The sequence below is a fragment of the Notamacropus eugenii genome, chromosome 3 (genome assembly GCF_028372415.1).
Source record: "Notamacropus eugenii isolate mMacEug1 chromosome 3, mMacEug1.pri_v2, whole genome shotgun sequence".
Classification (NCBI taxonomy): domain Eukaryota; kingdom Metazoa; phylum Chordata; class Mammalia; order Diprotodontia; family Macropodidae; genus Notamacropus; species Notamacropus eugenii.
Genome location: NC_092874.1, coordinates 478642354 through 478714442, shown reverse-complemented (window position 1 = coordinate 478714442; position 72089 = coordinate 478642354). Strand labels below are relative to the sequence as shown.

Sequence of the window (72089 nt, the reverse complement as noted above, 5' to 3'; positions counted from 1 at the left end):
CCTGCCTTCAATGAGCTTTCATCTCCTTAAGCAACGAGCATTTCTTGAACATCTGCAATAGGTAAGGTTCCTCTGGCATTCTTCCCTGAGTCATAAGGGCTAGTTGAGTTCCCATGAGGTTGGGTCCAGCTCCCTGCCCAGTCACTCTTGAGTGCCTCAGTAGACTAAGCCTGACTGCAAGACACCTGAAAAGAGGTTTTTCTTATGTACTGGGTATTTGTCCTTGGAGACTCAGAGCTCTGACAGCAGCAATGACATAAAATCCACACAGTATCTTTGCAACTTGAAAAGTTCACAGTGGCACCAGACCCTGCATGGAGCTGCCCTGCACATAGCTGGCAGGAAGTATATCTGTTCTTATCCTCACCTCCCCAATGGAAAGAGCTCTTATTCCACTTCATGGGATGATTTTTAAAAAGTTTGTGACAGTGTCTAAAGCAGGATGATTCGAACCCATATCAGCACAATGTGGTGACCTAGGCTTTCAGTGAAAGTTCTCCCAAAGAGATAGCCCCTGCCTTGTGATCCTGATATACTTAAAAGAGGTTCTGAAGGACAGGGGAAACAATGGCCTGGCTCTGCAATGGAGAGCTGAGTATTCCAGTGAGGAGACAGTATGGCCACTAACCAGAGTTAGGTGGGTAGGGCATGTCCTTTTGGACCAGAATCTCTGAGCTGGAAGAAACATCAGTGACCAGCTCATCCATCCCATCACTGAAAAAGAGGCCCACCCAACAAACAGGAGGGCAGCCTCTGCCAGTCGTTCTATTGGCATAGTTAGCTCCCAGTAAGGAGATGTCACCTTCCAGCAGGGACCACCTGCTGTGCTGCCTTGGGAGTTACAGGACTTTCCCGAGACTTCAGAGCTAGGATGCGTTACAGATGTTGTGTGTCAGTAGCTCCTTAACCCCTCTCAGCTGCCTCTCTCGAAAGTTTGGTGCCTGAGTCAGAATCACATACCCTAAGTGCCTTAGGGCTTGAGCCTCTACCTGCTCCAAGACCAGCTTTTTCTCTCCTGCCCAGGGCTGCCTCCCTGGGCCACACAACAGGAATTGTACATTATTGCTTACGTATTTTATTCCTTGAATGATGAATTACTGCTAAGGGGTTTTAGTATTTTAGAAAGGACAAATACAGGGAGAAAGATGGGACCAGATCCACTTGGGACTCTGCTGTTATCTGTTACACACACACACACAAACACACACACACACACATACACACACATACGCACACATACACACACACACACACACACACATACACACACACACTAATGGAATCTCCCTCTAAGAGCTACTTCCCACTTCCACCCCCCACTGAAAAGCCTTCCTCAAGAGTCAATTCTTACAGCAATTTCAGCACTGGATTTAAGGACATCTGGTCTTCCTCCTAACTCTGCCACCGACTGTTTTTATGGCTGTGGGTAGGAGATGTTCCCCTCCCAACAGGGGCTCAGTTTCCCCATCTAAAAACTGAAGACACTGTCACCAGCTGCTCCTCAAGACTCCTCCAGTTGGACTGTCTCTTCCCATTCCAAGGATCCATTCCTCAGGAATGTTCCACCATGCCATCATTTTCGCTGAGTGGGCTAAAGAATATAGCTGAGCTGAGAACAATTCCTTCCCCCAAAGTCTTCCATCTTGTTCCCCTAGGGGCCAGAAAGGCACATCATCTTTCTGTGGCTTTCCCGAACATTGGAAGCAAATAAGAAAGAACACGTGCCCAGTCCATGGCTTAATACTGAGCTAGCTTTAAAGCCTACCTGCTGTTCCTATTACCTTATCCCCAGCCTCACTTCCTTTGCAAAGATTGTTCCTCCCCGCTTCTGAGCTCACCCCAGCCTCGGAAGAATCTCTCTTTTCCTTCAAGGCTCCACTCAGTGTTATCTCCTTTAGGAAGCTTGTCCTGATCCTCCTGGTTGGGAGTGCTTCCCTTTGCTTTAATTTACTTGTGTTGCTTTATCTCTGTATAGGTGGTTCTGCCATTCAAATCTAAGTTTCCTGAGGGCCTGGGCTGGGGAGGTTGTTTTTTTCCCTCCCCAACACCTTGCCTATTGCCTGATTCTTAGTAATCATTTAATAAATGTTTATGGAATTGAGTGCTCCTGGGAACGTTTCTTCTGTTTCAATGCATCAAAGTAAATAAAACTGCAAGAGAAAATGAGTCAGGCTCTCTGTTGAGTGGGAATCCTGTATGGAGAAAAAGTCTTTGAGTAGATGACCCTGCAAGAGTTCTGGCCTCTGTGGGGCTGGTTCTATTTGTGGTAGAAACCACTGGATTGCTGCAGGCTGCAGGAAACAGCTTTAGAGCTGTTAGAGACCCTGAGAATCCTTCAGGAGACTGAAGCCTCAAGGGAGAAAGTGACTTAGCCAGAGTCACAGTGCAGCTAAAACTCTCTTTAAATGACCTGTGGAGACCTGGTGTAGATAAAGCTCCTTAGAGGAAAGGCACGGCTAACTATGTTTATTGGACCTCATAGTGGAGGCAGGGTGGGCTAAGGGGGAGTGGGAGGCTCAGAAGTCACGATGCCTGGGTTCAGATAGCACGATGGATACGTCCTAGCTGGCTGACCATGGGCGATTAAGTCATGTGATCTCTCCAAGCCTTATCTTTCTCGGGAGCAAAATTTACCTCCCTGAGCCTATTTGTCTGGGACAAATGTGAGAAAGTTACAAGGGGTGCTCTGTCTTATAGCAAGCTCTGTATCCATTAACATGCTTTTATTAATAGCTGCCTATGTATTAAGCACTTGGGGATACAAAGAAGCAGTCCATGTCTGCCATGGAGCTTATGTACTGCTAGGGCAAACTGTGTATACATAATAATAGAAATAAATCTGCAAATAACTTTGTGAGCTATTTTTAATTTGCAAAAGTTTCCTGATGCCTCCTTCTATAACTCAATCTCCTTTGAAAAAGTTCAAGGCACATTCTGGGAAGGGGAGAGAATGGGAAGGAATAGAGTTTTTAACTATTCTACTTTAGAGAAATCAAGAAAAATTAAATAGATGTAAAAGATAACATTTCGATCAACTCTTGCCCCAAGGCTACATTCTGTCATAATAAACAAATTCAGGGAACATCGGTAAGTACTGGCCACAGGCTGGAAGTTCCAACACAAAGTTTAAAATGACTCATTAGTCTAAACCTATTTCACCATCTTATCTAGTCCAGCAGACAGATGAGTCACCTGGGAGACCTCCGTCCTCCCTCACATCATGGACCCTAAAGTGGGTCTTTGATGACCCTGAGAACATTGTACTAGAGACTCAACCTGGGACTCGCATGAGCTCCTTCTAGGACAGCCTCTTCTTTTTAATAGAAAGACTTCTAAAGGTGGTTTCCATCAAACCCAAGATGGTCTCACCTTCTTTGGTCCACATTATTTTCCTTTCTGGCTATTTATCAAGAGCAGAAATGTAAATAATGAGGCAAGACCAGAGTTAGCAACTGATTGCATAAATGAGTTGGGAGTGAGGAGAGGAGGGTGACTCTAGGGCCAGAAATATGGGAACTGGTAGAATGGCAGTACCCTCAGTCAAAAAGGGGAAAGTGTAGAAGAAGGGCTAGCTTGGGGAAAAAGATAACAAGTTCCATTATGGCCATGTTAAATTTGAGATCCCTACATAATATCAGGTTAGGGCTGGGGCTGGAGGGAAAGATATCATCAAGGGGTCATATATATGAAAAATGTTGACAATTGAACTCATGCTGGTGATGTTACCAAGAGAGAGGTATGAAAGGGAAAAGAAGAGGGCCCAACACAGAGCCTTGGAGACATCTATGACTAAGGGATAGGAGATGGGTGAACCAGCAAGAAAGGGCGGGGGGATAGTCAGAGATGAGACCCCGAGGAGAGCTATATTGCAAGACAGGGAAAGAGGGTATCCAGGACTCATCAACAGAGTCAAATTCTACAAAGAGTTAAAAAAGGATTAGGATTGAGAAAAATTCATTGGATCTAGCAGCTAGAAGATAACTGGTAATCCCAGAGGGAATGATTTCTATTTAACGATGATGGAATCTAATGGCATATTTCAAGATCCTGGGAAGTGAGTAGGAAATGACAATTTAGAGGTAATTAGTTTAGATATATTTTTCTTTTTTTAATTTAATTTTTTTAATACATTTTATGTTCCAAACTGTCTGTCTCCCTCCTTCCCCACCCCACACTAGAGAAGTCCACCACTTGTCACAGAAACAGACAGACAGATAGGTATGTATGTAAGTAATATATATATGTCTATTTATCAGTTCTTTCTCTGGAAGTGGATAGCTCCTTTCTTCATAAGTCCTTTGTAGTTGATTTGAATATTTATAATACTCAGAACAGCTTAATAATTCAGTATTCTTCAAACAATATTACTGTCCCTATATTCAATGTTCTTCTGGTTCTACTCATTTCACTCTTAATTACTTCATCCAAGTCTTTCCATGATTTTCTAAAATCAACCTACTCATCGTTTCTTACAGCACAGTAGTATTCCATCTTAATCATATACCACAACTTGTTTAGCTGTTCCCCATTTGGTGAGCAGTTTCCAATTCTTTGCCACCACAAAGAGAACTAGTACAAATATTTTAGAATATATAAGCTTTTTTACTTTTTCCCTGCTTACCTTGGGAAACAGACCTAACTGGTACTACTGGGTCAGAGTATACAGTTTTATAACTCCTTGGTCATAATTCCAGATTGCCTTCCAAAGTGATTGGATCAATTTACAGTTTCACCAACAGTGTATTATTGTCCTATTTTTTCCACATTTCCTCCAATATTTGTTGTTTTTCTCATTTTATCATTTTAGCCGACCTGATAAGTGTAAGATGTATCTCAAAGTTGTTTTAATTTACATTTCTCTAATCAATAGTGATTTAGAGCATGTTTTCATGTGACTATGCATAGCGTTGATTTCTTCATCCAAATACTACCTGTTAATTTCCTTTGACCATTTATCAAATGGGGAATGACTCTATTCTTATAAATTTGACAAAGATCTCTACATATTTGAAATAGGAGACCTTTATCCAGAAAATTGTTGATGAAAAGGTTTCCCCCAATTCTCTGCTTTACTTCTGATCTTGGCTACATTGCTTTAATTTGTACAAAAACTTAAATTTAATGTAATGAAAATTATCCATTTTATATCTCACAAGCTCTCTCTCTCTTACTTACAAATAAATTCTCTTATCTATAAGTTTGATAGGTAATATGTTCCATGTTCTCATTTACTTATGATATCTCCCTTTCTATCTAGGTCATGTGTCCATTTTGACCTTATCTTAATAAATGGTGTAAGATATTGGTTTATACAGCTTTCCTCCCAAAATTTTTACAAATAATAAATTCTTATCCCCAAAACTAAATCTTTACATTTGTCAAGCACAAAGTTACTATAATAATTACCATAGTCTAATGTATGCCTACTCTGTTGCACTGATCCATGTTTCTATTTCTTAACCAGTACCATATAGTTTTGATAATTACTGCCTTATAATACAATGTAAGATCCTCCTTGCTTTACATTTTTTTCATTGATTTCTTTGATGCTCTTGATCTTTTGTTCTTCCAAATGAATTTTATTATTTTTCTAACTCAATAAAAACATTTATTTCATAATTGAGCTGGGATAGCATTGAATAGATTATTTTAGGTAGAATTATCATTTTTATTATATTCTCTCTGCCCACCCATAAACATTGATTATTTCTACAATTATGTAAATCTTTATTTGTATAAAATCGTTTTATAATTAAGTTTGCATAGTTCCTAGGTTTGGCTTGGCAGGTATACTCCCAGGAGTTTTATGCTATCTGTGGTTATTTTAAAAGGGGTATCTCTTATTATCTATCCCCTCTTGCAGGGTTTTGTGGATGATATATAAAAATACGGATGCTTTATGTGAGTTTATTTTTATATCATACTATTTTGCTAAAATTATTGTTCAACCAGCTTTTTAGTTGAAACTCTAGGATTTTTCAAGTATATCATCACATCATCTGTAAAAAGAGACAGGTTTATAACCTCATTGCCCATTCTGATTCTTTCAATTTCTTTTTCTTCTCTTACTGCTGTTGCTAGCATTTCTAATACAATATTGAATAATAATAATAATGATAATGGGCATCCTTGTTTCACTAATGATCTTATTGGGGAGGATTCTAGCTTATCCCCATTAAAAATAATGCTTGCTGATGGATTTAGGTAGATGCTTCTTATCATTTTAAGGGGGGGGAAGAGAATCTGTTTATACTTATTCTTTTTTTAAAAATAGGAACAGATGTTGTATTTTGTCAAAAGTCTTTTCTGAATCTATTGATACAATCATATGATTTTGTTACTTTTGATATTGGTATAATAAATTATTTTCATAGTTTTGCTTAGTTAAAACATCCCTGCGTTTCTTCTATAAGTCCCACTTGTTCACGACATATAGTCTTTGTGATATATAGTGGAAGTCTCCTACCTAGTGCTTTATTTAAGATTTTTGCATCTACATTAATTAATGAAATTTGTTTATAATTTTATTTCTCTGTTTTTGCTCTTTGTGGTTTAGGTTTCAGCACCATATTTGTTTCATAAAGGTTTGGTAAGATTCCTTCTTTCCCTATTATTCCAAATAATTTATTTAATATTGGAATTAGTTGGTCTTTAAATGTTTGGTAAAGTTCACTTGTAAATCCATCTGGTCCTAATGTTTTCTTCTTAGGGAGTTCATTTATGGCCTGTTCAATTTCTCTTAAAACAGGCTTTTTTAGATATTTCATTTCCTTTTCTGTCAATTTAGACAATTTATATTTTTCTTATTCTTCCATTTCACTGAAATTATTAAATTTATTGGCATATAATTGGTCAAAATAACCCCTGATAACTTTGATTTCATCTTCATTAGTGGTATATTCACCATTTTCATTTTTTGATACTAGTAACTTGGTTTGCTTCTCTCTTTTTAAAACTCATATTAATCAATGTTCTATCTATTTTATTGAGTTTTTTTAAATAAGACAAACTCCTGGTTCTATCCATTAATTCAATGGTTTTCTTACATTCAGTTATATCAATCTCACTTTAATTTTTAGCATTTTCAACTTAGCATTTAATTGGGATTTTAAATTTGTTCTTTTTCTAGTTTTTTTCAATTTCAAACACAATTCATTGTTCTGCCCTTTCTCTATTTTATTGATGCAAGCATTTAGATATATAAATTTTCCTCTGGTTACTGCTTCTGCTGCATCCTATAGGTTTTGATGTATTGTCTCATAATTATCATTCTCTTTAATAAAATTATTTATTGTTGTCCTTGAATTCATTTCTTTTTTAAGGTTAGATTAATCTCTAATTTTTAATCTGTGTTTCCATGGTCCCTTATTAAATACAGTTTCATTGCATTATGATCTGAAAAGGATGTACTTAATATTTCTGCTTTTCCACATTTAACTACGAAGTTTTTATATCCTTAATATTTGTCCATTTTTTGTAAAGGTACCATATGCTGCTGAGAAAAAACATTCAGTTTTCTCCATATATCTCTCATATCTAGTTTACCTAAAATTCTATTCATCTGTTTCTTTCTTTTTTTGTTGTTTAGATTTATCCAGTGAAGGTTGAAACCCCCACTATTATAGTTTTGCTATACATTTCCACCTGTGATTCATTTAGCTTTTCCTTTAAAAAGTTGGATGCCATAGCATTTGGTGCATGCAGATTTAGTGTTGATATTACTTCATTATCTATGCTACCTTTTATCATAATGTAGCTTCCCTGTTTATCTCTTTTTATTAAATCTATTTTATCTTTAATTTTGTCAATCATAATCATTACCTCTGTTTTCTGTTGGGGGGGTTTTATGAGCACAAATAAACGTGCATAATAAATTCTGCTCTAGACCTTTATTTTAACCTATGTGTATCTCTCATTTTTAAATATGTTTCTTATAAACAAGAAATTGTCAGATTCAGGTTTTTAATCTATTCTACTATTCATTTGTTTTTCATCCGTTCTACTATCCACTTCCATTGTATGGGTGAGTTCATCTCATTTACATTCAGAGTTATAATCATTAGTGGTATATTCTCTTCATCTTGTTTTCCTCACTGTTCATCCTTCACTTCCTCTCCTTCTTACCGATTTTTTTTATTTCTGACCACTGCCTCCCTAATCCACACTCCTTCTAAGAATCCCCCCCTTATCCTATCCCTTCACCTTTCTATTTCTCTTTAAGTTAAGAAGACTTTTATAGCCCTCTAGATGTTATTTCTCCTTTAATCCAGTTCTGATGAGAATGAGGTTCTAGAACTACCAGCCCTCCACCCCCTCCTGACCCCCATTGTAATAGTTCTACCATTCGTGTCTTTTGTGTATGAGATGATTGCTCCATTTTACCTCTACTTGATTTTTTTAATCATCCCATCATATTCAATTCAACCCCAATACTTCTATCTATGTATGTTCTTTCAAACTACCCAAGTAGTGATAACATTCTTAAGAGTTACAGATAACGTTTTCCCATGTAAGCAGTAAAAATTTGGCCTTATTAAATCCCTTTTAATTGGTCTTTCATGTTTACCTTCTTATGTTTCTCCTGATTTTTATAGGTCAAATTTTCTGTTTCTTACTGGTCTTTTCATCAAGAATACTTGAAAATCCTTTATTTCACTAAATATCCATTTTTTTCCTTGCAGGATTACATTCAGCTTTGTACATTATTCTGGGTTGCAAACCCAGCTTCTTTACTATTCAGAATATCATGTTCCATGTCCTTCAGTCTTTTATTGTAAAAGCTGCTAAATCTTGTGTTATACTTCTTGTAGCTCCCCAGTTTCTAAACTGTTTATTTCTAATTGCTTTTAATATTTTTTTCTTGACCTGGGAGCTTCAAAACTGAGCTATAATGTTCCCATGATTTTTCATCTTGAAATCTCTTTCAGGTGGTAATAGTTGGGCTTTTTTTCAATTTCTATTTTACTTTCTAGTTCTAAAACTTCAGAACAATTTTTCTTTAATAATTTCTTGAAGTATGGGGTCTAGACTCTTTAAAAAAAATAATAACTTTTAAGTAGTTCAACAATTTTAGATTGCCTCTCTCTAATCTGTTTTCCAGGTCAGTTGTTTTGGTAATAAGATACGTCACATTCTCTTTTTTCATTCTTTTGATTTTGTTTTATTTCTTGGTGTCTTATGAAGTCATTAGCTTCCCCTTGCCCAATTCTAATTTTTAAGGAGTTATTTTGTTCCATAGGTTTTTCCAGTTGTTTGACTTTCTTTTCATGATTTTCCTGCATTACTCATGTTTTTTTCCTAATTTTTCCACATCCTCTCTTATTTTTAAATCCTTCTTAAGCTCTTCTAAGAACTGTTTTGAACTTGTAACAATTTTTTTTGTTTCTTTGAAGTTTTAGAAGTAACTGTTTTGACTTCATTGCCTTCTTTTGGGTTTGAAACCTGATCTTCTCTATAGCCATAGTAGCTATCTATAGCTAGGTTTTTTCTTTTTGCTTACTCACTTTTTTTAGTGCCCTATTTCTTGGTTGTTAACTTTATGTTAGAGTCAGGCTGTAGTCCTGAGGTGCAGAAGATAATATCTCAGGCTTCAGGTCTTTTTCTACTGCTGTTTTCTGAGCTGTATCCATGGGCCTGACCTCCTCTCTGCATTGACCAGGGCCCTCAACAGCACTGTCACCACTAATATTGCAAATCCCTCCAGCAGCTACAAGCTTCAGCTGACCCCTCTGTGCTGAAACCAAAACCAAGGACTTCACTCTCCTGCAAGTGACCAAAACTAGCAGGGACCTCTTTGAATATATTCATCAGCATGTACTCACTCCTTCTTGCCCACAGCCACAGTTTGGGTCCATACATCCAGCACTGGTGGAGGGCCCTGAAATCTCTCCCTGATCACGGTGTGACAGTCTGACCTTGACACTGTCCATGGAGCAAACATTCCTGAAACTGAGGTTGGCATTGACACAGCTGCCCAGCACTTGTTTTTATTGATTCAGAGTATCTGCCAGAGGTAGTTGTGCTTTAATCAGTTCAGATCACTGTTCTGGGAGGTCACGTCTTTCCTAACATCTTCCCAAGTTGTGTTAGGCTGAACAACTGTTTTATCTCAATTTTTAATTATTTCTGCCACTGTAAAGTTCACTTTGAGGAATTTTTTTATTTTAAATTATTTGTGGGGGAATTTGGAAAAGCCAGGTAATTTCCTGCCTTATTCTATCATTTTCCCTACGTGGCCTTTTTTCTAAGAATTTAGCTATAAAAAGAAGGAAAAATATTGAATGATGGATAGAAGGAGTGGCAGAGTCCAGTGCCAGGTAGCCTCTTTTTTCAAATTGGAACTACATAGGCACATTTGTAAAAAATATGGATGGAATCTGTAGATAAAAAGAGGTTGAAGGAGAGAGACAGATCGCAGACAGAGACAGAGAGAGATTTGAGGGAGAGGCTGCCAGAAGAGACCTGGAGGATAACATCAGGGATTGGTCTTGTCATTATCAGAGCCCTCCCTCACTCAAAGTCAAGTGCAAGTCATGTCATTATTTCTCTGATGACTTGGTCTTCTTTGGCAACAAAGGACGAACATACACATACATCAGAGACTAGGCAGGGGTGGAGAACCTTCAGCCTGGGGGGAACACAAGTAGCCTTCTAGGTTCTCAAATGCAGTCCTTTGACTGAATCCAAACTTCCCAGAACAAATCAAAATGCCACACCCAAGGACCTAGAAGGCCATATGTGGCCTCAAGGCCACAGGTTCACTACCCCTGGTACTAGGAGAAAAAGAAACAGAGGATAATATAGAAGGGTTCTGAAGTATGGAGTAAGGAAGAAAAGAGTTCATAATGAATTGTTTCAACTCTGTGTGTTCATCCTTCATTGCCCAAGAAGACCATGCCATCAGAGAAATGATGACATGACTTGCACTTGACTTCGTTTTGAGTGAGGGAGGGCTGTGCAGGTCACCAGCCTCAGTTCTCCTCCAGAGCCATCTGAATCCAGTGATCAGATATTCATTAGGATGACTGGAGATGGCCCAGGATAAGGCAGTTGGGGTTAAGTGACTTGCCCAAGGTCACACAGCTAGTGAGTGTCAAGTGTCTGAGGGGAGATTTGAACTCAGGTCCTCCTGACTCCTGCACTGGAGCTCTATCTACTGTACCACCTAGCTTCCCCTCATTTCAACTGTAGAAGAAATAAGGAAGAAGTAGAGATGGAGGGATAAAAGTCCTGATCAGAAGGAGGAATTTTAGATTTCCCTATCATGGAGTGTGGCACATAGTAGGCACTTAATAAATGTTTGTTGACTGTTAAGGAGAGGTGGATGGATTGATGACAAAATAATCTAAAGGACAGAGGTAATGAGGGACTCGCCAGAAGCCCAAAGCCTCAAAGAAGGGGCTACTTCCAAATTAGCAAAAGGAAGCCTGAAGGCTAGGGCAGTCATCTTTGGAGGTCAAAAAGGTAAAGGTCTTTCTCGACCAGGTAGCCAGTAACCAGAACAATTCAGAGCCTTTCAAACCTGGAGCAGCCTCCTGCAAGAGTCATCTTCTAATCATTCCATCGCTACGTAACTCTGGGCAAGTGACCTCATCTCTCTAAATCTGTTCACTTATCTGAAAAATGTCCACACTACCCTAATGTAAAAATGTTCCCCACCCCGTAGTAGGGAAGGAGTGGCTTGGGAACTCTTACAGGCTGTTGGGCAATATTTTGTCATCAGAAACTGATGCAGTAGCCAAAAAGCTTGGGTTCACAAGCTTGGCCTTAGAGAATAGTCAAGAAAATGCTCCTCCCTACCATTTTGCAGAGATGGGGTACCACAGATGTGGAATAGTGGATATATTGCTAGATGTACTTGATGAGTTAGCTAATTTTGCTCAGTTGGGTTTCTCCCCTCCTTTTCTTTTTTTTTCTTTAAAAATTTGTCACAAGGAATTACTCATTATAAAGGGGCCAGGAAAGGGATATATTAAAAAATGAAGGTGATGGAAAAACAAACAATATCAATAAAAATGTTTAAAAGAAAAACTTGGGTTTGAATCCCAGTTGTGACACTTTCTGTATATCTGCGGATGAACTGTAGGCTGATAGATTTACACCTGGAAGAGACCTTAATGGTCACCAAGTCCAATCCTCTCATTGTAGAGATGAGGAAACTGAGGCCTGGAGAGCTTGCCCAAGGTCCCACCCTACTGCCACTGTGTTCCCAACCCAGATCAGCAGTCATTTCACCTCACTAAGCCTCAGTTTCTTCATCTGTAAAATGATGCCATTCAGCTCTAAACCAGGGATCCTAGAAATGGTTTTCCAGCATTCCCAAGCAAGTGATAAACAGACACACCCATGTGTCTGTACTAGGTCAGTATATGCCATCTACTGGGGAGATGCGAGGAAGCCATTTTACTTGGGGAGAACATTGAAATGGCTGCTCTTCAGTTGGTCAGATAAATGATTCTAGCCCAGCAGAAGCAGTAAGCTGATGAATTGAAACCACTATTGAATAATAATAATGGTGGTGATGATGGGGCCCTACTTCTAATATACTAACTGTGGGACCCTGGGCAAAATAATCAACCTTTTGGTGTCTCAGGCGATTAAAATACTTAAGATGGAGGGTGGGCACCCATCTGCATTGAGAGAGAAGGGTTTCTCCCTACCCCAAGGGAGTCACAGGTCCCAACCAAAGCATGAACAGCACCAAAACAACCATGAACATTTCTATAGCCCTGAAAAGTTTCCAAAGCACTTTATATATAACTTCTCACTGGCGCTTTCCAGTAACTCCAAAAGTAAGGAACCATAGGCATTATTGATTTCCAATTTAGACTTGAAGCCATTAAGGCTCACAATGGTTAAGTGATTTGTCAAGGGTCTCACACCAAGCATGTGTCAAAGATGGTAAATCCCAAAGATGCTGGGGGTTCCGTAAGGGAGTATTGGGGAGGCAGTCAAGGAAGTGATCATTCTTTTACTAATTTAGAATCATAAAGTCAAAGATCATTAGTGCTAGAAGGTAACTTTAGAAATATTTACTCTAATTCAAAATCTTCATTTTATAGAGGAGAAAATTAAGGCAGAGAAAGGGAATGAGACAGGACCAAGGTCACCCAGCTAGCTCCTTAGCAAGTTGGCAAATTTAGCAGTTCAAAGCAATGTCACCTCAAAAATTTATTAGCATCTTTTCTGCAGCAAGTCAAAGAAGAGGATAGAACTTTGGCAGCCAAGTGTACCAACACAACTTTGCACAGATCTCTTAAAGAAGGTTATGTTTTGTGGGACAATTATTTTTCACTTTCAAATTTTAGAGACATGGTTATGGAAGACTATAACTGGATTGTTGTGTAGGGCCAGCAGTGACGAGGGGAGTTCTGCTCTCCCTTGTGTCCCTCTCTGTCAGTCTGTTACTCACCTTCTGCCTCTAGGCATCTGCCAAGGCTCTGTCCTGCCCCCTCTTTCCTTTTCTCTCTACACTCTTACTCATGACCTCCTCAGCCTGGGCTCTCCACTGATCACTCCCTATTTTTTGTTTATAATGTCCAGCAATTGTTCCATAAAACCAAGGCAGGAAAAAGTTGTGGGGTTTTTTTTTTTTCAGTTTGAAAGGATCATTTCATTTTGGTTCATTTTATTTAGGCTGATATCACTGTTCCTTTCCCACAAGAGGCTGCTTGCTGATGTAGCAGTTCATTTCTGTAAGATGTGGGTGAAGTGGAGCGACATCTGCTGGGAACTCTGGGGAAGAAAAAGGAAGCCATTCACAAAGTCTGCGTGACCCTGTCCCTATCACTTCTACTTATCTTCATATTTACATCTTCTTTGCCCTGTTAAAAGCCAGCTTCCGGTGATCTGTATACAAGAGACCAGCATGCCTTGGAGATAGAGAAGTGGGGGACTGAGAAGTATTTATACTACTGGGTGCCAAGCACCGTGTAAAGTGCTCTACAAATATTATCTTGTTTGTTCCTCACAACAACCCTGAGAGGTCAGTGCTGTTATGATCCCTATTTTACCTTCGAAGAAACTGAGGCAGGCAATGGTTAAATGACTTGCCCACCGTCACACAGCTAGAAAGTGTCTGAGACTGGATTAGAACTCTGATTTTCCTAACTATTGCTCTAACCTTGCTACTTCATTCAATTCATTCCTTCCAATGGCCACCCCACCCAACTTCAGCAGGCAATAGCATTGCAACAAATCCCAGAATGTCAGAGCTTTGCCTAACAGTGGTCCCTTCTATTGAAAGATTAGGAATCTGGGGCCCAGATGTGGTAAGGGTCTTACCAAGGCAATATAGCAAGTTGGTAATGACATGGCAGGAAGAAGCCACATCCTCGTCTTTCCACAGTCCTCCAAGTGCTGAATTGGTAGAAAAACTCATGCCATAGTTACCAGTGGGGAATGCCCAGGGGATGCTCTTTGAAACTGAAGGCACAGAGAGGCAGAGGACTGCATCTGTGCATCCCCAAAGCCAGGGAACTAGAAAATTCAGCTCCAATTGTATCTTCTGCAAGCGGCCTTTTCCATCTGTCTTTCTAGCTGCTAATACCCTCTTTCTCATGTTATCTCACATTTACTCTGTATTCCTCCCCCATCAGAATGTGAGCTCTTTGCGTGAAGGGACTGTGCTTCTGCTGTTTCTGGTATCGCTAGAATTCAGCACAGTAAATCAGCCCTAAATATCTGTTTCCTGATCAACTGCCTTGTCTTCACATTGCCAACAGACAACTGGATTGCAGATGCTGAGTGGGCCTAAATCACCTACAATCACACACAGACAGGATAGCATCCCTTCCCTTGAGTCACAGAAACAGTGGGACTTTTGGGGGATTGGACTTAAATCTCTCTCAGATTAAGTCTCATATAAGATAGGGTTCTTTGTATCCTGAAAGAGGGAGGATTAGTCTTCTTCTCAACTCTAAAGGCCAGAATTAGAAATAATGTGTTAAATTATAGGGAGACAAATTTCAACTTTCCAAAAAGAAAACTTTTTTTCTATTCACAAGGTAGAGTTCCCCATCACTGACCATTTGTTAGGAGAGTTGGGCAGGGAATTCATGGTTCAGGTTAACTAGACTGAAATAGGTGACCTTCAGATCCCTTCCAACTCTGAGGTTCTATGTACAGGATAATTGTGGACCTGACCAAGATGAAGGTGGTAGCAGAACAGGGAGAGAGACTTGAAGTCAAAAAGACCTGGGTTCACTTCTCACCTTAGATACTTAATAACTGGTGACCTTGGGCATTCCACTCAGTCATTCTGTGCCTCAGTTTCCTCACCTATAAAAATGAGTGATTAGACTCAGTAGCTCCTAGGGTCCCTTCCAACTCTAGATCTACAATTCTAAACAGGTGCTTTTGGTAAGCCTGCTTCGTGGTCAATCCTGAAAATGGGACAAACCTAAAAAAGAAGATAAGAGTCTTGGAGGCTTTCTACCTTAGATTTCCTGCCCCGTAAAGTCCAAATCTATGTCTCCAAATAACAGCTCGATGGTCCTCAGGGCATGTTCTTTGGTAGATGATGCATGTACCGCATTGTCCAACATGTCCTTCCCAAAGAGGGCCCGGATGGACTCAGGAGCAACCTTTCTTGCTTCTTCTGGGTCTGTTGGGCCAACTAACCTCCTCCAGTCCTGCACTGCATTCTCCTTATTTATTATCATACCCATGCAGGGACCCCTGGAAGTCAAAAGACAATCAAAGGATCATTGTCAATTCTTGTCTTAATGGAACCCACACAGAAGATTGCATATACCCTTCACCACTGTTCTTTTGACTGACATGACTGGTGCAAATTCCAATATCTGTCCAGCATCGCACCATCATATCTCTCATGGGTGGGACTTGAACCCAGGCTTTCCTGACTGAGGACATCTTTCTAGTTATAATACACTGCCTCCCTTATGTTCAAATATTTAAAATGTTCAAACTTAAAATTTAAAGTTTGAACCAGGGGCTCTGACAAACAGCTAATGAAATCACATCTCATTGACATATTACAATCCATCGATTATTTTGTCCATAATGTTTAAAGACTTTCTCTTTGTACTCCATCCTACTAGGGAACAAGTCCTCCCCTGGTATGGTACATTTAATTCTTTGAAGTCAGCTCCAGTGGCTCCTTCTCTGTGAAGACTTTCCTACTCTGCCCTGCCTAGGATGGTCTTGTGGCATAGCCTAGCCTGGGACTTGATCTTGCCACCTTGCCAATGGGCTTCTCACAGGAGCTACCTGAGTTTGTACCTTCCTGCTGCCATCCTTCTTTAAAACCAGGACCAAAAGCTATTTTAAAGGCCCCAATTCTTACTATTAATAAAAATAGAACATGGAAAAGTTCCAAAACTTTTTTGTCAACACAAGTCTTTTTTCTTGGTCATGAATTTTTCCAATATACCAATTGGTTTCAGAAAAGAAAACAAGTACTTACTCAGTCATGTGAAGCAGTAACTCCTCAAAGAATTCTCTTTCTTCAAGAGCCTTATAAAGTACCTTAACCTTGTCCGCAGTTAACTGGATTTCCTTCATGTGGGACACTGAAAAACCATTTTCTTGAATCTTTCTTATGATGCCCCCTGGGTGGAAAAACAGACATCTGATTGGCTTTCTAACTGCTTTTACTTTCCTATAATTGTTCAGATGGGCTTGAACTCAGGAGGAGGGGAGGGGTGGGATTCTTGGCTTTATAAACTTTACAAAGTTTAAAATGCTATAAACCTCTGATTGCATGACCCCTTCATCTACATCTTCAACCTCAGCCTCCCTCCAGAGCCCCAGGACTGAATGTCTCTCTGCCTACAAGAGAGATCGAGAGAGCAGGTGTGCAGAGTGAAGGCATGTCTCGCTGTCATAAGAGATGGTAAAATAAAAGAGGAACATCTCTTCACAATCCACCTTATCAGTGGGATGGATGTCTATTCCCATATAAGATGAAATGGAGAGGAGAGAAAGATGAGAAAGCTGGGACAAAGGGGAATAGGAAATGGGGAAGGACCATTGGGATAACAATCAAGACACCAGAATTTGGAAGACTGAGAAGTTATAGATCACTGAACATGGAAGGACCTCAGCAATCATCTTGTCTACCCCACAACTGAACAAGAATTGCACCTTTGGCATATGTTGCCCTGCTGGTATGGTGGGTATCTAGCTGTTAATTAAAGCTATCCAGTTATAGGCAACCCACTACCTCCTAGGGCAGCCTGTTCCATTTTTGGATAACTCAATTTATTAGGGGGCTTTTCCTTACATCACCTTCTGCTCCTGGTTCTCCCTCTTGGGCCAAATAGAACAAATTCATAGGAGCATAGAATCATGACTCCTGAGCCACTGACCTTTTCTCTTCCATATAACAGCTCTTCACATGGATCTGAAGTGAAGGGATCCAAAATAAAATCATATCTCTGCCACCTACTATCTGAGTAACCTTGGGCAGGTCACTTCCTACCAGCTTTAAAATCGGTGATTCCGTGAAACACATAAACTCCATAAAATGCATATTCTGCTCTTCTCCTAAGGAAACATTCCTAATCCCTTTAACATCTCAAGGACTGAGGAGGGAATAACACACACCCGTTGGGTGTGGAAATCTATTTAACCCTGCAGGAAAGCAGAGGGGAAGGGGATAGGAAAGGGAGGATAAGGGGTAAAGGGTGATCCGAAGCAGCACTATTATGGGGGGACAGGTCAGTGGAGATAATAGAATAAATGTAGGGCAGGCAGGACAGAGAGAAATGTGTTAGTCTTTCACAACATAACTGTTATGGAAGTGTTTTGCATGGCTACAATGTATGACCCATATCGAATTGCTTGCTTTTTCAATGAGGGTAGCTGAGGCCAGAGGAAGGGAGAGAAAGTGGAACTCAAAGCTTTAGAAAATGAATGTTAAAAATTGTTTTTGCATGCAACTGGGAAATAAGACATAGAAGCAATGAGGTATACAAATCTATTTTGCCCTACAGGAAATTAGAGGGTAGGGTAAATTGGAGGAAAGGAATAGGGTGGGGGTGGGGAGAGATGGGGAGAAAATTTGGAATTCAAAATCTTGTGGAAATGAATGTTGAAAACTGAAAATAAATAAATAATATTTTTTAAAAATCTCAAGGACTGTTACCATGATAGCTGGACTCCTTTGAGCCACATCAGGCTTATCAATGTCCTTCCTAAAATATAGTTCCTAGAGCTAGACGTAAACTCCACTGGATCATAGGCTTCAGAGGATGAAGCCTGGGTATCTGTGCAGTCTCCACCATTCCTACTCTGCAACACTAGAGGAAGTCTTGGAGACGTGAGGACTGAACCATATAGGTGCCAGAGGGGCCTCCTCTGAAGGAGCCTGAGAAGTGACATTAAGGGGAATGATGGGACCTCTGAAGTACATGGGCTCAGGAGAGGCTGGAGTCACATAACCCAACTTCCTGGCTAGAGAAGAGGGGGGACTTCCTGAGCAGCATCAAGTTGTTGGAGAGGTCCAGGAGTAGGCCTTTGAGAGACACAGAGAGGGAAACAGATAAAGACTGTATTAGAGACAGACAGAAACAGAAAAAATGGTGGGGGAGAAGAGAGAAGGAGATGGGTGGGGGAGAAGGGAGATGGAGATGGGTGGGGGAGAAGGGAGATGGAGATGGGTGGGGGAGAAGGGATAGGGGGATATGTGGGGGAGAAGTGAGAGGGGATGTGTGGGGGATTGCTTCTGCTTGGTTCCCTCAGAATCCCATCCTCACTGTCCCAAGGACCACACCACACCCCATTTCTTTATGGGACCAGAACAAAGAAAAGGCTCCCATCCATCTAAGAATAACCTGAGTCAAACAAGACCTGCCCAGAGATGGACCTAATCACGCATCTTCAACAAGATGCTCAGAACAGTGACTGGGACACATATCCAGGAGATGCCCTTATTCTCTCAAGGAGGTGTTGAGTATGTCCATGCAGTCAAGGTCCAGAATGAAGGTGCTGTCTCTGTCTCTGTCTCTGTCTCTTTGTCTCTGTTTCTCTGGCTCTCTCTCTCTCTGCAACTTTATTGAAGAGAAATGAATCTACTGGGTGGCAGGCAGACACCGAAGGTAGATTATCTCATTTGATCCTCACAACAACCCTAGGAGATAGCTGTCATTATGATCCCCATTTTGCATTTGAGGAAACTGGAGTAGACAGAGGTGAAGTGACTTGTCCAAAGTCACACAGCTAAATGTTTAAGGGCAGATTTGAACTCAGGTCTTCCTGATTCTATGTCCAGGGCCCTATCCACTGTACCACCCAGCTACAACATTAAAAGAATGTGTAGGGGGGAGCAGGAGTGGGGGGGGGTGTGTGAATACACATACATAAAAATGTGTCTCTATATACACTTGTATGTACAAAAAAAATCACTCTATTACTGGCAGAACTTTTACTTGATCACTCATCCATTGACAACTTGGATCATTTATTCATTGCTCTATTAAATAGTATACTAGAAGACAGATTAACTAATAGCTCCAAGCCTTCTAATTTTGTAAGGAAACGTAGAAAAGGTTCAAGACCCTATTTTCGAATACAAGTGGGGTTTGACTTCCAATTTCCATTATCTGTAGAACAAGAACAGGTCATTCCTTTATGGTCATGCACAACTTACATCAAGTTTTCTGTTCTGCTGATGTTATAAATTCAGTACCAATTCCATCAGTAATGAGAATAAAGGACATCATGAAACCTCACATCTCTGCCAATGGAAAGCTTAAACAAGGTGGCTGCTGCTAGAATACTGTCGCTTCCTTTGATATGACAATTAGGCATCGATTTCCGCTGTCTCAGAAGGTATCTTCAGCATCTGGTAGAGGTTTTTTTAGTCTCATAACAAAGATGAAGACATTGTCCACATCATACATACACATGCTCCATTTTTTAAAAACATTCTAAACCTTGGGCAATTTTCTCTTATAACTGCTTTACAGTTTCTAAAAGCAGTTATTGTCCAAAGCTGGAAGGACCTAAATCTTCTCAGATGAACGTGTGCAAGAATGAAAGGAGGTAAACCAAAAATGAGAAGCAGATATCATAGAGCTATGGCTGCAAGCCCTGAAACCCCGCTGTCCCATGTGTCTCTGTCTCTCTATCTCTCTATCTCTATCTCTCCCTGTCTCTCTGTCTCTCTCTCAAACTCTCTGTCTCTCTCTGTCTCTGTCTCTGTCTGTCTCTTTCTCTATCTCTCTCTCTCTCTCCCCTCCTCTGCCCCCATCTCTGTCTCCACCATCTCACACAGTGATTCACTGCCCCTGAGCACCATTTTAGGAGGGGCTTCAGCAAGGCTCCCCTCACTCCCTTCTTATCCCACTCCCTGGACTTCTCTGCCTCCTCACCCAGCAGCCTTGTTCACTTTCTGTGCCCCCACAAGCCCTATTTTCTTGTTCCCTTTATGCCTTGTCCTCCTCTATTAGAATATAAGCTCCATGAGGGCAGGAACTATCTTGTATTTATATCTCATAAGGCCGGGCACACACCAAGTGCTTAATAAAAACGCTAACTACCAGATACCATTTACACGACCTCTCTCATTTTACAGTTCCGAGCACTGAGGTCTCATGACGGATTCCGTGATTCGACCATAGTCAAATGATTCGTGAGCATAAGAGATGTATGTTGAACTCAGGTAGGCTTCCCATCCACCCCTTAGCCTCAACCCAATAATTTATATTTAAACACAGAAAACTTAGACCTCCCCTCATAGGGGACCTTCATAGTTTTCATCACTTGGGGGGTAGAGAGTGTGTGTGTGTGACATATATCTAAAGCATTTTTTAAAATTAAGGTGTTGTTAAAACATGAAATGATTTATTTGGGGGGAGGGAGGGCTTTCATCTAATAGATTCATATCAGTAAAAGAGAATCAGAGACTCCAGCGAACTTGACCTGTAGATTTAAATACTCACCCCTCAGGTCTTGGAAGGCGTGAGGTTTGATCAGTGCCACAGTGTGCTCATAAGGAAAGCAGAAGCGAATTTCTTCAGTCGAGGCCTCTGGGGTATTCTTTCCATGCAGTTGGTTAAACTGACAGTTTTCTGGGCCAAGAATTTCCCGTAAACTTTTAAAAAAGAGAAAAGTTTTAAAAGTTCAACCCTGTGAAGTCCCTTTGAGCTCTCATCAACACTGAGAAACCGACACTCCCTTTGTAACCAGGCTTTAGGGCCAAAAAGACTTTCACATTGGGGGAAATGAGACGAACTCAGAGATAAACATCGTGCACTTTGGGTTCAAAAACATCAACTTCACCAGTGAAAATTGGTTGGGGCTGGACCTGGGTGGAGAGGAGGTCAGGCTACTGAGATCAGGCCCTGCTGAACACCATCATTCTTGGATGATCTTTGTCAAAATGATAAATACTTCTTGTGGTTCTTTCTCTCTGTGTAGCTCAGGGCCACCAATGAGGAATACAAAATGGACCTCAGACACACTCCTCCATCCTGAATGATTTCATAGTATCTCTGGAGATGGCACATTGCCAATTCTAAAAATGACTGGTATCACTTGTTTTTCATTTCCAAGATGAGAACCAATCCTCAGAAAAGAAAAATAGAGAATAAAGAAATAGGGAGAAAAGAAAAGCAGTTCAGCAGACCAGATCAACTCATTCAGCAAGTCTAGCCATCTGTGCCATGTTCCAGACCCTTGTCCCCCATCTCTGCAAAGAAGAGAAGGGCTGGTGGTGTTTCCCTCTGTCTTCTTTGAAGCCAAAGTGAATCATTTTAATTTCCTATAATTTCATTTCAATTCTATTTATTGCTGTGTCTGATGCCACCCCTTCCTCCCCACTGATATTCTAGAAAAGGGTGGGGATCTCTGCTAGGAAGTACCTGGTAGGGTTTTCCTCAGTCGCCGTTGGGCCCAGTATAAAGCGCCAGTAATGTACAGCATTTGCTCGTTCTAAAGAAAACGCCAGAACGGGAGCACTGGGGGGGAAATGCAGGGGAGGAGAGAGAGAGGAATAGTTATATACTGAAAAGAAAATCCAACTCATAAAATACATGTGATATAGCTAACTGTATGTGTGTGTTTCAGTGTGGAGAAGAAGGGAAGGAGGAAGGGAGGGGGAGAGACACAGAGGGAGACAGAAACAGACAAGCAGAGATCATATACTGTGAAGCAAGAGTTGACCTCAAAGTCAAGAAGAAATATTATAAAGTTCTGCCTCTGACACGTACTGTCATACAAGCCACTTAACTTCCCAATGACTGAGGCAACTCTGAGACTCTAAATTATAGAGATGATGCCAAACTCCAACGGTGAAAGGAGTTTCTGCATCTGTGAGTTCCCAATACCAACGAAATCCCAGGCCAAGGGTAACTACCATCGCTCTTCTCATTCATTCATTTACTCAATTAACGCTGACTTTGTGCAAAGTACTAATGAGGTAATGGGGGAGGGAGTATAAAGATAGGAGACAGGCCCTACCTTCAAGGAACTTTGAACTCCTCTACATGTATAAGCAATCCCATTTCCTTCCATCTTCTTCAGCAGATTGTCCCTCTCTCTCCTCGACTCTCTCACTTATCTCCAGGAATTCCCTGTATACCAACGGCTTTCCTGATTTCTACAAAAAGGTCCATGTCTCCTCCATCCTCAGAAAGCCTTCCCTAGGTCCTTTCTTCCTTGCTAGCTATTACTCCATAACTCTCCTATCTTTTTGTGGGTAAACTCCTTGGGAAAGCCATCTACACTAGGTGATCCACTTCCTTTCCTCCCAGTCTCTTAACTCTCTATGCATGGCTTCTGAGCACATCATTCAACTGAAACTGCTGTCTCCAAAGTTAGTAATGATCTCTTAATTGCCAAATGTAATGGCCTTTTCTCAGTCTTCACCTTTCTTGACTTTTCTGCAGTCCTTGGCTTTCAAAACCTTTCCTAACAGGGTCCCTTCCTACCTTTCCAGTCTTCTTACACCTTCCTCCCCTCCGTATACTCTACAATCCAGCAACACTGGCTGCCTTGTTGCTCACTCAGGATGTGCTCTGTCCCAACCCCCAGCATTCTCACAGTTTGTCCCCTTTGCCTGGAACTCTCTCGCTCTTCACTTCCCTGGCTTTCTTCAAGCCTCAGTTCTCAGTCCCTTCCCAGTCCTCCTTAAACTTACTGCCTCCCTTCTATTCAGCATCTCCAATTTATCCTATGTCTTGTTTGCACATAGTGGTTTGCATGTTGTCTACCACATTAGACTTGGAGCTCCTTGAGAGTAGAGACAGTTGTGGGGGGGTTGCCTTTCTTTGTAACCCCAATGCCTAGCAAGAGCCAGGCACATAGTGGGCATTTAATCAAAGTTTGTTGAGTGCTTGACTGAATCTAGTAGAAGGAGAAGGCTTGCATACAGATAAGTAGAATACAAATTAGAGCTTGATCACTTCACAACATGATTTTAAAAAGTACAAGGTCAGAAGAGGGAGAAGGTCACTGAGGAACTGGGCCAGGTTTTACCGAGAAGGTAAAATTGGAGCTTGAAAGACACGAATGGACAAAGATGAGGGAGAAGGGAATGAGTAAGTATTTATTGGATGCTAGAGCAATATAAGTTCAGTATATTACTGACTAAACTAAAAACAATTTCAAAAATAGTCAAACTAGACATAGATTTAAAAAATATCCAATTGATATTTGATATAAAATACCTGTTATTGAATTATTGAATCACTGAGATTCCTAATTAGATTAATTAGCTGGGAAACCTAAGGGTTTGCGTAAATTTTAAAATTTAGCTAAGAATCAACATCTCATCAGCTCCCGACCATGGTAAAAAAAAAGTCAATAGTTCTTGGGCAAATCCTTTGGGACTCCCCAACTGTTCACTTCTATGTACTGTGTGATCCTGGGAAAGCCACTTAACTCCTCCCTTCCTCCATTTCCTCATTTGTAAGTTGGCATTGATGACAAGGGGGCACAAATGCTGAAGCACAACAAAAAAGGGAATTGTTGTCATGAGAATTCCTTGAATGTGGATGATTTAATGGCAAAATAGAATTTTTTCCACATCTAATGTCAATTTTCCCTATCTTTAAGCAAAAACAAAAACAAAAACAAAACCTTTAGCTCAGAAAGAACTTTAGCTCATATATACCTTGAATTGTTTTTAAATACACTTCCTTAGGAAGTAAGAGAAACTAAAGGAAATGATTTTTTTTCACTAGAAATATTCTACCCTTGAATACTCCATTTTAATTTGAACAAAAAAAATTATCTAACTTTGGCTAAGCTGATTTTATACAGGGTATCATGATGGCTATGCCCAGCACTCACAGAGTGCTTTATGACTTACCATGAATCAGGAATTATCTGGTCATGGCAGCCCATGAGAGCCAGCAGCACCATCTGCAGTGGGGATTCCTTTCATATATGAGTTGGATTAAAAAGATGCTACGATCCCTTCCAATTCTCAAATCCTAGAATTCTGGGGCCTTGCTTCAAATCCTGCTTCTACATCTATAGAACTTTCTAAAACCAGTGTGAACTAGGACAGGTTATTTGACATCTCCAGACCTCAGTTTACTCATCTGTAAAATAAGAGGACTGGTCTACATGGCTACTAAGGTCCATTCCAGTTCTAGATCAAGGATCCTATGAATTGAAATGACATGAGAGGAACTGAACTTTTTAGACTTCTTACACTGTATCTCCTGTCACCACACCACATCTCCCCACACACACTCCCTTCCAGTGAGATGGAGAGCAACTAATCTCATCCCACTCCCATTCAGGGTCAACTTTCCCAGAAAGCAGATTTCAAGGAAAGCCTGGTGGATAGTGACTTCTCTCCTTGTGTCTTTGGGGCACATTGACTGGAAGAGGGGGGGAATCTTCTTTTTCCTCCCCATCTCTCTCCCATTAGCTATGTCCCATGGGGCTAGCTACCACTATTGGTCATATTTTGTAAGTTCAATTCCCTTTAGTTTAGTCCCAATATGGACAAAGGCATGGCCTTAATAGGAATTAGAATGTTCATAGTGAGATGAGCCCTGAGAGGTTGGGATTTTGCCTGAGTGAGAACTGGGTGAGAACCCTGCAGTTCCTAGCATCTGGCTGCCCTGGGGGCTAGCAACTCACAGTTTAGTTTTATGAATAATGTTATTACTCAACAAAGCAGAATCCTCAAACTTGAACTCAGAGGTCACTTTGATTTCCCTTGCAAGAATGATTGCTTAGAGCATGGTAGGCTGATGGTGAGCACATGTCCTTGAGGCTAAACTCCATGGAAGAGAAGGAAAGTGGGTAAAGAACGGAACTTCCAGTTCCAAAGTGACAAGCTGGTGTTATAAATGGAGAAGTGGGGGAAAGGAAGCATTTATCTACAGTTTTCTATTTCTTTGCATTGGGCTTTATTTTCTCAATCCTTATCTATTTGGCTTCTTTGAGGACAGACTGCTTGTAGAATTTTATAAGCATTTGTTCTACCAGTATTATAAAGGCTTTCATTTTGATCTTAGCTTTTTCTTCAACTTCTCAGAATTTTCGTTTTTATATTTCGTTCATTCATTTTTCTTTTAGAGTTCACCTGAATTTAGCCCAAAACTGAATGATTTTTTGAAAAAAAATTATTGTATGCTGTTTTGTTTAATCCAGTTTTTCAGTCTTTTGAATTTTCCTTTCTTTTCTTTTGAGTTTTCGTGTGCAACTTCCTTTAGATGCATAATTTCATTTTTAACAGTGATACTTTACTTCCTCTCCTTTGCTGATATTGGTTTGGGATTTTCTTTTGCTATGAATGCTTTGCTTTTGTTTTGGGATTGTTTCAGTTTACTTTGGAATTGGTTTTCAAATTTTATTTGTGGATTAAAGGCAATGAGCTGAACACTATGCATTAATTGAAAACTTATGGATGTTAATGTTTGTTGCTTGGTGATGCCAGTGAGCATGGCAACTGTTTTATGACTTCTGTTTCATTCTGGTTATTTGAATGTCCTCCTGGCTGCTTGTTATATTACTCTTAGTAACTGGGTAAATATTGGCATTATGGGTCAACACTGCGAAGATATGAATCTGGTATTTAGAAGATACTCATTTTGTAGAGATGTAGAGTCATATTCGGAGATGACTGACATATGGAACAGGGCTTGTTTGTAGGGAAGAGAATGTTATAATTCCTAGAGTTTAGAAACATATATTTGGCTGTACTTAATACCATATTGATTGTCTTCTCAATGGGTGAGGGAGGGAGACAATTAAGGACTTAAATTTTATAAAAATGAATGTTAAAATGAAGTATAATTTTTTAAAGAAAGAAAAGTGTATATGGGAACAAGGTCAGAAGAACTCATGATTATGTTGTGTGAATTCCTATGCCTATTTGACTATTCACAACTCCGTGAAAACATTCCATTAGGGAACAATGCCTGAGAATTGATGCAAAATCTTTCATCTGACTGGGAGGAGTTATGTGATGCACTTACAGTGCTAAGGACAACACAAGATCAAAACAGAAATGAGTTTCAAACTTGCAATATGTTCACATTTTTAATATCTAAAGAATATTAAAGGAAAGCCAATGTTCATGTGTGAGTATATATTCATCAACAGTTATTCCTCTACCTACATACCTAGTAAAACGGTTTACCAGGGTGTGGTGGCTGTATATGCTAAAGCTTCATGGAGCCACAGGTGAGAGTTGGGTGAAACAGGTGGACACCAAAAGTGGAAAGAGCTCTGAAAAGGGCTCAGCAGCCATCACACCAAAGGTTTTCCATCCACACACTTTATTATTATGAGGGCTTGGTGTTTTGTTTTGTTTTGTTTGCTTTCTCTCTCTCAGTTTTTTAATTAGGGAGGTGTTAAGGGGAAGAGGATATTCTCAAGAGTGAGGCCAAAAAACTAGATCATTACAACATTTTTTTAATGCTCAGAACCAAAGGAAATTCAGAACGAAGCAAGCACAAAAAAGCTTTAGAAGTAATGTGCAAAATTTATTTTATATCTATACATATATATACATATATGTACATACATACATACACATATGCACATATATATACATAGTTTTAAAACAAACAGTATGAAATGGAGACTGATACCAATATAGAATCCTCCTTTTGTGTTCTGCTCTGTGCATGTGTGAAAATGTTCTTTTCTTGACATTTAATTTCAGAATTTTAAAAAATATATATTACCAAAAAAATACCTACAGAGTGTCCTGTGTAGCTTTGTCCTTAGGAGACAATGCTCCAAACTGGCCATATGTGAGTCATTGAAGTGATGGAATTTCCCAAAGATATTGCTGGGACAGCTTACTGTCTTTTCCCTCCCTGTGGGATTCTGTGTTCTTTTTTGTCTGGTTTTACGTTACAAACAGGCTTTTGAGCTGCTTCCTTTTTCCTTGAGATCAGCCTTCTGTCTTGATTTGTAACTTTGCCTGTAATGTTAAGCTAGAGACAACCTCTTACTTAGATTACTCTGGACAAGGGAGAGAAGCCCTCAGTGCCGGGCAGAAATCCAGAGCTCTCTGACTGCATAGATCACCATGGCATCTTGGGAGAACACCTTCATGCAATTACATGACTGCATAAACTTTTCATCCCAATAGAAATGACTCTAAACACAACTCAGACACCCTTTTTACCCCTTTTGACAGTTCTAACAGTCCTTTCTGTTTAAATAAGGATCAAGATGGATGCTGTAAATTAATTTGAACTCTCAGAGAAGCGCAATCCCTCCACCAGTTCAAGTTGGCACCTTCTCTGAAATTGGAGTTGTAGGGCATTGCCTGGAATACTAAGAGGTTCTGTGCTTTCTCCAGGGTTGAACAGCCAGGGTCCTGCAGGCAAGCTTTGTATCCCATTCTTCTTGGCTTTAAGATCAATTCTTTACAAAGGTAAACACCCTTTTTAAAAAATGTAATAAATTTTGGTCATAGGCCAATACTTCTAAATTTTCCTGAAAATACCTGAGTTTCGTGGCATTCTTTTGTATAACCGGCAGCCCAATCATATTGAATTAACTACTAATCATTGTCACCAGGCATTTATGTTCCTCTTTAAAACTTTGTTCATTATCTAATATGATCCCAGATAAATCTCATTAGATAAGTACTAAAAATATTAGTATGCCCATTTTAGAGATGAGAAATCGGAGACTCAAAAAGATTATATAATTTGTCTACAGTCACACAACCCCTAAGTTTCAGGGACAAGATTCTAATCCAGTTCTCACTCTACTCCCCCTCCTATGTTGCCTCTTAGACAGGGACCCTCTATGTCTTGCAGTTAAGAAATAGCATACTATATTCACCATATTCAAGGGGTTACAGGGGCTCCAAATAGGTTTGCTCTCCAACACCCTTTGAAACTGAAGCTAGCACAAATCAGCATGAATGAATGCAATTCCAACTGTGAATTTCAAGTCAAAAAAAAAAAAAGTTCAAATCTTAGTCCTGACACTTATTAGTTGTGTGACCATGGGAAAGTCGCAGCATCATAGACTTAGAATTGGAAGAGATTTTATTGGTCATGGAGCCCAACCCCTTTAATGCACATTTGGAGAAGCTGAAGCCCAGAGAGGTTAGGTGACTGTCTCAGGGCGCCCAGCTACTAAGCCTCTGAGTCAGGTCTTCCTGAGTTCAGTTCCAGCCACACCACTCCTCCCTAGCCTCCGTTAATCTCAGTTTTCTCTTTTGTAAAATGGAAACAATAGTGCTTGCAATAAACTCATCCCTCCCTCTCAGGGCTATGTAAATGAATTGCTGTTATTATCTGGAGAAATAAATGCCCTGAGAGATAGCCAGGGTCTTGAGGATTAGACAAAGTGCTTCCCAGAGACCTATGTGATCAGCTAGTCTCTCCCACTTTGGAATGACATTCTCAGGGACACCAATGACTCCCTCAAAGCACTACTGCACCTGGTCATGTGTTCTATCAAAGCTGAGAAATAGTCTCTATACTTGTGCCGATCATAGAACGTTTTGACTTCTTCCTCCGTCAAGGACAACTGCTTTTGCATTTTTACGACAAAGCCTTCCTTCTGGAGGAGCTCCAGGATGTCCTCTTAAGAAGAAAAAGAAAACTGTCAACACCGGTCTGCTGCTCAGGGGCTCAAGGATGGGCAGCCCTGCAGAGGGGGACCTGCTTCTCACCGACAAAAAGGCACTGTTGGTGCCAGTGATGGTCTGTTGGCCAAACAAGTCTTACTGTTGTTCCCATGGGGCACCGAGTCAAATTGGAAGGCTTTGGTCAGGGAAAGTTCTTCTGAACTAGAGCCACAGGGTCCTCCACTGACACCTACAACCATTCAGTTCCATCCAACAAGCAATTCATATCTACCATGAGGCAGGTACTGTGCTGGGTGCTAGGGAGACAAAGACAAAACCAAAATTGGTCCTGCCCTCAAGGAGTTTATATTTCTTGTCTTAACTCACTTTTAAATTGCTTAAATTTGTTTTTATAAGTGTTTATTATCTCCTCCTCCTAGTCTGTCCCCCACAGAATGATTTTTTTTAAAAGCTCTAAAACAAAACCCTCTTAATAAATACCCACAGAAAAAGCTTCGATTCTGCTCTAAGAAAATGTGCCCAGAAAATGTGATCGGTGGTATGGACTTGGTGCCAGAGTTATACCCACTCACACCCTGCCTCCTGCTAGTGCTTTCTCCAGTTTTCAGAGAGAGAGAGAGAGAGAGAGAGAGAGAGAGAGAGAGAGAGAGAGAGAGAGAGAGAGAGAGAGAGAGAGAGCGAGCAGCTATCATGTAATAGAACAGCTAATTAATTAACCAGCTAGAGGTATACAGTAGTGTGTATATAAGTGTGTATATATATTTTTTCCACCAGGTGGCACTAGCCAACAGCGCATTTGAACGGACTTTACAAATGGTGGCAGTATTCTTCACTGTTCCCAGATGGCACTCTGACAACCCACAAGGATTCTACTTTCCTTGGTCCCCGCTTCTGGTCCATTCTCATTTAGAGGGATACCAGAGAATATACCCAGAAATGACCAAAAATCAGATAAGCTTTCATTTTCACTCTCAAGTTCCTGAACCCTTTCTTATAGGGTCCTCACCTTCTGACCCACAACTGAGCGACCTCAAGGAGAGGAGGGAGAAGTAAAGGCAGCAGGTATCAAGAAAGGAATCTTGGAAGAGTTGATGTTTAATCTGAGCTTTCAAAAGGCATTGCAGGCAGGGCTGACCACCTATGTGCACAGGCAAAAAGGTGAAAGGCATCATGTGTGGGAAAGAGTAAATGGTACACCCTGGATGGAGTTGAGAGGATGTATGAAGTTAGTCTGGAAAAAGAGGTTGAAATCAAATAACTTTAAGATGGTTCTGATATCCAAGACAGATTGGTAACTAACAGAATTGCATAAGGCCAGAAGCCATTCCCCAATAAATAAGAGCTGAAAGGACATTAACAAAGTTACCAAAGAAGTGGTGAAAAATATTAACAACTTTATGAAAAATACCCTGCATCACTCATTAATATTAAGAGAAATTCAGAACCTAACAACTCTGAGATTTCATCTCACACCCAGCAAATTGGCAAAGATGACAAAAGAGAATGATCAAAGGTGGAGAGGATGTGATCTTGGTTGATGCCCTGTTGGGAGAATTGTGATTTGGTGTAATCATTCTAGAAAACACTTTGAATTTTTATGAAGAAAATAAGACCTAATAACTTTGACCTAGGAATTCTACCGCTAAGTACATACCCCCAAGAACTCAAAAACAAAAAGGAAAGCCCCATAAACACCAAATATTTATGGCTGTATTTTTGGAAACAAAATTGATGCCCATTGACTAGAGTAAATAACACGTGATAACTATGCTGTAAGAAATGATGACTACAGAGCAGCAGGGAAAGACTTACAGTAACTCACTCAGAGCAAAGGAAGCAGAACCAAAACAATTTATACAACAATGAAAGACCAACCGCAAAATCAGAACTGAAATCTGTCTGATTGTAACGAACAGGCTTGAGCCCAACAAAAGGGATAGGGAACTTCCTCCCACTGCCTTGCAAATGTCAAGGACTGTGAATGTGGAATACTATATAAATGGTCCTACTTTAGTAATACATTGGTTAGTTTTGCTGAACTGTTTCTTTTTTCTCCTTTCAAATCCTGTTATAAGATGATATAAAGACAAAAGACCTCAATAAAAATTTATTTTTAGTAAAAGATAGGTTGGAGTTGGACTGTGAAAAGCTTAAATACCAAATAGAGATTTTATTTTATCCTAAATGTCATAGGGAGCCATTGAAGGTGCTAGAGCAGAAAAGTGATGTGGTGGGACATGTGCTTTAGGAATATCACTTTGGCAGGGCGTGAAAGATGGGCTGGAACAAGGAGAGACTGCAGCCAGTCACTGAAGTAGCCCAGATGTGGGACGAAATTAGGGGCTGGTCATGTAAATGGAGTAAAGTGGAGGATGGAGAGATGTAAAAAAAAGTAGAGAGGAGGTGGAATTGATAAGACTTAGCAAAAGATGAGCTGTAGGGCATGAGGGTGGGGGAAAAGTTGGGACAACTTTCAGGTCAGGAACCTGGGTGATGGGGAAGACGGTGGTGCACACAACAGAAATAGGGAAAATAGAAGTCTGGGGGGAGGTTAGGGGAGAGATAATGATTGTCGAGCTTCAGACATGTTGAGTTTGAGATGTTTATGGGACATCAGGTGGAGAAATGAAGGGGGTGATTAGAAGTGTAGCTCAGGAGAGAGACTCGGGCTGGATATGTTGATTTAGGAATCATCTACATAGACTTGATGAATCTCTGGAAGCTAAAGAGAGCAAGAAAATAATGAATGAATGAATGAATGAATGAATGAATGAATGAATGAATGAATGAATGAATGAATGAAAAACATTTATTAAGCATTTTCTCTGTGCAAAGCACTAGAGATAAAGGTAAGCCAAACTTCTGCTCTCAAGGAATGAACCTTCTAATGGGGGGAGAGATCACCCACAGAACACAGCTGTAGCTGCAAGGTGGATTTGGAAAGGTCCCGTGGTCCTTAGGGTGCAGGAGCAAAGCAGGTGGCTCTACTTCTTTCATGTCATTTCCAGGGATAAAGCTACACTACACTGGTTTCTAATTCTGAGTCAGTTCATAGTGCCAGGGACTTGGATGGTGAGAACTTGCTTTTCAGGGTTTTCTGTTACCATGGCTGTAACACGCACAGAAACACTTAGTTGCTCAAATATGTTATCTCCCCCTGAAATCACCCCTGCTAGGGACCCAAAATTCCCCAGTCCTAAGATACATGGAATATTAGGTGTTACCTGAGCTTCAAACAACCAGGGATTCATTTGCCTGGGTGTCTCTCAGGATGTGAACCCCAAGGCTTGTTCAGCTGGGTCAGATTGGGACTGTTGTACTCTCCCACTGCTTTTCCTTATCTTTACTCTTTATGAATTTAATTTGTGATGCTCTGATAACGCGCAAATAGCTGATTCTATAATGATTTCCATATCAGGAAGTTTTCCATTAAAAGGAAGGCAAGTTTATGTTGCCAGTGATTTGTCCTGTGTTCACATATCCACAGGCTCCTGGCTCCACTCGGGAAGAAAGTACTGATGTGGTACCATCATGAGTTTCCTAAGTGAACTCAAGCTTCTGCCACCCTCTGTGACCAAGAGTCCGCTGCTGTCATCCCCTGTGCCCTTAAACACCATCAAGCTCCATGTTCACTTAGCTGAGAGGATTCTATCGAGCTTCCTCATTGATTTTCTCTCCTTACATCTTCAGCAACAGATGATATGTAAACTTCAATGCTCTTTTTTCTAAAACAATAATGTATTGCTCTTTTGATGTTGTAATACCTAATTTCCCCACATATACATCCTGCTGGCTCCTCTACCCAGTGAGTCACCCCTTATAAAAGGGGGGAAAAAGAATAAATAAGAAAGAGTTAAAAAAAACAGTTCAACAAAATAGAGCCTGCTGTCCCTGCTTCTTCCCTGCTGGTGTCCTCCCTCCCAAATGACTCTGTGTTTATTTGTATTTTTTCTCCTTGTATTTATTTTCTTGCATATACCCCCCAGGGCAGTCAAGTGGTACAGTACATACTGCAGTGGGTTTGGAATGAGGAAGGCATCTTCAAATCTGGTCTCAGACACTTACTAGCAGTGTGACCCTGGGCAAGTCACTTAACCCTGTTTGCCTCACTTTCCTCACCTGTCAAATAAGCTGGGGGAAAAAATGGCAACCCATGTCAGTATCTCTGCCAAGAAAACCCCAAATTGGGTCGCAAAGAGTCAGACATTGTTGAAATGACCAAACAACACATGCCCTTATTGTGTCCCTATTATGATGTAAGCTCCTTAAGAGCAGAGATTGTTTTTACTTGTATTTGTATCTCTAATGCCTAGCCCAGCTCTTGGCACATTGCAGCTACTTAATAACTGCTTGTTGATGGACTGGTTTGAGTGTTTTCTGACAGGGTTGCACTGCAAGGAAATAAAATTCAGTGGAATCAGCATTGCTGACTGCTGTTGAACTCTCAGTGACGCTAACTTTGCCACCTTCTTTATATGCCTCCTTGAGGAGACTCCAGGAAGCTGCTTTGAATTTAGCTGCAGTGTCTTGATGTCTCCTGGTTTTATTTCCAGTGGGAAGGCCATTCCACGGGCAGGTCAGTTTTTTTACAGTGAATCACCTCACACAGGGACTGCCCCATACAGTTTCTCAGATATGGAAGGTATTTCTGATTCAAGCTGGTACAACCCCAAGTTGACCAAGAATTCCCTCAATGATTTCCCCAGCCCAATGGTCCCTGGGGTAAAGAAGGGTCTCACATTAAGACTACCTACAGTTAACTAAATGCTGATGATACACAACCTAAGAATGGCATGATTCTCAGCACTTTCTGTGCCATCATCCAGCACTCAGTCATGTCTCTTTAGAAGTGAATGAGTTTGAAATTCAACTTTTTTTTAAAAAATTGTTAAAAGATTGCTTTAACATTTAATGGGGGGGGGGGGATAAACTACTACATTAAAAAAAAAGAAGTGGATGGTAATCACATTTATCTTTTTGGTTTGGCCTTGCCAATGTTCATCACCTTAGGACTGTACCTAAAGCCTTGCCAGTCTCACAGCCTTTGAGAGTCCAGGATTACCACCCACACACCCTGGTGAGGCAGCTAAGCAACATAACAAGCTCATTTTCTCATTTCATTTCCTTTCAATGTAGAGCGAAGAATTTTTTTTGCAAGTATCATCCAAAAGACAATTTTACACAGTAGCAAGTGTTGTTACTACTTACCAACATTTCCGTGTAAGAGATCAGGTCTGATTATAGCCAGCGTCTTTTCAATAAACAGCTCGAGTTCTTTTGTTTTAGCAAAATCTGGAAAAAATAGAATGAGATGCCTCCTTGCCTTTTCTGGATCGTCTACGAGATCGCAGACTTGTAGTAGCTCTCGCTTTTCCAACAGCTCTCGTATGCTGTGAAAGTGAAAACCATTATTATGGATTCATTTGAACTCAACTTTCATACACCATCTAGACCAATATTTAGGATTTGATGAATAACACTAGCAGTTTGCATATATACAGTTTGCATATATACAGTATACTCAGATTTCCAACCTGCTTTTCTTCTATTATTTCATTCTGTCCTAGGACCATGGGCTCTGAGAGGTGACCTTTTACATTGCCCACTAGCCCACTTCCCAGTGATTTCTAAACTCTACCATCTATATTGTAGCCATCTCACTCCTCTTCCCATTAGAACCAGGAGACAATTAGATGGTGCAGTGACAGAATACATTGCACAGTGAATATTTAGTCTGGAGTTGGAGTTCAGACTTTAGTCCAAATTTAGCCTCCGATATGTATTAGCTGTGTAACCCTGGAAGTCAATTCACTTCTGTTTATCTCACTTTCCCCAACTGTAAAATAGGAATAATAACAGCACCTCCCTCCTAGGATTGATGTGAGGATCAAATGAGACCATATTTACAAATTGCTTAATACAATGCCTGGCACACAGTAAGTACTTCATAAATGTTTGTTTCCTTTCCTTCTTTCCTTCCTTCCTACCTCCAGACCCTGGACAATGATAGGTGAGCTTCTGCCTTCCCTTGTCTTGAATCAAGCCACCATGCCACTCCCCAGGTATTTTTCAATCATGCCCCACCCCTGTTGTAACCCCAGCTCCCCTTTACCTGTCATCTTCCCCTACTAGAATATCAGCTCCCTCAGAGCAGTGACAACATGCTTGCCTATATCCCCAATAACAGCACATAATAAAGGTTTCTCCTTTGAATGTCCCAAGAGTCCTATGAGGTAGGCAGTAAAGGCACCTGAGGCCCAAAGAAGTTAAGGGGCTTGCCCATGGTTACAGAGTTAGAATATGGATTCAGAACTAGGTCTTCTCGACTCCACAATCAGAACTCTTTCCCCTGACTCCATGCTAACTTTTCATTTGCTGGCTTTTAACTACATTCATGGGTTGACATTGGAAACTTGAACCTGTTCTTAAATCTCAAGCTCAAGGAGATGGTCATTGGGGCAGTTCTCTTGTTTCTGATCTTTGGTTGGAAGCGCTAGGGCTCCTTAGGGCAAGAGGCAGCCAGAGTCTCTGGAATAGTTGGGCCAAGTGTAGCCTCTTCTAGTATGGAAAGCAATTTGTGTCATTTGGGGTCAGCCTGGCACAAATTGTTTACCTTCTTCAAGGCTCTACTTCCTCATCCATAAGATGATAAAAATGTAGCCCAGCAGAGTGAACAGTGTGATGGTTTTGAATCCACCTTCTGCCATTTATCAGCTGTCTGTCTCTGGGCAAACCACCTAAATCCCATGTGGCTCAGATAACTCCCTAAGACAAATCAATTTGGTCACAGAAGTGTTGTCCAGCTGATGGAGGGGATTCCCTACATCGGTGAGATCATAGATCCTTCCTGGAGTACAACGAGCTTAAGAACTCCTTCTCTCCTGGTATTAGAGTAGGAAAGGATCTCACTCATCATGGAGGTGGAGCTGGTCACTTTGTAGATGAGAAAACTAAGCCCTGGAGCAGTTCAGTTTTTCCCCAATCAAGTAACAAGCGTCTCGAAGACCATCTCGAGCTGTGCAGTGGTTTGTATGTCTGTCTGCAGAGGGAATGCTCATACTGACAAAGTCTGTACAGAATTTTTAAAAATATAAGGAGACTCATGAAGTCTCTGGGCATCCATATTGTTCTCTTTTGGTAACACCTATTTTTTGCCTTCTTTGCATCATTTTCCCCTCACCCAGAGTTTCTTCTGGGAAACCCATGACATGACATATTTTTCTGTTGTTATTTAGTCATTTCAGTCATATATGACTCCTCATGCCCTCTTTTTGGGAGGGTTTTCTTGGCAGAGATACTGGAGTGGTTTGCCATTTCCTTCTTCAGTTCCTTTCGAAGATGAGAAAACTGAGCCAAACAGGGTTAAGTGACTTACTCAGGATCACACAGCCAGTTAACTGTCTGAAGACAGATTCAAATTCAGGAAGATGAGCCTTACTGGTTCCAAGCCCAGAGCTCTATCCACTGCACCACCTAGCTTCTGCCTAAGTTTCCTCTAATATGAGTAAAAGATTTACCAGTACTACTATGCAAGCACTGAAGGTAATAATGTATATCAGGTACAGGACAATCTTTACTTCATCACACATCACAAGGAAAGCAACAGAAAGAATTCAGGTTAGTTAACAATCATCATCACCATGATAATAACATGTATCCACAAAGTACAAGGGCAGCTAGTGGCACAGTGCCAAGCCTGAAGTCAAGAAGACTCATCTTCCTGAGTTCAAATCTGGCTTCAGACATGTAGTTGTTGTGTGACCCTGGGAAAGTCACTTCACCCTGTTTACCTCAGTTTAATCATCTGTAAAATGAGCTGGAGAAGGAAATGGCAAACCACTGCGGTATCTCTGCCAAGAAAATCCCAAGCGGGATCACACAGAGTCAGACATGACTGAAACAACTGGACTACAACAACCACCAAAATGCAAAGTACTTAAAAACATGATCTCATTTGATCCCCACAACAACCCTGGTAGGGAGGGGCTATTATTATTACCATTTTATAGGCAAGGAAACTGAGACAGATGGAGAATAAGTGACTTGCCCAAGGTTATACATAGCAAGTGTCTGTAATTGGTGTCTCTGGATCTAGTCCTCTATCCATGGTGTCACTTAACTGCCATAAAGAATCAATATAATTTCCCTCTCCTTTCCCATGAGCCCCACCTTTTCCTCAATGACATAAAAACCCTCTAGACTCATAACATCACCCTGTGGTTTGGGCTCCCCTCAGGAGAAACACTATAGTGGGGTTTCCTCATCTGGGTGAATATTGGTTTTACTCTGGGGCCCCACTTAGCCCTAAAGGCTTAGACATTCCCTGAAAGGAAATGAACCTGGGGCTACTCCAGATGCAACCCCTCCTAGAACAACAAGTCTGCCTTCACAGTGGTCCTGCAGCCCTCCACATTCTTACCACCATCCTATAAACCAGATTGTCTCAGAAAGAATATGCACTAGAGGTCCTACACAGGTAACTCCTTCGCCATTAATACTGCACTGTTCAAATGCCCCACAGTTCTTGCAGAGGACAAAGTTCAGACTTTGGGCTCTCCTTTTGGGGCCCACCTAAAAGAATCCCTTCTCCTCCCGAGGGTGGCACTACCAAGGAAGTTCCCTTTCTCCCTGTAAAAGGCCAGGTCCCAGAGCTCCAGAGTCTGAGGTTACCAGAGAGGCAATCTCCTCTCCATTACACCTGAACTATCCAAATAATTCAATTAATAGAGATGGGGGGTTTTGTTTGGGGCTTGGAAAGGGGGTTTTCTTTACTCCTCCAACTGTGACTCAATCCCTTGTTGCTCCTCCAGTGCCTGGGCCGTAATGCTCTTCTCCCCCAGAGGTTAATACCATTCAAGAATCTCTCCCTCTCCCCTTCTCTTTAGAAGACTGTCCCTAAGCTAAGAATTCAAACAATTTCCAGAAACCACCACAAACACACACACACACACACACACACACACACAAAATGCACACACGCATAAATGCACACACACACACACACACACACCAGTCTCAGCATATGGTTTCATCTTTGCTTGAAGCCACAGGATTGAAAGGCTCCATCAGTGTCTTTCAGCACTATTAATGACATCCCATCCCAGGCAGAAATGAGCATGTACAGGCTCTTAACACTTCCACCCTGTTCCATGCTCAAATTTTTCAAGGTTTCTAAGATAAGAACCACCTCGAATCTCATGGCTCCCTTTTAACAGTCCAGCACAAAGCTGTGACTCCAACCCCATAACAACCATCCCCTGTTGTGAAGACTCAACACTCTTAACTAATGAGGCCTGAAAAGGTGTATCCACTATCTCCTTTGGGACACAAATCTCCTTTTGCCCTCATTAAATTGATCAAGGAACTCCTCTGATCAGTTTACTATGCTTCCGAGTCAGTTCAGCTCAACCCTTTCAAAAATGAAAAGTCATTTATATTTGCCATTAGCAAGCTCTCCAGGGTCAGGAAGAAAGGAGAAAGGGAAAGCAAGAGCCTGAACTCACAGAAGAGCCTAATTTTCACATGGCTAGAGCACAGTCCAGATTGGTTCCTCACCTTTACCCCTCAACCAGTCCCAAATAAGATCAGAAAAAGAGTCCATTCTCTCAGGCCCATAACCCTCTAGGCGCCTCCCTAGCTCCTTGAATATATCAGGGTTGGAGTTTGCCCATGTTTTAAATTTAACTGAAGGTTAGGAGACATTTTTTAATTTAGCTGAAGACATGAATTGGTACAATATTTAACACAAGCCTTTGTGACTTAGTAATTACGAGGAGGAGACCAAATGGAGAAAAGGGTCATTTTTTCCAAGTCTTATCATACCTTTTCAGCTTCTCCTCTTCTTCCTCTTTTGGTTCTTCTGGTTGATCCTCTTGTCCTTCTGGTTGATCCTCTTGTCCTTCTGGCTGATCCTCTTTTCCTTCGGGTTGATCCTCTTTTCCCTCGGGTTGACCTTCATTTTCTTCAGGTTGACCTTTTTTTTCTTCTGGCCGATCTGTTTTTTCTCCTTCTTGTTCACCTTCTTTTATTGGGGCTCCCAGGGAAATGCCCAGAATATAACTTGGGTTACTTGATGTATATAACACAAAATCTTCAAAATCAAACTACAAAGAAATCAGATCTCAGTTATTTATTACATAAGAACTACTTTCTGCAGTCATCAGAAATTGAATTATCTTACTACAGTTAATTTCACAAGGTTAAAAAACATACCTGCCATGTGATGATATTTTTCTAGGGAATTTCAAGGGTAAAAATGTTAAATGTCTCCTGAATGGATGGGAAAGCCTGTGAACTGTAGAACTATAGAGTTAGAAGGGACCTTGGAAATAAGCTAGTAGAAAATCCTTCATTTTACAGGTAAATAAGCTGAGGCCTCAAGATTAGAAGTGATTTACCCAGTGTCACAAAGCCACTCATTGGCAGAAACAATACTAAAACTTTTGACCCAGTATTCCTCCCATCATCCTTTCTTGCCTCTCTTAATTTTCCCCTATGATAGGAAGATACAAGAATTCCGAAGAAGACAGTAGAGGGCCATCCAAGGAGTCCACTGAAGGAATCACTATTTAGCCTGAATAAGAGAAAATTTGGGAGGGAGCTGCATGCTGTTTGTCTTCTAGAATTGAAAGGGATGTCATGGAGAAGGATTAGATTAATTCTAATTGGCCAAAGAGGACAGTACTAGGAGAAATGCGGAAAAGTGATGTCAGATTTTGGCCTCACTATCAGGAAAAACTTCCTGACAATGAGAGCTGATCAAAAGTAGAATTGGTCCCTCAGAAGGTAATGGGTTTCCCTTGCCTGGAGGTCTTCAAGCAGATGCTGAATGACCCTTTATCAAGGATATTGTGGGGGAAGTAGTTGTATAGAAATGAATTAGATGATGTCTAACCTAGATGAAGGGACTCTGAAGTCCCTTTCAGCTTCTTCCTTTGGCAATTCTGAGACAATCTGGCTGAGTTAAGGAATGGAAGGGAGAAGAGAAAGTATCTCATGTAGTGAAAGAGAGATATATTAATAACCCAGAAGAAGTCATAATGGAATGCTTATCACATATGGAAATAACAAAAAGCTGAGAGGGAAGAAATAATACGTTGGACAAAGGTTTGAGATCCAAATCATCTTATCGAGCTATAGAAACATGGGCTGAAAGAAGTTAGATGAAATTTAATTTTAAGAAATGTACATTTCTATTCATGGGCTCAAAAAATCAATTACATAAGTACAAAATGAGAGAAGCATGAATGAACAACATTTTAAGTGAAAAAGACTCAAATATGTGTGGATTACAAATTCACTAAGAGTTAGTCATGTCATAAGACAGCCAAGGAAGCTAAGGCAATGTTGGGCCAAATTAACAAAAGTACAGGCACCAGAATGAGAAAAGACTTAGTCCCACCATGCTCTGCCTTGATAAGATTACATCTGGAGTATCATATTCAACTCCAAGTGCCACATTTCAGGAAGAATATGGAAAATCTGGAGCATACCCAGAAGAGGAGGAGGGTGGTGAAGGAGAAGAGACCACAGAAAGATTATTGAGAGGCCCTACCCTCAAGGAGTTTATACCATTCTACTGAGAGACATGCAACATATGCATGGATAAGTCAAAATAGGGTGATTTGAGAAGAAATCACTAATAATTGGGGATCATAGAAAAGATTGCATCTATGCATAGATGCAAAGAAAAACAAAGATATTTCAGAAGTGGAGATGAGGAGAGAGGACATCACAGGAATGGGCAACAGTCTGCACCCAGGAAAGGGAGATATTGCATCATATGGAAGCATGAAAGGGAATAATATGAAATAAAACCTAAATTGGAATCAGATTGTGAAGGCTTTTAAATGTCAGGCTGAGAGGTTTGCATCATATGCTAGAGTTAATAGGCAAGCATGGAAGGCTTTTAACACAGAAGTAACATGGCCAGTCCTGTGTCTTAGGAAAAATGATTTTGTCAGCTTTGCGTGAGCATCATGGATTAGAGAGGAGAAAGACGAGAATCAGGAAAAACAGTTAGGAAGCTATTAAAATTGTACAAGAGAAGTGATGAGGACCTGAACTAGGATAGTGGGTGCAGAAATAGAGAAATGGGGACAAAAGCTAAAGATATGCTAAAAGCAGAATCAGCAAGACTTTGTAACTGACTCAATTCAGGGGGTGAGGGAGAAAGAAGAACTGGAAAAGTGACTAAAGATACCATCTTAGTGATGGGATGAATAGTGATGCCCTCAACAAAAATAGAAATTTCTTTCTGTGAGGGGAATTTCTATCTATGATCAGATGATTCCCATCCTCCACCTCCAGTAGATTTAGTAACAAGAAATAATAAGTTGCTAGCACAGACAGTTAATAGTCACTTGAAACCAAAAGCAGTTTCAAGGAATATGTTGCCTGGCAGCAATGAAAAGAGACAAATGTGGATTGAAGGAAGAATGGGTAATTGAGAGTGCTGCCGCAGAGAGGACTTCATGAAAAGGACCATAGGGTCCTGCAGTACACTAAGTTTGAGTTACCTTGACCACACATATGGTGTATATATGTGAGTCTCACTGCCACTGTTCTCGAGGTTTATGCCCACTCTTCCCACAGGTACTGTGTGTATTTCTGGGAGATTCCACCCAAGGCTTATGAGGGGAATGTTCTATTGCTACTGCTCTATGCTGTTTTAGTAAATGTCTGTTTCTGAGTCAATTGTGTTTACTGGCTGACTGTTATAGAGAAGCACTCTAGTAGGGACCCATGAATTATAGTTTTAGGAGTGAAGACCCAATGAGTATACCTTTGAATCTGGGAGTGGTAGCCACCCTCCATAAAAGTAGCCAGAGGGGATGCTGCATATGGTAATAGAAATTTCTTCTCTAAGACAAATATCAAGAATATTTAGATCCCACTACATTTAACAAAGACAATCATTTCCTAAGAATTTTCTTACCTTATATGAATCCTCTTCATAAAAATCTCTAATTTGCTCGTCATCTAAGAACCTCTGCTGCTCTGCTACTATGAGAACGCCAAAATCCACAATCTCCAATTATAGATTCATGGTAGGTTGCAGAATCATTGATGGGCAATAGAAAAAAGGAATCACTCAGGTTACTCTCCAGTGTTTAACAAATTGTTTGGAACAGATTTCATTTCCTACAAAACTACACCTCTTAAGCTGCTTTAAACACACAAATAGGGAGGTCTTTCTCTTCCTTTGAGTTTTCAAAAGCATTATTCAGAGGTATAGAAAGATGTGTCACAGGAAGGCTGAAATACTGACAAGAGATTATCAACCTCCTACGAGGTCAATTTACATGCTACTCTTTTAAGTTGGTTGCTTGGAATGTCTGGGCACATTTTCCCATAGAAATAATGTTACAAACAAAGATGATCAGATTCCCAGGGCAGGTGAGAAATATGTAATGCATGAAGTAGCTGCAACCTTCGCACATTGAGAGCAAAAGGTCATAGAAAACCAGATGGCCTCTAAGGTCCATTTTAGCCCTGGATTTATGACCCTGAGAGCGATCTTGGTCGAGCTACTTAATGCTCCTTAGTTTCAGTTTCCTCATCTATCTGTAAAATGGGTTGGTTAGCCTAAGTGAGCTCTAAGGTCCCAGTCTCCTCACTCACCTCACTACCCTTTGTGGCACCAAGTTCATTTCATGCTTTGGGTCCATTATCATCCTAAAATATTAACCTGTCACCAAGACAACTGGCTGGATTTGCTGCCACTTTTCCTGCTCACTGTTCTCACTGACCTGCATTTCCCAGGTATGAGGTGATTCAATTCCCTAGGCACATATAGTTAAGAAAGGCAGGAATGTGGAACAAAGGACTCAAGGACCCCGCTTCCTCTCCTTAGGGTTTGCTGAGTTTGCCCTTCCCCCTCAAGGCACGTGGAGCATCACACCATCCAGCCCCAGAGCTTTGGGCCATTTCTTTGATCCTGGCTCAAGTTATCCCGAACATCTTTCTTGGACTTCTGACCACATTTCAGTTTCTATCATGATCCCAATGGTCACTGGCAGTGTTCTGTCCCTGTGTCTGTGTGTCTCTCCAGTTTCTGTCCCTTTTTGTATCCATCCCTTTCTCCATGCTTTTTATATTTCTAGTGGACATATCACAAATTTCCATGGCCAGAATCTATTGCCTATCACTGCCTTTCTGGATTAAGTCATCTGCTCCACTTAGTAGAGACCACTAGAATTCCAGTATCTCAAGGATGTCTTCATGACTCCTTTGCTTAACCTGGCTCTCCCTCCCAACCCTCACTTTTCCTGGAATGGGACTTGTTCTCCAACTGAAGACTTGCTCTAACAATGCCCCTGCACCTCCAATGGCATGTTAAAGATGCACATAGCCCATTTATGAAAGAATATTTCTTTCTCCCTTCCTTCTTCCCTTCATCCCTCTCTTTTTCCTTCATCCTTCCTTCCCCATTTCCTTCCTCTCTCCTTCTCTTCTTCCTTGTGTTTCCCCTTCCCTCCCTCAATATTTCCTTTCCTATATTTTACTCTTTTTTCTCATTTTTCTTCCTTATTTCCCTCCCTCAATCCTTCCTTTTCTCTCTGTCTCTTTCCTCTACTACTCTTTTCTTTCTCATTGTCTTTGTTTCAACCCTCTTCCCTTATTCTCCTCCTATTCCTCCTTCTCTCTCTTCCTTTCCTCCTTTCCATTGACTTCCAAAGACAATAATAAGCTGAACAATGAGGTATAAGCAAAGAGAAAGAGGATGCTAACCTGGACTCCAGAAGACTCACTTCTAACTGAAATTTACCTTCTGATACTGGAAGCATTTCTCCCCTTTAAGTGGATTAGTAAAGAAAGTCTCACCGTTTTGACATCCATACGAACTTGACTGTGGAGTTTCGGTTTTTATTTTAAAAATATTACTCACCATTTGTCTAATTTCTTCTACTTTTTCCTCTTCCACAGCACTTGGTCTTATTATCAATATATTGTATAAATCCTCTAGGATAAAAATAAATTGATTTTTCTTACAAAATAACAAATAAGGGGATTTGTACTAAAATGTAAACTCTTAGCTTCTAATTAACACATCACTTAGCCACCTTTGTATCTGATTGTACCATTTTAACAGGCTCTTCTTACCTCCACCATCCTTGGCAATATTGAAGTTGACCCCCAATGTCTTCTAGTTGCTTGAATGGGAACAAGTTATAAAACAACACCCCCCAATCTTTCTAACCTCTTTCTAGCCAGCACAGCAGCAGTCCTCCAGGGAGTCACGAGAGAGATGACAACACTCTCTTGTGAAGAGCTCAGGATCCTCTTGGTTCCCAAGGAATCACATGGAACGGACTGAAGAGATAGTTTGCTATTGTGAATGGAGTTGTCCCTACCTCCTGATTACAGTCAGGAAGAACTTATCTTGAATCTTTCCTGGGATACTAAGTGGCTATATCACCTAGGCAAGTCACCTCACCCCAGCCACCTTTGGTTTCCTCACCTGTAAAATGGGAATAATACCACCTGCTATTGTTACTGAGGGATGAGACAAGCTTATGCATGTGCGTATGTTAGTGTGCAAACTTTGAAGCACTATCTAAGTGTTCGATGTTATTATTATTGATTCTTAACTGACTCTTATGTTGACAGCCAGAGTTATTTTCTCAATCTTGGAGGAGAAACTGAAGAGCAACCTTAAATCATGGGATAATAAGATAATTCATGTAGAGCTAGAAGAGAACTTAGAAGTCAACTAGTCCAACCCTCTCTTCTTACAGATGAGGAAACTGAGACCTAGAGATGTTGAATGACTTGCCAAAGCTCACACAGGTAGTAAGTGGCAAGACACATAACTTGGACATCAAAAACAGTTTGTTGTTGACTCTGAAAGTAGTAGGTGACACTTAATTCTTGTCTGCTGGACTCTAAATTTTTGACTTTGTTTCCCTTCTGAATAGTTATGAGAGAACAGATTCCTTATTTTCCTCCCATCTTCTCTTTTCATTCTCTCTTTCTGCCCTTCTCTCTCTCAACTCAAAGCTGTCTCTCAGTCTCTCCTTTTGTCTTAATGTCTGTGTACCTATAACTCTCTGTCTCTGTCTCTGTTTCTCTCTCTCTCTCTCTCTCACACACACACACACACACACACACACACACACACACACATACACACCACTTGGAAAGTTATCATGGCCTTGTGTCCAAGGAAGGTATTAACCTATCAAAATCTCTTTCCAGAAATAATTGTCATATGTGCATATTAGCTCTTTAAGAATCTTCATTAAAGATTCTATTTTCACTGAATAAAGGTATATATTTGTAAATATATTTGTAAAATATTTGCACATTGGGTTTGCCCTTGGATATTTTCCCTAATATAGTCCCTGTGTTTTGAGATTTTGTTTAGTGGTTGTTTGCCTGTTTTTTGATCAATGATATATAATAGTTTCCTCCCACTAACCCACATGAAGAAATCATGTATTTATTTATATCTGAGTGCGCTATGTCCAATGCCTAGAAGATTCCAACAGATTTATCATGCAAACAGGTAAGAAAACAGTGGCACAGAATGCCAGCAATGTTCTCAATGTCTTCTCCTCTTCCAGTAGGCTCAATAACCCATTTCAACTTCTCAGAAAGTTTTCTGCCCAACTTCAAAGAGACATCACTGACCTTGCATGAGTCAGGAAAACTCACAACCATCATAGGTAGGTAAGGCTTCCATATGGCCTTGCATGTAGTAAGAACTAAGAGTGTTGTGTTGAAGTGCTGAACTGAAATCACTGTGAAATCACCACATCCAATGCCAGGAGGTGGTCCTTCAGAGGAAGATATGCTCTGGCAGTTTCTGCCAGGATGTTGAGAATGGGCAGCGACATCCAAATAAGCACCTGAAGCAAGCTTGGAGAGACTCCCCTCTATTCCTCCTGACCCCAGTCACCCAGAATGTTGGTCATAAGATAATCAAATGCTTCTTGTAATTGTCTTGCATCTCCCAGAAGTTTGGGGATATTATCTCCTAAGACCTAGAGGGATCGTTATCTGAGTCTGTGGATGGAGTGACCCACACAGAAGCAATCATGGGTCTTTAAGAGTAAGAGCCAGAGGGATTACAAAGCTCTTTTAAGATGTGCAAAGTGCTCATCATATATTATTTCACTTGAACTTCACGGCAACCTTTGTGAGGGAGGTACTACTGATCTTTACCTCTATTTTATAGATGATAAAACTGAGACTCTGAGGGATTCAGTGACTTGCCCTTAGTTACAAAGTTCATTAAATGTCAAAGGTGGGAATTTAGGCTTAAATCCAGTTCCAGCACTCCATCTACTATCCACTATGTGACTCTCTTTAGAAATACTAAATAAGATCATACACTCATGGGAGACCCAAGTCACAAGAAAATCCGAGATGGCCTGTTGACTAGACCTGTAGTTCACTTGGCCATATCCAGGGACAGTTTATGGGAAAGCCAATGCTAGAGTAGTCCTCTACGCCATCCTTCTCAAAGGTCAGTAGTATGCCTTAAATATTCCTAAATTCCCTTCCATAATCTCTTATATAGTTACCATTGCTCAATTTTGTAAGCCTATGATGAACTTTTTATATTTATATATTATTGACATTTGTCATCATTTCATAGGTGGGGATCTGTAAGGAAATAGCAGGAGGAAAGTTTTGAGTTGTTGCTTTTGTGTGGGGTTTTTTTTTTTTGAAGCAATTTATAATTGTGGCAAGCTGGCATCAGCAGATAATCTGTGGTGTCTTTGTTAAAGTGTCATGGTTTGCGTTATGTGTTTTTAACTGAATGAAAAAGGACATAACAATTCTTCCACTCAACTATGGTTTTACTATAAAAATAGAAAATGACCATTCGTAATTATATTTTAAAGGGTGATATATAATTGGAGTAAGATTTAAAGAAATACAGACTAGGTACAACTAGGTTCCTTTTCCATTTTTCTTTAATTTCATCATTGCTGAGTCTGATGCTGTCCTATACGTGGCTTAAGTAAAACATAGCTATTCACCCCTACTTAACTCATCCCCAAATTGCCTGCAATTTGTCCAGTCCTGGAGTCTCTGATGAGGTATGTCCCTTCAGTCTTTAGACTCACCTTCCAATCAGGTTAGCTAAAGAGTTTACTTTTCTCTGGCTTCTTCATTCCATATAATTCAGTGCTTAACCCCCTCCTTGCTCTTACCCAGCTTCCAATATTCTTTGGGTTCTAGTTCTTCATTGCTGCAGCTTTCTGCTTTTCCAGACACTTTCTCATTTAGTTACTGAAGACACTGCTCATAGATTCCAACTCTCTTCTCTTCAGGGGTTTTCCTTGCCAATCCACACAGCTTGGAATCATCCAGAAGCAGGAAAAGCTGGTAGCCACCCTGTTTCTGCACAGGAACACTCAACTCCTGCAACCATCTTCTTCATTTCAAAAAATACTCTCTAGCTCCTGGAGCACATCTCTGAACTTTATGTGTAAGGTTTACTGATTAATTTTTCTTTGCAGTAATCCTCCTCCCGTTAGACACTACCTAAAACAAGATCAGGTCTCTGTCTCTGGTTTTAAAATGTCTGTGTCTCTTTTCCCAGGAAGTCATTTAAAAAAACTTTTAATTAGAACAGAACCAGGTTAGAATAATGATATAAAGTTATTTTTATACCTAAAGATCCTCTGCTTTAATCCTTTTAAAACCATGGTAATATTTGAGCAACCCCTAGTCAACCCAGGGGTAATGGAAAGACATATGGCTAACTTGAAAAGACTGCAGTACATTATCAAGTGTAACAGGGTTTTGGAACATACTCAGAGCATCTAAGATGGAGGCAGCCATTGAGGAGATGCCAGGGACCCAATTCTGGGACAGGACATCCTGTGCTGGCCTGTTGCATGGGTGGGAACATCCTCTTCCCATTGGGTATCTAGTCAAGACTGACTTCATCTTTAAATCTACCTCACTGAGGCACAGTTACTTTCTTTTTCTAGTGGCATCCAGAGGGGAAGGACTCATTAGTTCACAGCGTGGTACTTTGGAATAAGCTGGGCCTAGAAGGTCCACCCTCCCCCTTCTCTCAGGACCTGTGGTTCTGAAAACTGTCCTCTGGAGACTCAGGGATTTTTACCTTGTTTTGTTGGACCTTTTCAGTTCTACTTATGGAAATAAGAGTCCCCCAAACTGGGAACTCTGTCCATGAGAATCTTAGAGTCCAGCTAACACCTGGATTCCAAAACAGAGGTCATAAGAAGGCCAGCACAGAAGGCCTAGCAAGCCAGGGTGTTGGGTTTCCAGGACCCCGTGACTGAAGCTCCTGGGTCAGGGATTCCATGTCCCATCCCTAAAACTTAAAAAGACAAATAAAACAAGACAAAAGCCCCAACCCCATTTCCAAGGGGAAGATGGCCCTTTCCCACCCAGCTTACAGTCTGGTGAACCTGCTGCAAGTGAATGAGTCCTTCAACCCGGATGCCACCAGAACGAGAACTAAAGGAAGGCCCCAGACACCTTGAGCAGACCCTCTGTGGAGGATCTTAGAAGGACATGGACGAGACTCACACAGGATTGGGAATCATCCGTGAGCTCCAGCCTGTAGCCCTGAAGGGAGGGCTCATGTCCAGAAGATCTCAAGTTGCTTAAATGCCAGACAAAGACAAAACTCACTCCATGATTGTGAGAGTTCTTAAAAGCAAAGAGTTACGTGGCATTCTTAACCCAACAGTCAACTCCCACTCAGTTCAACTCCACAGACTCAAAAAGAGAAGGGAAATAAGTATTCATATGGCATCTCCTTTGTGCCAGGCACTTTATACATTTTATCTCATTTGGATCAACAGCATCCAAGTGTCCCCATTGGCTTTTACCCTAAAAATTAAGTAAAGGGGCGGATGGATTTCTCATTTGGGCAGTTTCAATGTGACCAAGTGATCCAAGCACCCATATAAAATGGTCATTGGTCTCATGCTGCCTCTCGTTTAAGAAACACTGAAGAAGAAAGACTAAAAAATCATGTAAGAAGAAAAGCTCAAAGACCTTAACCTTTTCACGATGGCAACTCTAGGCCTTTGAATTTTTTTCAGAATTTCATAAGCCATGCATGCTGTCAGAATTACAAGCAGGTCTCTTTAAGCTGAAGAGAGGCTGGGTTTTGTGGGTCACCAGAGCCAAAGAATTCATCATCGGGGGAGGGAGCAATCTATTGATAGCCAATCTCCCCATCCCTTAAGAGAGGGACTCTCAGACCACAGATTCCAGATGCCACCAGGACCATACCAGAAGCCTTCCAAAGAGGTCAGACTTGTCAGAATTTGGGCTGGGCTGGGATAGCCCTCAAGAACTGAGAGGAACGTCCCTACCATGAGGAAGACTTTAATGGGCGGGAGAATCATATGATTACACTCAAGAGCCATGTCACTTTGGTTTAGCGCTTCCCATTTAATTTATATAATTAATACTTGCCCACAGGTACTTCTGGAACTTCAACCACATCTTCGCCTTCATCTGAATCCATTAGTACTAATTCAGGAAGCTATGGTAAAAGAGAGGAAAGAGAAGTAGAGGATAATGACTGGTTTGCGGATTAATATTTTTTTAAACTGAGTTATTAGAATAAAGAAAATAATATATACAATGACTACAGCAATTTAATATACGCAATTTTTTGAAAGTCCAGAATCCTGTATAATTATAATGGCTAAAATTGTTCTAAGACAAAATTTGAGAAAATGCACCTCATTCCATTTCATTTGCAAGGTGGAGGACTACAGAGTTGGGACATTGCATGCACTATCAGACACAGCTCATGTGATGGTTAGTTTTGCTTCACTGTTGTTTTTTTCTCTTCCTTTTTTAACTTTTTCTTATAAGGAATAATGTTCCAGGGAGGGGAAGAATGAAGGATATACCAAATGTGAGTATGGAATGAAAAGTTAGTAAGCATTTATAAAGTGCCTACTATGTGCCAGGCACTGTGCTAAGTACTGGGGATACCAATATAATGGGACTTACACATACATTCAGATCACATAAGATGGAGGCCCCCATGGTGAGGGGCCTGCTTCAGGGATGATTGGTATAAACGCGAACATCCAGCAAAGGCTAACATGTGGGTGAGAACTGCCTCTTCCCATGGACTGTGACTTGAACTCCATCTGAGGCACAGCCTCTCTCTTTCAGATGCTATCTCAGGGTGAAGGACTCATTCATTCACACCAGGGCCACCATGCACTTAGCTGGGTGGAGAAAGGACATATTCCCTTCCCCTTCCACCCGATAGTCCTGAGAAATGGGCTTGGAAGGTCATCTTGTTTTCCTTGTCCCTTTCAATTCTAGGTGCATGAAAGTAATGCTCTCAACGAAAAACAGAATCATGTTCTCTGAATGCTAGAACTGAAGAAGCAACAGAGAATGCAAAAAATGAGCACAGGATGTTATCGACTGGAAAAAGACATGGAAGACTTACAACATAAACTCACTGAACTACAGGCAGGAATGATTTTTTAAAATATAAGAATCATCTGGATTATAATAGAAAATATGACCTGAAATGAACTTGACCACTCTATTTTGGGAAACTGTATCATAATATTTCCCAGAAATAAGGCACATGTTGCAAATCATCAGAATTTATAGGACACCAACCAGGGATGAAGCCAAATCCAAACAACCTAGACATATCACCTACATGACAATGACATGAAGATGATTGTTTCCAAGAGGAAAGATATTACATATCAAAAAGCCCTCATTCTAATTACACAAAATTTTTTCTGAACACAATAAAAAATAGAAATCTGACCTATCAAGATATATGGTTATATTTCCGAAGTGACTTTCCAGCAAAGTAAAGCTTCCCTTTCAAGGTTTTTGTCAACTTTAAAGATACCCATTACCAAAAGCTATGATTAATAAATCTTGTACATGGAGTGAGCAGCAGAGTTGTCTATAGCATGATCAGTGTACAGAGGAAGAAAGCCTGGAGACATCAGATTTACCAGTTCAGGAGGGAGGAAGCAACAACTGATGGCTAGTCATTAAAATTCCTTAGAAAATATTAATAGTCTGTTTCATTAACTTTTCTTTTGTCCACTTTCCATTTTTCATCATCAATGTGTTGTTTGAATAGCATGGTTTGGAATTGTCTTGATTACATGCCATATCTTCTCATTTTACTCATTCTTCTGATTTTATCTTTTCTCTGCTATATTTATGGTCAGACCAGACACAGATGGCTAATCTGGAAACATCTCACCAATAAATAGATTTCCCTTCTATTAAGACGTCATAAATCTCATTTTTCCTATGATACTGTTGGGTTCTCATCATGTGCAGCATCTTCCAACTCTGTGAAGAAAGCATTCATGAACGGTGACTGTGGGGCCTGGTATCGTCCACAAGCCTCTTTCCCATCTTGTCTTTTGCTCCTGAACCTTGTCTGGCCACATATCTTTGCCACTTTCCCCTATGCCTGCTTTTACATTTGCCACCACATATAAAAGTATATGTTGATTTAATTTGAAAGCTCTTCTAAAGTCTTTGTAGAATTACTCTGCTTCTTCATCCTTGACACAAAACATTAGCACACAAGCTGCGGTGATCTCATCTGGTCTGTTTGACAATATCTAACATAAGCACTGTAATAAAAGATAATCAAACATCCCGTGAAATGACATTTTGACTTGCCTTTGGAAGCATGATAAAGCCAGATCCGCCAACTGCTTTCTTCACCTCTCCAAGGGGAAATTGTGAGGCATCCTTCCCCTGAGCTAGAACATCCTTTTCTCTTCCTTTTCTTTATAGGCAGAAGAGGGAATTGGCCTTGTTCTGGTGGTAAAGAACCAGGAGCAAAGGACAATCCTGAAGTGAAGAAAGCCTTCCTGACAATGAGACCAGGCTCAAGTGAAACAGATCACCTCAACAGGAGTGGGCTCCCTCTCACTTGGAGAAGCGCAGAAATTAAGACTTCAGACTGTAGTAAGGTGAAGGCCTCAGAACCATAGCTGAAGTTCTGTCATTGCATGCTGGTAGAGAGAGGAAAGACAAGGGAGAAGCACCAGCTGTTTGGGCTGACCATGCAACAAGGCACAAAGGCTGTTTCTCTGGGGATTTTTGCAACTGGTGAAAAGGATCCTCGTGATTGGATGCTCTGTGTCTGGCAGTGTCTGACATACAGTCAGAATTTAATAAGTGCCTTTTTCCACGTTTCTTCATTCATTCATATCTTATTTATGTTACCAAAGGGTTTTGGAGTTTGCTTCCTTTACATAAAAATTCTGTCCCTACCTGAACATTGGTGGATGCTAAGCTAGAAATAATCACCAAGCTTACACATGAAAATGTGTAAAATCTCCCCAGTCTTATCTATGCCTCCGAACTCTCTGATATTGTAAGTACGCACAAAGCACACCCATGAAGTCTCTCTGCTGGTCCAGGATACCTACTTCTCAAGTCCCTTCCAACTCTGAAATCCAAGGAGGAGCTGAGTAAAGAGAGAATTCTGTTATTCCAGGCACAGGTTGACATTATGGTCATTATGGAAAATGAGGACAGCCAGATGGTATGGTAGAGAGAGCACCAGACCTGAAGTCAGAAAGGCCTGAGTTCAAATTTAGACTTAGATATTTTCTACCCATGCGACCCTGGGCAAATCACTTAACATATGTTTGCCTCAGTCTCCTCATCCGTAAAATGAGGATAATGATAGCAAGATCACCGTCCCAGGCTGTTGAGAGGATCGAATGAGATAATAATTGCAAAGAACTTAGCACAGATCCTGGTACACAGTACGCACGTTATAAATATTAATTATTGTTATTATTATTATTGAAAATAAATTTGGCTTTGGATTCAGAGGAGTTGGGGTGAAATGCTGGCTCTACCCTTAACTACCTATCGACCCTTGAGCATATCCCTTAAGCTTAGTTTCCTTATCTGTAAAATGAGAAGTCCTCTAAGGTGCCTTCCACCCTAGATCTGACTATCTGATCTCACATTTAGTAGACAAACAGTTAAACTAATGTTTATGATGTCTATAAACTGTGATGCTTTGTCCTGGCTCTCTTCTACCTCTCTGACTCTGTCCCTCCCTGCAGGAGCTGAAAAGGGCTCGACAGGAGTGAGAGCACTCTACATTTGTGGTTCATGGATCTTTAGGACCTAAAAATTCATCCCTGAGTGACCAGACTGCTGGTGACAAGGTTCTTGGAACCCAGCTATCCAAGCCCTTGGAGCACAGCCACAGGTTGTCACTGGGACTTTCCTCAAAGCTTTTCCAACTTGGGAGAACTTGCCTGAGTTGGGGCTGTTTGGGCAGTCTTTGAAAATCCTGCCTCCCCTCCACACAGTGTATGGTACTGGGGGAAAGCTTTGGTGTTGCTGTGCAAACTAATATAAATCTGACATCCAGACCCATAAAGAACTGGCACAAATTTGTAAATGTGCAGTCTATCTTACCCCACCCTCATATAATAAGTAAACAAATCATCTGAACAAGGAGTACTCAAAAGAAGAAATACAATTGAACAAAAAATTGTTCAAACTCATAATCAGAAAAATGTCGTTTCAAAACACACTGTGATGGCCCTTTATATTTCAATATTCAAATGGGTCTGTGATCTCATCAATGCAGGCATGTGCTCCCAAAATGCAGATCATCCATCCATGTCTGTATAACCTACATGTATCTTCTATCAGTCAATCAATAAACATTTATTAAGTATTTTTTCTGAACCAGGCACTATGCTGTGTTGGGGATACACCAAGAAAAGGAAAAGCAATTCCTGTCCTCAAGGACCTTCCATTCTAAGCACATAAATAGTTATGTACAAACATTTGCAGATTAGACGTAAAGCAACCTTAGGGTCCAAGGCACCAATGCTGGGGAAACTGAAAGACTTCCTATGAGACAGAGGTAAGGACTATGAGCTCCAGATATCAACCATGAAGAGATCCTCCTCTAGTTCTCTCAATATGTCAAGGCCACCAATGGAGCATATGAGCTAACCATCAATCATGCCTCTGTATCACTTCACAAGCAATCCAGCTTGTTTTGCAGTGACATATTTCTCTCATGGCCTCCATGACAACCTTCTCCTGCCAAGTTCCTTGTTTGTGATTGGATAGAGCTTGTTTGTGCCCAATATTCTCTTTCCTTCTCCATTCCCCTTAGTGGTGTTCAATTTTATTTCTTTAGAAAAGTGTTCTATTTCTTATATAGAGAAAATTTGATATTAAGGCCATGTGGTTTTTAAATAAATCACTTTTTGATCCATAATTGACAAAATAAAACTATCATCCAAGTAGATTTTTTTTTCTCAAAAAGTCCTAGGAATGGATTAAGGTTATCTCATGAAACTAATGTAATAGGATCCGAGATAGATATGAAGTTGGAAAGGGCCTTACTATGACCCCTTCATTTTTGCAGATGAGCAAACTGAGGCCCAGAAGATTTAAGGAATGACCTTTGCCAAGGTCACACAGGTAGGAAATGGCAGAGGTGAGATCCGAATGCCAAATTTCCATGGTATACTTTCCATGGTACCACACAGTGCCTTGGGCATGGAGTCACCTCTGGCCTTTTATCACCAAGTGCTGTAGCTCAGAAGTGCTTCCATTGACTACAAAGAGCAAAGGGGCTCAATGGCTGTCTAACTGTTGGAATTTGATGAGGATGATAAATGCTTCCAATCTAGAATCCCTGCTTTTGTTTTCTACTACGAACATAATCAAATGCAACTTTTGAAAAACTTCCCCCACAGAAAGATACTTATTATTTCCTTTGACCAAAGAGTCTCCCCTTCTCCTCAAGAAACAAATTATTTACTCATGGACACAACAGTTTTGTTCAACTGTAGACTAAATGATAAGTAATGTTGCTAATCGTGAATTGTGGACAAAAAGAAACTAAGGGAGAAGGCATATTTCCAGAATGAGCGATAGGCAGCCAGCATAGCTGCAACTAGGGTAGAGTAACCAGAGCTTTGTCCCCAGCTGACAAATTTAGGGGAGTACCAACAGTACTTAGAGTCCTTCAGCTATGTAGAAACAACAGAACATGGGACCTAGTTAGCAAGAATAATGTTCAAATAGGAAGCTACCAGATGGAGTGAGCTCCTCCCGTACATGACTGCTTCTTTCCCTTCCCAAGATGGTCTCTGTCTCCCACCTGCCATCACTGAAGACATGTCACTTGTCCCAGGAACAGTATGGAGTACTTCAGTGCACACATCCTTAGGCAGAGTTATGAGTTCTTATGCCCCCTTGCTGCCCCTGCTCTATTAGAAAACCAAGATAAAATTTCCAGTGCACTGGAGCAGCCCACTAAGGAGGACTTATGGGAAACATGGACAAGAATGGCACAGGTTAAAAAGGGGTGCAGCGAGTATCATCTTTGTTCCCTGAGTCCCTCAGTTTCTAGCATCTTCCTGTTGAGGCCACCTTATTTATATCTACAGATGTGCAGCATATGTTATCTTTGCTGTTAGAATGTAAACCCTTTACGGGCAGGTACTGTTTAATTCTTGTATGTGTGTCCCCAGTGCCCAGCATTGACTGTTGAGTGATGGACTAGTAGAGAGTGTCCACATTGGTACTGCAATATCTCATAGTCTCAAAATGTCACAAGTAGAAAGCAAGCTGTTTCTATCAATTACCACTGGGCGGATCATTTCTCCTGCTAAAATTTTCTTTTCATCTTCTACCAGTTGAATCACTTTAGCATTCAGCAGTGGTGCGTTTGCACCTCTAACCATTGATACGATTCGGCCGTTCTGCAAAAGAAGAGGAGAAAGAAAATCCTATTCTCAGTGCAATTTCATGGCCAGCTTTTCAATTGTAATTCTCTTTTATCAGTCTTTTTTCATTGCTACAATTTCTTGTTTTAAAGTAAGCTATTTTATTATGATGACTAATAAAATATACCCCACTCCTCTCAGCAGAGACATAGGAGATCACTAGAGCAAAATGCTCACGGATGTCATCACTGTATGAGCTGTTTTTTCTTAAATGTCTCTTGTTAACAAGAAAGCATTCAATTTAAAGATCAGAAGAAAAGTACATTTTCAAAACTAACTATGGTATAAAACCAAAAGCTTTTTATTAATGAAATCTACTTTTACAAAAACAAAGCTGTCAATACTCCATGAAGCAGACCCTCAATGCTGTGAAGGCTTTCCTCCCTTTCTCCCCCATATACACTATGCAAATGCCTTTCAAGATGCCTTGGCTTAGACTTTTAATCCAATTTGGAATACTGAATGAATCTTCCCTCCAATTCAAAAAACTATCAATAAAATTCTGACTATATGCAAGACCCAGAGCTAGAAATAGAATGCCAAAAACAAAATCGTCCCCACCAATAAGGAGATTTCATCTGTTGGGAGGGAATGAAGAATTACACCAAGTAAACAGATAGTTAAACAGAAGGTTATAACCTGAGATGATACTGAGGACTGATGCCCAGGGTGGGGTGGGGGGATCCACGGGGAGAAAAGAGAAAAAGCTTCACCAAGGAGGTGGAATCTAAATTGAGTCCTGAAGGTGGCACCTAAATTGAGCTTTCAAAGAAAACAGAACTGAGGAGTTAAGTCAAAGAGGGAATAGATTCCACGTGTGCACTCCAACTCATATTCAGGCAACACTTTTGTAGCCAGCCGCTCAGAATGCCATTGAACGAGAGTGGGACCAAATTCAGGGAGAGTGGCCGGTGGGAGCAGTGGAGACCAAGACTATCAAACTCCTGACAGCTGCTCCCTCTGCCTCTTGCTTTCTGCTGCTTCTCTCCTCACAGCGTCCTAGCAGTTTATTTAAGTTCAGCCCCAACAGCCTGGACCCACAGGCAGGGCACACTCCTCAGGGGTCAAGAAAGAGGGATGCTAAGGGGATGTCTGCCTGACCAATGTTGACCTGAAAACTTAGTTAGAGAAGAGGCAACAGGCTAAATGCATACATTTTATGATTTAATTAATTAATTGATCGATTCCCTATTAAAGATAACGGTAACATAATGCATTATGGAGCCAGAAATGTTCTGGCTACCCAGTGCAGAAATCTTCTGGCTTATATACATTTTGCCGTGAGAAAGGAACTCTCCTAATTGAGCAAATCATAAATTCAGTAAGACAGGACAATTCACAAAGTAATGTTGGTCAGGCCTTGGGATTCCAGCTGGGTAAACACATGTCTTGGTGATAAAGAAGGAAATCCCACCACTAGTGAGTGGCAGGCTTCCTGCCTTAAACAGAGAACTGACATAGGAAAGGGTAAACAAAGTTCAATAGAAATTACAACCTAAGATGTCTGTGTTTTCTTTACCATTAACATGCCATAACATAGTATATGTCTACAAATATTAAGATATGGAAAACGTCCCATTATTCAAGATAGTGTCTTAGGTTAAAGGTCTCTTAAGGAATGTAGAGTCAGCCTTGTCTGGCTTTGTTGACATAGGAGAGGCATTCTCTGAGTTTGCTTCAGAGAGAACAAAGAGATTATTCCAAAATTTTATATTAAACATTATCACCAACAAGCATCCAGTGTCCTTTGCAATATCAAGCCACCACTGCAAAAGAAAAAATAAGTGATGGGTTCCAACAGCTGGATTCACTATATGAATTATCTTAACTATGTTTGTGTATTGGTTGCTAAAAATCCAAATCCTAACACCCTAGAATTTCTTAACTGTTTTTTAACCATCTCAGTAGGAGGTGAAGGGGGACACAAATGGAAGAGTCATGCATGAATCTGAGGTTGTGAAGCTAGGTTCCTGAGAGGGCGGCAGTGCCCTCAACTGAAACAGGGAAGCTTGAAAGAATGGGACAAAGTCTCCGAATCTCAGGTAGTGCCAGACTAGAGTTAGGATGTGGACTCTACGATCTGGCTAAGTTGGTGCATTCTCTCTGCCTCGATGTCCCAGCAGCATTATTTCATTAAGAAATGTCTCTAATTTTCCTGAGAAAATAAGATTATTCCCCATGAGACCCCTTTTCTTCATATCTTCTCTTCATCTCAAAACTCCTCGACCTGAATTTCTCTTCTTTCATCCAGTCTCTAACAATAAAGTCACCCTGGTTCCCATTAAGGCCAACATGTGCCTCTGATTCCCATTCCATCTAATCTTTAATAAATTCCTCTCCCTATCATCACCCCTCCCCCAGCCTTCAAATACTCCCTATTCACTAATTCCTTGTCTTCTACCTTCAAATGGGGCCAGGTCTTCCCTAGCCTTAAAAACTAACAAAATGAGAACCCTTCACTAGATCCTACCATCCCTAAGGCATTCATTCCATATCTCTCCTTCCTTTCTCAGCCAAATTCCTAGAAAAAGCTCTCCACATGAACTGCTCCTACTTCCTCTCCTGTCACCCCGTCCTGGTGCTCTTGCTTCTATTGTCTGAACTGAAACTTCTCTCTCCGAGGTTAACAAGCACTTCTTTATTGCCAAGCTTGACAGCCTCGGCTTTCTTTGTCTCATTTCTGACTATGACACCTTCTCTGAGTTTTCAGGAAAGGATGATGAGCCAGCAAAGTCTGTCCGATTGAAAATGGTTTCGCAGTGTTCTTGGCAGGTTTGTCCTTCATATCACCCCCTTAGAATTGGGAGTGCTCCCCAAGGCTCTGTCCTAGATCCTCCTCTCTCTTTCCCTCTTGCCTCGTTGGGTCCCATGTTTTTAATTATCATCTCTATGCAGATTACTTAAAGATTTATATATTCACTCTCAATTTCTCCTCTAAGTTGCAATCCCATAATAGTAGCTGCCTATTTCAAACTAGATAACCCAAACTCAGCACAAACTCAATATGTAGAAAATACAACTAATTATTCCCTCCCATCAAAACCTTCCAGTATTCCAAATTCTCCTATTCCTGCTGAAGGTACCACCATCCTTACAGGCTCCAGGTTCACAATTTCACCATTATCCAAAATTCTTTACTCTGTCTCTCCCCACAAATTCAGTCAGTTTCTAAATCTTGCCATCTCTCCTCCCATATCTTTTATCCTACCATGATTGTCCTCTTATAGACACACCAACTTGACTTCTGTTCCCATCCCATCTCATCTAAGCTTCTGCAAAAGCCCTTGAAGTGGTCTCCCTGCCTTAAGCTTCTTGGTTCCAGTCTATCCTCCACACAGCATCCAAAGTAACTTTGCCTGAGTGCACGTCTGATCATGTCACTCCCTTACTCAATAAACTCCAGGATAAAATAGCAAGTCTGTTTTGCTTTTAAAACCCTCCCTAGCCTGACCTTGATCTATCTTTTCGGGCTCCTTATATATGCCTTCCCTTCCTGCCTTCTTTAATCCATCCACAATCACTTTCTCTCTTTTCCCTTCCAATAGCACTCCATTCTCCACCTGCATGCCCTGACCTTGGTCATTTCCCATGCCTAGAATGCATTCCCTCCTCACCTCTGATGCACAGAACCTTCCCCACTATTTCCAAACCATGTCACTTACATTCTGGTCATCTTTCTCATCCCTCTGCTGCCAAAACCCAGACTCTGCCCCTGGGGCTTCCATTCTACTCCCCAGAACCAGGTTAGCATGCCACTTCCCGGCCATTCCCAACTACAGCCCCTGCACCCTTTCTAGTTCCACTTTATGTCTTGTCTCCCCAATTAGAATGGAAGCTCTTTAAAGGTAGGGCTTGGTCTGGCACAGTCAGTACTTAATAAATGCTTCTTTTTTTTCATTCAAACTCACAGAATCTCTCTTTCTTTAAGATTCAGCTTACGTACCAGATCTACATGAAACCTTTCTGGATCCAACCCGTAGTTACTAGCCTTTTAACTTACTTTGTATTTAGCTGGTTTGTATTAATTTCATTTATTCATTTTCTATTAATGCTATATGTAGTTGCATGTGCACTACTGGTCTCTCTCATTCAAATGTCATTTCCCGTGAGCAAGGATTGTTTCATTCAGTGTATTTCCATCCCCAGCACACAGCCCAGTGCCTGGCCCAGAGCAAGCACATCTGGGTGGCTGACACTGAACACAGACCTCCTAAGATTTCAAACCAAGTAGGAAGCATTCTGGATTCTGATGGAAAATCTTGGTCCCAAAGGAGAGATGAGAAAAACATGCTTCTTTCTCTTCTGGGGGAGGGGAGGAGGGGGCTGCAGGTTGGAAACCCTGCCTATACCTTCAAATTTGAGTGATCTGTTGGTAAGCTTTGTTGAACTGCTTCTCTTCCCCTTTTTTTAGTCTTAACTACATAGGATGGCTCACTGGGTAGTAGAGGGGGAAGGGATGTATTCAGCAGTGAAGGCGATCGAGTTTTCATGAATGATTTTCTTGAATGAAGTGCTTTGGAAACATTTATGACCTTGCTCCTCAAGTTTATAGTCCTTTGTCTACTTTCAAGGCCTCCTATAATCTGGCTATACCAGACCCACACACCCTTTCCTTCTGCGATTGATAGTAATTTACCCTGAGCTCCAAACAAGCCAGTCGCATCACAACTGACCTCACCATCATATTCAACATCATGGAAATTATGGAAAACTGATGCCAACTCAACATAGGGGGAATTCCTCACAAATAGAAGCTTTTCGAAAGTAGAATGGCTGCCCACAGTGGTAGGGAGTTCCCCTCATGGCAAAATATCCAGTGTGGAAGACAGCTGGGTGACTACTTGCTAGGGATGTTTTAGAAGAGACTTCCATTCAACTGCTTGGCCCTGGTGATTCCCCTCAATATCTAGGATTTCAAGATTGATGAGAAGTAATTGAGCACCTAACTACCTGTGGGCCACCACATATTGGGCAAAGATACACGTGTCCTCTAGCCTTGAGGAGCTTACGGACTAGTAGATATTGTGCTGGGCTGAACAGTACAATCCACCTCATCAGTGAATTTGGCCATTATCTTTTGGGCTACCTTTCAAATTCCTACTGGGAGTTTGAACTAGACAAGACAATGGCATGGAGAAAGGTGATACTTACAAGACTAAAGAGGAAAACAGGCTCACATTTATCTCTAAATGGCTGCAGGGTTATCAGACTGTCTGCTTCTGCCTGAAATCAAAGGAAATGTTTTATATATTCACAGGCTAGTTAGTGTATACACATCAGGTTTGAGGCTGGATAAGATCAGTTTCTGCATTCATTTAAAACAGAGGAAAGAGCACTCAACTTGTCACTAGCGGACTTTACAATTCTGAGGAAATCAGTTAGCATCTCTGGGACTCAATTTCCTCATCCACAAAATGAGAATAATAGTAGCAGCTACCTGCCAGGGGTACCTAGTAGAACAAACGAGATAGATTATATGTATATAGATACATAGATATAGACTATATATCTATATCACTTTGTAAGCCATAAAGTGGCACACATACATATACATATAAATGTACATGTATATTCATATATATAAACATATATTTGGACATTCTACCATCTACAATTGGGTATTGGGGCAGCCTGTTATATATAATTACTTATGTATGTGTATATAGATACATTATCTATATTAATACTATTATTATACATTATTATAGGTAAGTATATATTAAGGAAATATATATATATGTATATTTCCTTAAGGGAATTAATTTTCCAAAGGAAATAATTATATGTATTTACTCCCATAAATAGAGAGCTAAAAATTGACTGTCCAAATAGAAGTAAATGTATATATAGTCATAGTGTGTGTGTGTGTGTGTGTGTGTGTGTGTGTGTGTGTGTGTGTGTACTTGGCTTGACTGCCATGTCAGCTGAGATTGGAATTCAAGTTACAGAGATATAGGAATCAATAAATATATAGTTGATCTCTAAGATGGCTTCTAGCTCCAGCCCTTCAAGCCTCTGATCTTTCATTTCATTGATGAGGGGTAATTCCTAGTGTGGAAATTCCCTCCTCCAATGAGGGTCAACACCTTGCCTGTAACTTCCAATCTCAGAGAGTTGTCTGGGAGTGAGCTAGAATAGATGAGAGAGAGAAAGAGAGACAGACAGACAGACAGACAGACAGACAGAGAGAATGCACCAACAATCGCCTCCACACCATCTCTAGTAGCAAAAGTAAATGGTGTTGAGGAGCTATAACCAACCTGGGCATCACAAACCTCCCCAGATCTAACCAGGCTGGAGCTTGGGTAACATGCACTTGAACCATCTCTTTCCCCCACTCTTGGTAGGGCTTGACATAGCTGAAGCTCTGCAGGCATTATTTTTTGAGAACCTGAGAATTCGAGGGCTGGATCAAAGACCAAGCCTCAAGCTGAGTGGAAGTGACTACAGGACTTCTTGAACAAAATACAAATAAATGAACACATCTAATCATGCAAGTAAGATACAAAGACATGCACATACTCATTGCCAACCACTGGATTCCCAATCTTGATCTAACCTGAAGGAAATGAGTTTACATATGTAAATTCTCCCCAGATAGCATACTTCAAACTCTAGCTGGCCTCATAGTTCTCTTTCTAGATTGAGAAAAGACCACAATTCCCAGAATCCTTAGCTCTTTAGCTCCCTGTGCTGGGCAGTCAACCCAAGCCTTCCTCTGAATGACTGTTATGGTAGAACTTCTTTTGACTTACTGGCTGCACTCATGGATGTGCTTCAGCAAGGTCACCCTATGTTGTACAGTCCCAGCAAATGGTTTTTGCAAGGGCCTTGTCTATATAAACAATAAAACTTTTTAAATGTGGTACAAAATCCATGGGTCCATGGGAGGCATGCTGATTTATTCATGAAGATTTGGAACAATTAGCTTACAACATTCATCTTTTGATAAGAACTGTTATGATTCAAGCCAATGAACTGTACAAAACAGAAATGATTATCTAAATTTGGATGACTATCGTAGACCACAAACCACGGTCTGGGATAATTCATGACCACTGAACACTAAAGGATACGTTCCCCACACATACCCATACCCCCAGCGTCCAGGCTTTTCCCAATGCTCCTCTTCAGATACTCCAGGGAAATGGTTTATACCATGAAGCCTCACCCCACTCCTGTCTGCAGGCCCTCAATAGCCCCAAATACCACAGCTCCATTTTCAGAAAGTGTTTTCCAACCCCACTGACAGCGGAGACTCAGATGCTAACGTACGTTAAAGAGCCAGATGACACATATACATTCCAAGAAAAATTGAAAATATGGTCGCTTTGTGATAGTGCATGTAAAAGAATAAAGTACATGAATAAACATTTTATTATAGAACAGAACTTGATTGGGATGCATTTTATGTGAAAAAGATCCTTCAGAGAAGGCTAACAATGATGTCCGTTTTCACAAAATAGAGAATTGTAAAGAAAATTTTTGTTGCATTTTTCACGAAAGTTTAAATTGTTACTTTTTATTATTATTTATTGTGCTGACAATGCAAGTAAACCAGGAAATGGAATACCATCCCCCTTTCATAGTGCCCTGCTCTTTTGAAACCTCAGATACGCTAACTGCAGCTTTCTTGAAATTAAAATGATTTTTATTAAATACACAAATGTAAGAAAATCATAATTTAAGAAAAAGAAATTAAGTGGAACTTATGTTTCAATTGCTGATAGAAATTTTTGATAATATTTTCAAGTGAAAAATTATACTATGCCTAGAGGGAGGAGGGTTGCACTATTATTTATGATAGCTTAAATAAGCACAAATATGAAAATTAGAAATAAAATATTCTAGTCTATACACAAACAATTCAGTCTCTAACTTATCACATAACAGAAAACATTCTTTGTGCTCAATATGATGGTCTGGGGCACATGCGCACTGTGATGACGACCTGCCATCAATCTGCCCTTTGGAAAAGAATTTTTTTATTCAATATTTTGCAGTTACAGTCATAACATGAGTGACTATTATATTTTTTTTAAATTTAAAGGAACAGTGGAGCAGTTTGTGAACCATTAAAAAATTAGGTAAAGCCCCCAGAATTTTTAAGCAGTCAGTGCAGGATATATTAAGATTTTCTAACACAATACATCAAAAGCCATTTACTGCACAGAATATAGAGAGGAAGCTACTAACGTCAGTATTTAAAGTTAGCATTCTTCAACTTCCATATGCCACATAACATCCTATCTCCTTTCTCTAGGTCTTTGCCTAGGGCTAGGCTGTCTGGCCCCTGTGCACCTCAACTGAAATGCCCCTCCTTGAAGATGTCAATCCTGATTCCTCTGGATGCTAGCTCCTCTCCAAATGACTATGTCTTTATTTTGCATGTAATCTATTTATTTACTCATCTGTGAACATGTTGCTTCATCTAGTAAAATACATGTTCCCTGAGGATAGGGACTGTCTCCTCTAGTGCCTGGCACAGTACCTGACAGGACATGAGCTGAATCATGCTTTTTGATTAGACACTGACATGATGGTCCCTGCTCTCACGCAGTGCATTCTATGACACAGGGGAGGTCACAGGGGCAAAACTGGGAGAGAAAGAAAATGTAGCTGGGAAAGAACTGAGAACTAGGAGTCAGGGGCAGGGGCTGGCCACAGCCAGGCACAAGATGAGGAGGGAGCTCATTCTAGGCTTGGGGAACAGACCACACAAATCCACAGAGGCAAGAGACAGCAGAGAGAGTTTGGAGAACACCGAGTCCTGGCTGGCTGAAACATGACTGTATAAAATGAGTCACGCAAACAAAATGTTACAGCAGTAATGTACAATGTCTGATCAAGTGTGAAATGAAGTAACTCCAAAAAATAAAACTGTAAGTTTTCCCTGTCAGGACAGAAACAAGGTTTTTCTTTCTAAATAATAAAACATGTCTAGTCACACTATCTCAGAAAAAAATGTTAATATTTTAGCAAGAAGAAAAAGAGTTTTGTACAATTAATAACTTAAATATCTTAAATTATGTATTTCACCTATATCTCCTCTTTAATTTCTATTTGTCTGTAATGTAACACATTAGCACAGGAGTACTACAATAATTTATAATTAAATACAATTTTTTTTTTTACTGATGGGGTGATCTGTCAAAAGAGTATGGAGAACAATGACCTAGGGCACTGAGAGTTTAAGGGACTTGTCCACGGGTACCCAGCAGCCAAGCTGCCCCCCAACTGCTCCTTACACTGAGGTGAGATCTGCCTCCTTATAGATAATACCACTGCCTCTAGTAACACACACACACACACACATAGAAGAATCAAGAATAAAAAAAGAGTGTGTTTCCAAACCCATATTTACCATTTCAGAGGTTTCCAAAGGAAACCAAAGGCAAAGGCATTGAGATGCCCTGTCTAGATGCCACAATGGAGAGAAGCTACTGAACTTGGAGTCAGAAAGACCCAAGATTGAATCCTGCTTCAGATTCTTAAAGGTTTTGTGACCCTGGACAGACCACTTAACCTTTATGATTCAGTTTCCTCACTGGTAAATGGGGTGTAATGATAATAATACCTATATTCCCATGATGCTAGGGGGAGAGAAGGAAAATAAATTCAGTCCAAGCTGGCCTAAAGCTCCCACATGATAATATATTTGTTTTGCCTCCAACAAATGGGGTCCTCTGCAGGGCAGTGTCCCTTAAGGTACGGGAACCAGGGCAGGCCCCCACTTCTTGTTTTGCCCGGATCTAAAGGTAATTGTTGTTGTTCAGTCACATCCCACTCCGCATGACCCCATGGACCCCATCATGCCAGTACAGTCCATGGGGTTTCCTTGGCAGAGATGTTGGAGGGGGTTTGTCATTTCCTTCTCTAGTGGACTGAGGCAAAGAGAGGTTAAGTGACTTGCCTAGGGTCACACAGCTAGTAAGTGTGAAGTCAAATTAGAACTCAGGTGTTTTCTGATTCCAGGCCCAGTGCTCTAACCACTGATCCACCAAGAGTGATACTGTGTATTACTCACTCTACATTTCCCTGCCTCCTCTTCTGAATGAAAGCATTAGTCAAACCGATCTACATCATTCATCCAAGTCATGAGAGGCATCCAAATGGGACTTCAGTGAAAATGCTACAAATATAATCATGTCTCTTTTATGGATGAGGAAGTTTATGCTCAAAAAAGATGACTATCCCACCCAAGGTAAAGAAGCTGCTCTTTGGCAAACATATATTGGTCAGGAGAAAGAGGAAGAACCATATTAGATGCCATGGAGAACGTGCTTCGATAAACCCACCTTAGCTCATAGGATAGGGCCATTTGGAGAACTGGACTAAAGGACATCAGGGGTTCCTTCCAATACTGGAACCTATGGATGTAAGTCCTTACCACAGCAAAATGCAGAAGCTCCTCCTCAGATGAAAGCTCATTTTTCAGTTTCCGGAACAAAGTCTGTGTGGCTTTGCAAGGTCCGCACCAGGCTTGATAGACGTCAATTACTAAAACATAGACATGTTTCGGAAGGATGAGATGACATCAACAGAGCCACCCTCCAAATCTGGGCTGAAGGGGGAGCTCCTGACTGGCCAACATCCCATTACTGGGTGATCTGGGAACCTGAACAAGGGATCAGGGAGAAGGACTGGACCCAAATCTAGCCTCCTATAAGGGTAGCAATCCCTGGAATACCTGTCAGGCCCTTGTTTTGCAGCATTTCTTCCCAAAGAGTTTCATTATTGATGACCGTCTGCAACAAGGAAAGGACTGTGTAACTAGCCAGGAGTTAAACTAAAACTGGACCCAGCCTCCAAAGCGGGCACAGCTCATGATGCATACCTGTAACTGGGCTTCTTTTTTCTTGCTGGCCATTTAGCTGCTGAATAGGCAAAAAGAGGAAAAGAAAACACGCTGAAGGGAAAGTAGGGGGAATGGAACTGAGTCTGTCCACACAGCAGGTGTCTAATATGTCTAACAGCCCAAACTGACCCAGGAGGGCACTGCACTCAGAGGAACTGTGTCTTCAGGCTAGCCTAGGTGGCCTCTTTCTTTGGGTAGCTTCACCTCCTCCCTCTTTTTGGTTATCAATCATCATCCCATTTTCCCCAAGCAAAGGTCTAATGCTTTTTCAGATCCACCTCTGTCCTCCAATATAACTTAACAAAAGGCCCTTGTGTTTTTCTTAGCATCTAGGTATCCGTTATAGAATATAAAAATTACCCATGTAACTTCCATTTAAGGAGACTTCTTTCCTAAACAGATGAAATGTCTATATTAAGAATCATTGATTGAGATTGCTTGCCATCTTAGGGAAGGGGGAGGGGAGGCAGGGAGAAATATTTGGAACTCAAAATCTTATTAAATCAGGGATGCTGAAAACTACTTTAAAAATAAAATGCTATTTATAAAACAGTAAAAATGATATATCCCATCTGAAAACCAAAATAGTGTTCTCCAAATTAAAAAAAAGAATCTATTGATTGCAGTTTCTTGTCTGCTTGCATGAAAAAGTGTTCAATTTGCTTTGAAGTATGGATGCTGTTAACCTCATAATTTTTATGCTAAAAAATTCAACAGATTTCCTCCTTTGCAAGAAGTCCCCCTGGGCTTTCCCTCCCCTACTCTGAGATGGTGATCAATTCTTCCAATGTCATTCTCAGGTTAATTGTTACCATAAGCTCATAGATCTAGAGCCGAAACAGACCTCAAGGTCATCTTTTCTAATCCATCATTCTACAGATGAGGAAACTGAGGCCCCATGAGATTGTGTCTTGCCTGCTGTCACACAGATAAGATTTCAACCAGCGTCCTTTTGGCTACCACAATGAGCAAACTTCCCACCCTGAGATGCAGCCAAGAGTCACCCAAGGTGACTGAGTGCTACTCTTAAGCTACTTATGAGAAACTATCCATCGTATACTTCTCCCTTCCACCCCAATAAAAACTGTGTGCATTTAAGGCTGAAGGCTGAATAACCTAGCTGAAGAATCAGTCAGGAGTGAAGAAAAGATCAGCCATGTGCGTCCATGCTCAGCCATGGGTCTCTTAGCCACTCAAACCTTCAAAGCCAATTGAAAAAACAACAACTGAGAATGTGCTGAGAAGTGACATCAGAAGCAGAGTTTTTTTCTCTCTAAAAAGGAGACTGACCTAGACAGGACCAGAGGCAGCCAGTGTTCAGTCAGTCAGCTGACAAACAGTACTGTCTTATTTTCTCTATTATTTATAATAATATCTCATTTGATCCTGAATTAAGTTTGCACAAAACAGTCCTACTCCCTCTCTTTCATGGTAGCTTGAAAATGCTGAAAGTCCTCAAGAATATTTCACTGATTTCCTCGATCTGACTAGTCCAGATATGCTCCAAGTCTAAAATTAGAGAACTGGTATTTTCAAACAGGAAATAAACATTTCTTAATACCATTTGTGTTCATGAGACCAGTAAAAAACCAGTCCAAAGGAACATATCTGCATTCCTTCCCACTGAATTTAGTGACCATTATTTTGGACTTGGAGTGAGGAAATATTAGGTTCAAGTACTATCTCTGACATTTATTAGCTGAGCCTTGGTTTCCTCAAATGTAAAACAGCCAACCAGCAGTACTTGTCTCCCACAGTGATTTTGAAGATCACGAGAAATAATGCAACAAATATTAAGCATTGTAGAGAGTCTTGAATGCGGACAAAGAATGGACTGTCCAAAACAGCAATGATCAGTTTCTTCTCATGTACAAAATGAAGCAGCCTGATGAGGTGGACACAAGACTGGCCTCAGAGCAAGGAAGTCTTGGAATGAAGCCCTGCCTCTGATCCATACTGGCTGCATGACTATGGGCAAGTAACCTAACCTCTCTCTCTTGGTTTCCCTCTCTGTAAAATGGGGATACTAATATCTCAAAGGACTAATGAATGCAAAGCTGTTTGTAAACTCTAGTGTTCTGTATCAAGTCAGGCAACCATTTGAAGGATTAAGAACCTTAAAGACCAAAGACATCAGGGTTGTTCGGAGAACAGACAGAAATCCTCCAGCCCCAGGTACAGGCAATCCGAAGAGCCATGAGATGTTGTGGCTGTCAGTACAGCTGAGCCTTCAAGAGCCAGGGATGGTCAGGGCGCACCAACCGTGCGACGTCCGAGGACCCAGGTTCAAATCTCTCCGATACTTAGATTCCGGGTGGCCTTAAGGACCTAAGTAATCGACCCTCACCGAGCAGCCTTTTCCTCCCCCCTCCTATCCCTTGCATTTTCTTTCCTCTGTTCCTTTCATTGTACCTGAGGAGACACACAGCAGTGTGTAGGGAGAATTACAGGAAAGATGGAGAAAGGGAGAGAGGGATGGCGCACAGATGGAAGTAGGACCAGCGGCTGGATCGACCGGGGGCAGGATGGACTCTGTCTGCTGCCGCAGTCGCTCAGCTCTCGGGAGACACAGAATAAAAGGCTCGGGGACGCTGCCCAACCTCCGGCGCCCTCGAGCTGCGGCCAACCCCCGTCACCTGAGCCTGGGTGCGGGTGGTCAGGGGCCCGCGCCGCCCTTTCTACTCCGTCAAAGCCCCTCTCCCCCGGGCTGGGCGGTGAGCGCACGGGTCCGCTGTTCGCGCAGCCAGTTCTCCGTCCGCTTGGCCCCTGGCCAGCCCTAAAAAGGAGTCAGAGCCTCTGCTCGACTTCTCCAGGGGCAACAGAGCCACCGAAGACCCCATCAGTCTGGAACGTTCTGGAGTAAGCAGGCCAAGAAGGAAATGGCACTACGCGCAGCCCCACCATGCTGGATACCTTCATTTCCTTATTCTTTGTAAAGCATTCTAAACTTGGGCCCCTTCAAGGAGCTGGGGGGCGGGGGATAGAGTGCAATCCACAACCCGGTCCCTCTATAGCGTTCCTGTTTTTGAACCCCTTCCTCTTCCCAGAATTCTCTAGGCCAGTCAAGCTGGCCTACACCCGAGACCCTCCACCTCCCCTCTCTGTGCCTTGGCCCTGACTGCCCCACCCCACCTCCCATGCCTCCAATGCTCTCCCTTTAACCTCCACCACATGGAATCCCCGACTTCCTTTAAGTCAGTCAATAAACACTTATTAAGCACCTACTGTGTGCCGGGCACGGTGCTAAGTGCTAGGGATACAAACAGATGAAACAGTTCCTGCTCTTAATGAACTTAGAATCTAATGAAAGTGACAACGTGTAAACACACACAAAGCCAGCTCTATACAGGATAAAAAGGAAATAACTGACGGAGGGGAGGCACTAGAACTCGGAGGGGTTCTGTAGAAGGTGGGATTTGAGTGGGAACTTCAAGGAAGACAGGAGGCAGAGATGAGGAGAAAGAGCATCCCAGGCAGGAGGGATCCATCTGATGGATGTCTTATTCATGGAACAAGGAGGAGGCCGATATCCCAGGATGAGAGTATCTGGCTGAGAGGAGGGTGTAAGAAGGGAAAGGAGGATGCTGGGTTGTGAAGGGCTTTGAATGGGAAACAGAGGATGTTGTATGTGATCCAGGAGATGATAAGGAGCCACTAGAATTTATTAAGGGGAGGAGAGAGTGGCATGGTGGGACCTGGGCTTTAGGAAAATCACTGTGGTGGCTGAATGGAGGATGGGTAGGAGTGGGGAAAGACAGGAGGCCTCCAGGCTATTGCAGTAATCCCAACCTGAGGGGATGGGAACCTACACCAAGATGGTAGCTGTGTCAGAGGAAAGAAGAGGGTATGTTGGAGAGATGCTGCAAAGGTGACATTTACAAGCCTTGGCAACAGTATATTGGGGAGGGGGGGAGTGAGTAAGAGATACTAGGAGTCCAGTATGATACCTGATTTTAAGTCTGGGGAACTGGAAGGATAGCACTGCCCTCTACAGTAACAGGAAAAGGAAGGGGAAGGGAAGCGATGGGGGAAAGCTCTGTTTTGGACATGTTGAGGCTAAGACATCTACTGGACATCCACTAAGACTCAGCTCAGGCACCAAGTACTATGTGAAGCCTGGCAGGGTCCCCAACCCAAGCCAGTTGAGTGCCCCCTTCTAAGGCTACCTGCCTTCTGCGTCTGTCTTTATTCGGTATGTACCAATGATATATATGCTGTCTCTCCTGTTACAGTGTGAGCTCCTTGAGGGCAAGGTCTGTTTCTGCTTTTCCATTCTATTATCATCACTTAGCACAGGGCCTGGCACATGGGAAGAACCCTAATAAATGTATATGGATGGATTTATTTCCCTTGATTTTTTTGACTCTTTGTTTCTTAAAGTTTGTTATTAGTACAATCTTCTGAGGAATTCTTATTGGTGTTTCAACTAGAAATGATTTGATGTGTGCAGATTGAGGCACTAATACACTGATGGTGGAACTATGAACTGTTCTAGCCATTTTGGAGAACAATCCGGAATTATACCCAAAGAGTTATTAAACTGCCTATACCCTCTGACTCAGAAATACTACTAGTAAGTCTATTTCCCAAGGTGATCAGGAAAAAATGGAAAGGACTTATATGTTCTAAAATATTTGTAGTGTGTTTGTGGTGGCAAAGAACTGGAAACTGCGGGGATGCCTCTCAACTGGGGAATGGCTAAATAAGCTGTGGAAAATGATTGTGACATAAGAAATGGTGAGCAGATTGATTTTATAAAAACATGGAAAGACTCGTATTGAAATAATGAAGAGTGAAATGAGCAGGGCCTAAGACAACATTATATACAGTAACAGCAACATTGTTCAAAGAATAACTGTGAACAACCAAGCTATTCTGAGTATTATAAATACCCAAATCAACTACGAAGGACCTATAAAGGAAGATACTAGCTACCTCCAAAGACAGAATTATAAACAGAAGTATGCATGGTTTGATTTCACATATATGTATATATCTATATATCTATGCCTGTAGAGATATGTGTCAAATGCTGGCATTCTCTAGTGCAGGGGAGCAAGGAGATAGTTCAGAACTTAAAATGTAACAAAAAAATTCACTTAATTTTAAAAACCTACATTGAATTAAACTTACAGATTAATTAGGATAGTAATGGAGAAATCACTTCCTCCTGGGCAACCTGTTCATCTCCCATTGACCTCACAAGGTTACCAAAAGACTGAGAAATGTCCACTTTTAAGGATCACTCTTTGGTGTCCTGGGCTCAATCAGGCAGCCATGCAATTGAGGTCCATCCTCAAGCTGCCCTGGGTAAGCACATATTCTCCCTACCATGGGCATGGCATTGAAATGGAATGGGGGAGGTGGGCTGGGTATGTGGAGAGGAGGGCAAGAGATATCCCTTCCCACTTTGGTGAAAATCCAAAGGAGACCTGATACTAGCTGTGTCCCAACAAAGAGGACACTTATAAAAGAGACAAGAAGC

General features: G+C 41.1%; 2 protein-coding genes across 4 annotated transcripts in view; one reads left to right on the top strand and one right to left on the bottom strand.

Moving 5' to 3' along the window:
• Positions 1–2166, top strand: part of SFRP4 (secreted frizzled related protein 4) — a 16228-nt gene extending 14062 nt beyond the window's left edge. The window contains exon 6 of the mRNA XM_072599074.1: positions 1–2166. This exon is cut by the window's left edge and continues 1461 nt beyond it. The gene's annotated coding sequence lies outside the window, so the exon portion shown is untranslated.
• A 10989-nt stretch (positions 2167–13155) lies between these two features.
• NME8 (NME/NM23 family member 8) lies at positions 13156–69445 on the bottom strand. 3 transcript variants are annotated; one of them, XM_072599071.1, is made up of 17 exons: positions 69017–69445; positions 66584–66623; positions 66437–66494; positions 66137–66246; positions 60898–60969; positions 55606–55722; positions 49415–49484; positions 43884–43957; positions 41931–42023; positions 38816–39096; positions 34202–34383; positions 28844–28988; positions 21828–21923; positions 20907–21058; positions 16427–16571; positions 15437–15678; positions 13156–13734 (listed from the first exon to the last, which is right to left on the bottom strand). In XM_072599071.1, exons 2-16 carry the CDS (start codon positions 66614–66616, stop codon positions 15438–15440), a joined length of 1869 nt encoding a protein of 622 aa, XP_072455172.1. In that variant the 5' UTR covers positions 66617–66623; positions 69017–69445; the 3' UTR covers positions 13156–13734; position 15437. The 3 variants fall into 3 exon arrangements, with proteins under 3 accessions (XP_072455172.1, XP_072455173.1, XP_072455174.1); XM_072599072.1 differs by lacking the exon at positions 60898–60969 and having other exon boundaries at positions 69017–69251; XM_072599073.1 differs by lacking the exons at positions 66437–66494; positions 66584–66623 and having other exon boundaries at positions 69017–69242.
• Positions 69446–72089: the final 2644 nt, after the last annotated feature.

What these genes read in the sequence shown, in the direction of transcription:
- NME8 (XM_072599071.1), bottom strand. Translation starts at nt 66,616, where the DNA reads ATGGCCAGCAAGAAAAAAGAAGCCCAGTTACAG. An exon ending in AAAAAGAAGCCCAGTTACAG is followed by an intron (nt 66,495 to 66,583) that starts GTATGCATCATG and finishes TCCTTGTTGCAG; the next exon opens with ACGGTCATCAATAATGAAAC. An exon ending in CTGTTTTCCTCTTTAGTCTT is followed by an intron (nt 55,723 to 60,897) that starts GTAAGTATCACC and finishes CTTCTTTTGCAG; the next exon opens with AACGGCCGAATCGTATCAAT.